At 39.9% G+C, this 62,981-nt stretch overlaps 4 protein-coding genes, 1 long non-coding RNA gene and 1 pseudogene across 5 annotated transcripts; 4 read left to right on the top strand and 2 right to left on the bottom strand.

Moving 5' to 3' along the window:
• Positions 1-665: 665 nt before the first annotated feature.
• LOC115684351 (2-oxoglutarate-dependent dioxygenase 19-like) lies at positions 666-5,511 on the top strand. Its single transcript, XM_030609086.2, has 4 exons — positions 666-1,063; positions 1,477-1,712; positions 4,369-4,696; positions 5,037-5,511. Exons 1-4 carry the CDS (start codon positions 782-784, stop codon positions 5,280-5,282), a joined length of 1,092 nt encoding a protein of 363 aa, XP_030464946.2. The 5' UTR covers positions 666-781; the 3' UTR covers positions 5,283-5,511.
• On the top strand, positions 1,719-4,279 carry LOC130135086 (uncharacterized). Its single transcript, XR_008814555.1, has 2 exons — positions 1,719-2,466; positions 3,151-4,279. It is a non-coding gene; the product is annotated as an uncharacterized LOC130135086 (long non-coding RNA).
• Positions 5,512-7,075: 1,564 nt separating the features above from the next.
• On the top strand, positions 7,076-10,612 carry LOC115684350 (2-oxoglutarate-dependent dioxygenase 19-like). The gene is made up of 4 exons (XM_030609085.2): positions 7,076-7,416; positions 7,873-8,108; positions 9,491-9,818; positions 10,146-10,612. The coding sequence occupies exons 1-4, from the start codon at positions 7,135-7,137 to the stop codon at positions 10,389-10,391; spliced, it is 1,092 nt and encodes a 363-aa protein (XP_030464945.1). The 5' UTR covers positions 7,076-7,134; the 3' UTR covers positions 10,392-10,612.
• Positions 10,613-11,656: 1,044 nt separating this feature from the next.
• LOC115684349 (G-type lectin S-receptor-like serine/threonine-protein kinase At4g27290) lies at positions 11,657-15,803 on the bottom strand. The gene is made up of 7 exons (XM_056303357.1): positions 13,683-15,803; positions 13,445-13,564; positions 13,014-13,156; positions 12,712-12,922; positions 12,376-12,613; positions 12,138-12,288; positions 11,657-12,048 (listed from the first exon to the last, which is right to left on the bottom strand). Exons 1-7 carry the CDS (start codon positions 14,956-14,958, stop codon positions 11,740-11,742), a joined length of 2,448 nt encoding a protein of 815 aa, XP_056159332.1. The 5' UTR covers positions 14,959-15,803; the 3' UTR covers positions 11,657-11,739.
• Positions 15,804-32,342: 16,539 nt separating this feature from the next.
• On the top strand, positions 32,343-42,952 carry LOC115668586 (2-oxoglutarate-dependent dioxygenase 19-like; annotated as a pseudogene).
• Positions 42,953-47,191: 4,239 nt separating this feature from the next.
• LOC115662103 (G-type lectin S-receptor-like serine/threonine-protein kinase At4g27290) lies at positions 47,192-50,634 on the bottom strand. Its single transcript, XM_030584288.2, has 7 exons — positions 49,175-50,634; positions 48,937-49,056; positions 48,612-48,754; positions 48,308-48,518; positions 47,971-48,208; positions 47,733-47,883; positions 47,192-47,643 (listed from the first exon to the last, which is right to left on the bottom strand). Exons 1-7 carry the CDS (start codon positions 50,448-50,450, stop codon positions 47,335-47,337), a joined length of 2,448 nt encoding a protein of 815 aa, XP_030440148.2. The 5' UTR covers positions 50,451-50,634; the 3' UTR covers positions 47,192-47,334.
• Positions 50,635-62,981: the final 12,347 nt, after the last annotated feature.

Below are 62,981 nucleotides of genomic sequence, written 5' to 3' on the forward strand. Positions count from 1 at the left end.
GCATGATCTCTCTTTTCATCACTTTTGGGATTTGCATTCCTCAATAATAATCATCGAATTTGTTAAGCTATTCCGCTCGGCAAATTATTTCGGTTTAAGCAAGTGTACTTAGACGGATTTTTGTATGATATTGGCTGCGAACAACGTAATCACTATGTAATCTTGGATTTGCTGGGTGAGTTTACACACCACCAGATTGTGCCTCAAAAAGAGTGCTCATTATTTCCAGTCTCGATCAAGGCAGCTTTGCTTCGAGATGCCTCTAGATTAGACTTGATCAATGGACAAGTTGGTTTAGGTACCAAATTTAAAAATCCTTGAAAGCCAAGCAGGCTGCCATGATTACCTGTACCCTAGAGCCTGGTGGGCTGGGCTAACGCAATTAGTCGGATGTTCTAAGAGATCCCCACAAATAGGCATTTGACTTCGCAAATAAAATTGTATTTACTAGTTAAAAAGGAGCTCCCATGTTAGAATATTAAAATAATAAATCACGCATTCAACTAATAGTTTAAATTTTTAAAACAGTTAGTAGTGATCCCATAAAATCTCTTATGTCACGTGGTGGTCTCCGAGAGTTTACCAAGGAAATCTTCCGTTATGTAGAACTCCTTTCATTATTGATATAGACATACATTGAAGACTTGAGAGAGAGAGAGAGAGAAAGAGAGAGAGAGAGAGAGTCTTCGAGAGTTTACCAATTTCTGTGACGTAGAACTTCCTTCATTATTGAAATAGATATACACCGAAGACTTTGGAGAGAGAGAGAGATTCATCTCAAATGGCTACTGATTTTCCAGTTGCTCCACTCCATCAAGATGCTAGTACTTCTCGGCTCAAAATAACTAGTGTTAAGGCTCTAGCTGAATCTTCCAACCTCACTTCCATTCCCTCCCACTACGCCTTCACCACCTCCACTTCCGGTGATCAGGCTGTTCATTCCGAACACGATGACTCCATCCCCGTCATCGACTTCTCTCTCCTCTCCTCGAGTAATCCCGATCAACAGTCTAAAGTCATCTCGGATCTTGCAAAGGCTTGTCAAGACTGGGGCTTCTTCATGGTACATATGTCAAGGCTGGGGCTTCTTCAACGGTCTTTATTCTATTTCATCTCGAAAATGAAAAACAAACAGTTGGCATCTTTGATCAGCTTTTCGCTTATCAAACTTGTTATAAGTACTTGAAAGACTAGCAACTGTTTAAATTGAATTGGCTGGTTCAACCGATGGTTGTTCATTCATGCCGAAGCTCAAGAAAATTAATGAGAAATTATTATTCATGGCTTAGAATCCGAGAGATTGGGTGCTGCACGTAACTCAAACGCAACACTTTATATTTTATAAATCTCTTTTTCATTAATTGTTTATAAGCTGCAGTCATTTTTCGTCCAATTGACGTAAACTCTATACATATGATTTGACAGTGTCTTGTTTGTTACGTATTGACCATGGCCCTTGGGTTTATATGTGAGTAGGTGATCAACCACGGCGTGCCCGAGAGCCAAATGAAGGCGACGGTTGACGCATTCAAGCGATTTTTCGATCTGACAGAGGAAGAGAAGAGGGAGTTCCAAGGGAAGCACGTGTTGGACCCCATAAGATGCGGGACGAGCTTCAATCCTTCGGTCGACAAAGTATTCTTCTGGAGAGATTTTCTGAAGGTGAAGGTGCATCCAGAGTTTCACTTCCCTACTAAACCAGAAGGCTTGAGGTACCATTTGTTTTTGGTATGAAAAAAGGGTCTAATATGCATGGAAATAATTTCTAACACGTATGTGCAAGTTCTCCATACCACAACTATGAAGAATCTTATGTTTAAGAAATCCAACTAGCTATTAGCTTGCATATTATCTCATCCATGACAATTAATTGGGTATTTCATGAGATCGAGGTTTACCTAAAACGAATATCCTTGCTCGTTATAGAGGCAAGGTTTTACTGCAATCGACGAGCAGTGGCATTACCTATACCAACTGAAAAACACTCACTTTTCAAACACCTTAATCTAACCCAATCCTGGCCAAACAACACCAAACAAATCTCTCTTTCTCTCTCTCTTTCCCCAAAGACGCGTCACCCTCATCGACTGGGCCAGATAAGGAGAGAGAGAGAGAGAGAGAGAGACCACGAGTAAATGATAAGACCCTAGGAGAGGGGTGGGCGAGAGCGAAAAAGAACTACGGCCACATTCTTTTCTTTTTCTTTTTGTGGGTGAGTGATCGTTAGGTTTTAAATAAGTGGTACCTATATGTCCTAATCGTAGCTTTCGTGCTACGGTCCAGCTGCTACAAAAACTTTTCCTTGCAAACGAGTATACACAATCTTAAGGACATTGAGAATATGTTTTGAGTTTGAGTACGTAAAAAAAATTTGATAAGTAAGTTTTCTAATTTGAATAGATCTTTTACAAGGGGTTTCCTATTTGTGAACCAAATATTATATATATAAGTGTGTATATATAACAGGTGGATTTTAGTTTTTGTCGGAATAATCAATTGTTTGCCAGATTTATGCTAATGGATGACTACTCGAGAAAGACCTATATGTTTGTGCTGAGGCACGAGTTTGATGTTAGACATTTGAAAACTTCGACAAAAAATGAGACTACTAAGACGATCAAGTATGTGTGGATGGACAATAAAATGGAGTTTTGCTGTTTACTTGAATTTTGTGTGAAAGAAGATATAGTGAGACGACAAGCTAGTGCTAGTGAACCATAATATGCTGTAAAATTGATGAGCAAAACATTACGTGAGACGACCCATAAAATACTCTTTAATATTGGTATGGTTGGGAAATTCTTGGTGGATGCGCTTAATACGACGAGCTACTTAGTGAATAGATTTAATTGACTACGATGGGATGTTGGACTTTTGAGGAGGTGTGATCAGCTAACATCGTTGATAATTCTATTCTTACAACATTTGGTTGCCATAGTGAGTGATGGTAAGCTTGGTATGAGGGTAAGAAAGGAAATATTCATATGGTATGCACAAGGTGAGCAGGCTATCGATTGTGTTATTAGCAGAAAATTTACATTTGACGAGTTTTCAATATTTCTAGGTAGGAATGATTGTTGTAGTATTTATACGGATCTAGACAGTATTTGGCCAAAATTTGAGTTGCAACTAGAAACTCTGAGATATCAGGTGCTAGTGCGGTAATCACCACAGACAATATATGTAGTGAGGTGGAGCCTATAAAGTCCATGATTGCTGAGTTTGACAAGTTATGCGTTCGATTTTTTTGATAGATATGGATGCAATGACAGTTTTGTTTTATTTGTGATAGAGGAGGTTAACACAGATGGTGAATTTTTTTATTGTAGCTGCTAAGTTTAACACGTGGTGAATCTTGAAATTCTGCAGTAATAATGGAGAAAATGAAGTTTTAGGAGCCATCATTTTCTAAACTGAATTAGCTTTGCCAAAGAAGCTGGTCAATAATGCAATGGAAGTTTTAGTTAAAAATGAAAAAAAATCTATAACTTGTATAAAATGACAAAAGCAAACTATTCCATGGAGTCTTTGTCACGAGCCTAATTTTTTGCCCCTATTCAGTGACAAGTTCTAATTGGTCATGATTCACGAGGCAAAAAATTAGGCTCGTGACAAAGACACCATGGAATAGTTTGCTTGTCATTTTATACAAGTTACAGATTCTGGAGCATTATTGAGTGATGATGGGTCCATCCTAGCATATCCAGGGACATAACAATCTTTGACATGCTACTTCAGAGTTATCAATGCATCCATCTCTTAGCCCACCGCAGAAAATTATTAGATATATCAGAAAAAGAGAAGATGATGAGGAACATGAACAAATTCTTCTTCCCTGGTAACACGAGAATCCGAATCTTCGACTTGACTAATTTCAGTCTCTGTCCATGTTTAAGACGCTGTTCACTTGGGTGGCCTCCAAAGTTTTACCTAAATGCGAGATGTCGTGATTTGGATACCAGATTTGCCATATAACATGAAGCACTTGACCACTCAACTAATCCTATGGAATCTGACTGAACAACTTCAATCCATCAGACGCGCAAGCTCTTCAGCTATTTTGGTTTCGGTTTGTTAGTTTTGAATAGTAGATCTATATTTACCCATAAATCTGGCAAGCTTGAAACATAGCAATAGAAACTACACGATTCTTATGTTAGGATAGCATTATTTTGGATCATCTTGATGTCAGGCAAACAATTTTAAATGCCCGGAGAAAATCAGCAAAGTGCGGATTCAATTTGATAGAGCAAAACAATTAGTAACACATCAGATAAAAGATTGAGTGACACAAACTTGTAACATCCCTAAAGATGAAAAGAACACCATGGCATTTCCTCTGATGAACGAAAGCAATGTTTGTTGCAGTGAGGTTTTAGCACAGTACTCTGGGGCGGTCCGGAAATTAGCTAGGGGACTGCTCAAGGGTATATCGGAGAGCCTAGGACTCGAACCGGGCTATATCGACGAGGCAATGAACATGGATTCGAGCCTACAGATATTAACAGCGAATCTGTATCCACCGTGCCCACAGCCAGAACTCGCTATGGGCATACCTCCACACTCGGACCACGGCCTGTTGACCATCCTCATGCAGAATGGAATTGGCGGCCTCCAAGTGCACCACGGCGGGAAGTGGGTCAACGTCGATCCCTTTCCGAATGCCTTTTTGGTCAACACCGGTGATCACCTCGAGGTACATATATAGAAGTTCATGTTTCATTTTTCTAATCTCCCTCATCTCTCTTCGAGAGAGGTCCAGTTTGTTGCAAATCTTGGTGCGCACTGTATGCCTTGGTTTATAGATGCTGATACGATGTAGATCTTTATGGGACATTTTTATTATACAAAAAACTAAAGTACATATAGTTGTCTTAAAAATTTGCTACAACATCTTCTTTTTTCGTTTTTTTTTTTTGACTGGATATTAATCAGAAGTCCATACAAATCTTTGTGATTTGCTATTGTTTTTCCCATCGAACCGATTAAGCCTATTGCAACTTAAATTCTTTCTTGATACTTTTCAACTGTACAAGATTATAAGCAACGGGAAATACAAGAGTGTTCTGCATCGAGCTGTTGTAAACAACAAGGCTACACGGATGTCGATCCCTCAATCTATCGGACCATCGCCCAACACAGTCGTGGCACCAGCGGAGCTGTTAGTAGATGGTGAGAACAATCGAGCCCTGTACATCGCGATGAAATACAAGGACTACCTGGAACTTCAACAGAGCAATGTACTCGATGGGAAATCGTGCCTGAAATGGGTGAAGATATGATTTTGTGCAGCCTGAACTATTATGCTGTATCCCGTAAAATTGGATGTGTGATTGGGTTCTGCTTCTTGACTGTTTGGACTCTTTGGAGTGCAACTTTATGGAACGTTTAATACTATGTGATGCAAGGTCCAAGAACCATATAGCACTGATGCATGTAAGCTGCTCCATTCTGTGATGTATCTTCTTGACATAACAAATGGAAGGGAGAGCTTCATTATGTCTGATTAAACACCATAAGTTTGTTGTGCTATACAAAATTATGATGTTTGGTCAGTATGAGCTAGCAAATTGTCTGTCTAGATTTTCACTGAAAATGGCCACTTCATCAGGTTGAAAATCTCGGGTACTTGCTGCAACTCGAAAACCATGTTTCAAATATAATCTTCTCTGCGAAAAAACTGAACTGTTTAGGCTGAGGCATTGTGCTCATGACGCCAAGCATCATAACCACAGAGGCATCTTGGGCCTATTATTAAGCATAATTCCAAAGCCTCTGTTTCTTTTTGTTTTCTCAGTTCCCCTAACACGTCTTTTTGCAGACTTCAAAGTAGTACCAAGAGACGCAAACGGTTGATGTGAAGAACAACTTTAGAGGCTCCTGCACCAAGATCCAGGTCTCGCTCATCAAATCATGTCCATGTCTGTAATGTAGATGTAAGGCCTTTAGAACACTCGAGGCATCGACCACTCGTGTTCTGGATTGGTGTAGCTTTGAATGCTGTAACCCTGCCCTGTATTATCGTGCTTATGTTTGACTTTACTTTAAAAAATTTCTGTTTCTAACGTGAGGGCTCGCTCTGTACGGTGTGAATCTCTGGACATCTGGCACCTTTAGGCAATGAATCTTTAATGCCTTGCTATTTCCTTGAGTTGGAATAGCCTTAGGAAAGTTTAATGATGGTGCAATCGTTTTTCCCCTACTGATGGAAACAAAGGTCTCTTTGTTTGCGTCTCTGTGTGAAAACCCTTTCAATCATCCAAACGAGAAAAGTTGTGGGATACAACGAGGAAGCCCCTTTGAATTGGCTCATCATCATTTCACAGAGTTAAACAAAATGAAGAAGCTTTCTGTCTTGCACGACACTCATAAATCTGTCATTATCTATCTTTTCATCACTTTTGGGATAAACCATTAAATTTGTTAGACTAATGTGCATGGCACATTATGCGAGTTCAAGTACACATAGTCAGACGTTTTTTTATGAACTTGGGCTGAAAAGATATGAACAACGTAATTGCTATTGAGTTAGTTAGACATGACATCAACTTGTGCCTCAGAAGAGTGGTCATTGCTTTGAGTCTCGATGAAGGCAGCTTTCCCTGGAAATGCTTCTCGGAGTAAACTGGATCAATAGGCAGGTTGGAGTTGATACCGAGCTTAACTATCCTTGCCTAGGCATGCACACAGTTCAAATATTATTAATCTTCCAATACCAAATTGACCTAGCCAGAGTGGATACACTTGTTGGGTTCAAAAAGAGAATTGCTTGCTCAAGCTTGCCCATTTTCTTTCCCTTTGAGACCGGTCGAGCCTGACCAGGCCTAAGCAAGCCAAGCGGGCTGCCGTGGTTCCCTCTAATTCAGAGGCTTTCTGCCCTGATTATAATTACTTGGTTACAGTGGGGAGAAGTAGACTACTTTGGTGGCTCGGAGGAACTAGTATGATGCTCTAAAAGACCCGGACATTCAGGCACCCGATGTTGCAAATGGAATCGCATTTACTGTTTACAGAAGGAGCTGCCACGTGGCAGTCTTGGAGAGTTTACCAAAGAACTCTTCTTTCATCTTCTTTTGTAGTAGAAGTCTTTTATTGAGAGAGAGAGAGAGAGAGAGAGAGTCAGCTTCTTCTCAAATGGCTACAGTTTGTGAAGTCGCTCCACACCATCAAGAAGCTAATTTTTCTCAGCTCAAAATAGCAAGTGTTAAGGCTCTAGCTGAATCTTCCATCCTCACTTCCATCCCCTCCCACTATGCTTTCACCACCTCCACTTCCGGTGATCATGTCGTTCATCCTGTCCATGATGACTCCATCCCCGTCATCGACTTCTCTCTCCTCTCCTCAGGTAATCCCGATCAACGGGCTAAAGTCGTCTCGGATCTTGCAAAGGCTTGTCAAGACTGGGGCTTCTTCATGGTACATATGTTTCTAGCTAGTTCATTAGTTTCTTGCTTGAGTTCATTAGTTCATTAACAGCTTCATAGTACTTTTCTTTTTTCTATTTGGTCGCAAAGATGCAAAACAAACAGTTGTAATCTTTGATCAGCTTTCTCTTATAAAATTTGTCATGAGTACTAAAAAGACTAGCGATAATTTAAATTGGATGGGCTGGTTCAACCGATGATTGTTCATTCCCACTAGAGCTAAAGAAAATTCACGAGAAATTATTTCTCATGCCTTAGACTCCGAGAGATTGGGCGCTACACGTAAATCAAACCCAAAACCTTTTTTTTTATTTTATGAATCTATTTTGCATAAATTGGTATCAAAGATGGAGTCATTCTTGATCATTATGACACAAACTCTCTATACATGATCTGGCAGTGTCTTGTATGCTCTCTATTGATCATGGCCCCGGGGTTATGTGAGTAGGTGATTAACCACGGAGTCCCTGAGAGCCAAATGAAGGCGATGTTCGACATGCTGACAAGATTCTTCGATCTGACAGAGGAGGAGAAGAGGGAGTTTGAAGGGAAGCACGTGTTGGACCCCATAAGATGCGGGACGAGCTTCAATGCTTCGGTCGACAAGGTGTTTTTCTGGAGAGATTATCTGAAGGTGAGGGTGCATCCAAAGTTTTACTGCCCTACCAAACCAGAAGGCTTCAGGTATCCATTCTTCTTCTTTTTTTTCGAGAAAAGGTCTAATGTGCAAGTTGTCAGTTTGAATATACTGACACTCTGTATTCTTAATTCCATTATAATATAAAGGTTTGAGTTTACTCCACCACAAATAGACACAATCTCATGTTTAAGAAGTCTACCTAGACATTAGCTTGCATATTATCTGATCCATGACATTGAGTTGGGTATTTATCTGGGGGATTTACTTGAGATGAACTTCCTTGCTCGTTATGAAGGCAAGGTTATACTGCAATCGACCAGCAGTGGCATTACCTACCATGCGAAATCATCTAAAATCCACTCGCTCACCTTTCAAACACCTTAACCTAACCCAATCCATCTGGCCTAACAAATCCAAACAAACCTCTCTCTCTCTCCCCGAAGCCCATTGGCTGCATCTCCCTCTAAGAAGGAGCCATATCTGGCTTTATGGATGAGGATCAAGAACTTGAGGTCCCAACCAACGGAAGTAGCTCATTATGCTTTGGAATCTGAAGATCATGATAGTAACACCCATTTTCACCCTCTTTTGCCTCATGAATCGTGAACAACTAGAACTTGTCAATGGATAGGGGCAAAAAAAGTAGGCTGATGACAAAGACTCCTTGAAAGAGTTTGCTTTTGTCATTTTATACAAGCTAGAGATTCTGGAGCATTATTGATTGATGGTGGGTCCATCCTGGTAGATGCAGGGATATAACAATCTTTGACATGGTACTTCAGAGTTATCAATGCATCGACATCTTAGTGTGCGGCACAAAATTATCGAATATGTCAGAAAAAGAAAGCATGATGAGGAACTTGAACAAATTGTTCTTCCCTGGTAATACGGGAATCCAAATCTTCAACTTGACTAATTCCAGTGTCTGTACTTGTATAAGACTGTCCACTTGGGTGGCGGACTCGATCTCTAGAGTTACCTAAATGCGAGATTCCATGATTTGCGTATCAGATTTGCCCTATCTACATGAAGCACTAGACCACTCAATTAATCCTATGGGATCTGAACTTAAAGAACTTCAATCCGTTCTATGCGCAAGCTCTTCAGGATCTTTGGCTCCAGTTTGTTAGTTTTGTATAGTACATTTATTTTTGTCCTCAAATCTGGCAATCTTGGAACAGAACAATAGAAAACTATACGATTCTTATGTTAGGATAACATTAATTTGGATCGTCTTGGTGGCAAACAAGAACAATTTGGTACCCCTACAGAAAATTAACAAGTTGAGGATTCAATTTGATAGAGCAGGACAATTAGTAGCACCCCAGATAAAAGATTGAGTGACACAAATTTGTGACATCCTTAAAGATGAAAAGAACACCACCGTGGCATTTCCTCTGATGAATGAAAGCAATGTTTGTTGCAGTGAAGTTTTAGCAGAATACTCTGGGGCGGTCCAAAAATTTGTTAGGGGACTGCGCAAGGGTATATCGGAAAGCCTAGGACTTGAACCAGGCTATATCGACGAGGCAATGAACATGGATTCGAGCCTACAGATATTAACAGCAAATCTGTATCCGCCATGCCCGCAGCCAGAACTCGCCATGGGCATGCCACCACACTCAGACCACGGCCTGTTGACCATCCTCACGCAGAATGGAATTGGTGGCCTCCAAGTGCACCATGGCGGGAAGTGGGTCAAAATTGATCCCATTCCAAATGCCTTTTTGGTCAACACCGGTGATCACCTAGAGGTACATATATAAAAATTGATGTTCCATCTTTTCAATGTTCCTCATTGTCTTGCAAGAGAGGTCGAATTTGTTTCAACTCTTGGTGTGCCATGCAGATACGGTGTATGTCTTTGTGCAGGGGACATTGTTTCTATACATAAGAATATAGTTTATATAGTTGTCCTACAAATTTGCTGAAACACACTCTTTTCTTTTTGTTTCTTTCACTGGATACTGTCAGTTTAAAAGTCATTACGGATCTTTGTGATTTACTACTTTTTTCCCATTGAACCGATAAAGCTTATCGCAACTAATTTTTTTTTTCTTTACACTTATCAACTGAGCAAGATTTTGAGCAATGGGATATACAAGAGCGTTCTGCATCGAGCTGTCGTGAACAATAAGGCTACAAGGATATCGATCGTTCTATCTAATGGACCATCGCCTGACACTGTCGTCATGCCAGCAGAGCAGCTGGTGCATGGTGAGAACAACCGAGCCATGTACATTGGGATGAAATACAAGGACTATCTGGAACTTCAACAGAGCAGCGTACTCGATGGGAAATCGGGCCTGGATCGAGTAAAGATATGATTTTGCGCAGCCTGAACTGTTATACTGTATTATGTAAAAAATAGATGTGTGATTGTGTTCTGCATCTAGATCGTTTGGACAATTTGGATTGCAACCTTGTGGAACATTTAATATTATGGGATTCAAGGTGCAAGAACCATATAGCACTGATGTATGTAAGCTGGTCCTTTCTGTGATGTATCTTCTCGACATAATAAATGGAGTAAGAACTTTGTAATGTATGACTAAACACCATAAGTTTGTATTTCTATAAATCATGATGGTTGGTCAGTATGAACGGGCAAATTTTTCTGTCCAGATTTTCACCAGAATTGGCCACTTCATTGGGCTAAAAAAACTTTGTTTCTTGTATAATCTCCTCAACGAAAAAACTGACCTGTTTACGCTGAGGCAATGCGCTCTTAACCCCAAGCATCAAAACTACAGAGGCATCTTGGGCGTATGTTTAGGATGATTCTAAAGCATCCGTTTCTTTTGGCTTTCAAAGTTTGGATTAAAGCACCATACCGATTAACAGAGTGATTAGTTATCGAAGCAAATCAAGTATAATTCAGATGTTTTTCTCAAGAATTCACTACGTTCGGACAACTTTTTTAGTCTCTGCTCCGTTTGTTTCGCGAAAAATGAATGATTTGGAAAATATTTTTTTATAAGCGATGGCTTCATTGCTTACGAAACAAAGGAATAAAAAATATTTTCACCGTCCATGAAAATATATAAATATAAAATGTTGTCGATAATGACAATATTTTTCACTGATTAATTATTTTAAGGGATACAAACGATCGTTTTTAGGAAAATATTTTTTAAATCATTCATTTTCCGGGAAACAAACGGAGCCTTTGTATTTGGTTCCCTTTGTTCTCGTTACGTCAGAAAACATCTTGGTGAACCGAAGTTCGATATCTTCAGATTATATTGGGAAGTGAAGAGTCCTTTTCCTTTTTTGCTGTTTCAGGTGCAACTGAGCTAAATGATGTCGCCATAATGCAGGCCGTCATTCGAAGGACATGGTTATTTTGACAGAGTAGAAAGAAGAAACACCGTTGTACAAACTGACAGAGCAAAGGTTTAGTACTGGGTACTGATTTGGCTTGCACTTACGGCTACTTTTCCACTTCTATAGCTATTTTCTATACTAAGTCAAGTTTCCTTGATTATATGTTCGTCGATTCAAACTGAAGCGGATATAGAATCATCAAGGATTCTTTTACTAAATTAAAGTCGCAGGTATTCAAGTAAGGTAACGTCTTGCTATTCCAGATTAAGAGACGATCCTCAATAGGAACGCCATGATCTTCTCATATTCATAATGGATCAATATAACAAAATTGTCATTACAGATATATCAGCGAGGCATTACATCTGAAATAGTCATTTCGTTGGCCGAATATTTTTGGTGCTTGCCACCGCTTGAAGAACTTGCTTCCGATACAGATTCCTGGCTGAAAAAACCAGGCTGTTTAGGATGAGCCAATGTGCTCTCACTGCCCAACATCATAACCACGGACGACATCTCCGGTCTGTCTCTTGGATTTTGTTGAATGCACAACAAAGCCACATGGATCGATCTTAAAACTTCCACGGGATTGAATGTGGATGTGATCGATGGATCAACCAGTTTCATAGACTTTCGATCTCTAAACAGTGTCCACGCCTGCATGATTATGTCAGTCATCTAGAGTAAGGCTAGAAACTAACCTGAAGATAAATAAACAAAGAGATCTGATAAATTTTTCGACTTACATATCCAAGAAGGCTTAGATGGCTGTCAGGATGATTGAAGCCTCGATTTCTTTTCCCGCTCACGATTTCCAGCACTAAAACGCCAAAACTGAATACATCTGATTTTATCGAATATAACCCGTGGACAACATACTCTGGCGACAAGTAACCGCTATGCAAAAAAGCCATTGAAAAGAATGATTAGTTTTTGAAGCAAACGGACCAGATCCAGTGAAGATCACTTGTTAAGAGAACTCACTATGTTCCCACCACTCTCTTTGTATTCGCTTCGCTTTCATTACCTCCGAAACTCCTCGCCAAACCAAAGTCTGATATCTTTGGATTCATTTCATTGTCAAGCAGGATGTTTTCAGCTTTCAGATCTCGATGAATTATTCTTAATCTTGAGTCTCGGTGAAGGTATAGGAGCCCCGAAGCTATGCCGTTGATTACTGTGAAGCGCTTAGGCCAATCCAGTGAAGCACCCTTCTCTGGGTCTGCCATATTATAGGCCTTATAAGTTATTAATGGAAGCTTCTTCATTCCTTTTCTATGACAAAAGCAATGAAAATGTAGGGACTTGAGGGAAGCCAACCGAAAATGAAACAATCCAAGCTCCGGTTGGGCAAGAATTCATAGATCAACATCTTTTCATCTACTTGAATGCAGCATCCAAGAATCTTGACGAGGTTTCGGTGTTGAAGTTTGACGATGTAGACGACTTCGTTCTCGAACTCAACCTGTCCCTGCCTTGAGTTTTCTGACAGCCTCTTCACAGCAATTTCTCGGCCACTCTTCAGAACACCCTAAAAGATAGAGGTTTTTTGTTCCTTTTTTCCATTGTGCATTTGTATATGTATGAGCAGATTTAGAATTCCGGAAAATAAGAATAGTAACCTTATAGACGGCTCCAAAGCCTCCCTCTCCGAGTTTGTTGTCTTCAGAGAAGTTATTTGTCGCGTTCACCATGGTTGTAAGGTCGAACAGAGGTAAGTCTAGATCTTCACTATGGCTTTGATGGGAGAATCCAAAGATTTGTCCTGCAAGTAAAAATTAAAGTGAGTAAATTCATCAAATAAAGAGAACTCGTATTGATCTTTAAAAATCTCAAAACAGAAGTCAAAGCAACACACATTTGGTTCATTCATATTTTTCAGGCCACTTGGTTCATTGAAATTTCCAAAGAGAGATGATCTGATGAAACTTTGCATTTGATGCAGAGCAGTAACATTTAGAACCTATGCTAACAAGAGTAAAAGATTGACTCTTGTGGATCAAGAAAGCCATCTTGCTTGGAAACCATAATTATCTGATAAAAACAAATTTACCATCTCTCCTATACTTTGTGAAAACAACCGCGATGCCGAGAAGAAGCACCGCAGACAGCACGGTGCTGACAATGATGCCCGTGCTTTTCCTTGCGCCAGCATTTTTGCTCAAACTGCCACCTTGATACACATTACAATAAATTGAAGATAGAAGTTACTAAGAATCTGACAGTTATTTCGAACTCATTCTCTTCCTTTTGTCATCATGTCGAAAATAACTTAGGGTTTGAACGCATACCAACTTCTGATGCGGCCATCCTTACGTAAATGTCCTGGCCGTTCTCGTTGAACTGTCTAATATCCATCAGGTCACCAAACCAAAGCAAGCATCCACTTCCTTGCGCTCTAATATCCAAGTTTGAATAAGCCGTGCACGAGCAGTTCCTCAAGCATTTCTGCTCGCATGCTTGAAGGTTCATGCTCTCGTTGAACCACGAATGCCTTGTATCGGGCAACTTCACTTCATTGTACTTCAGAAACTTATCTCCTCCCTGGCAATCCAGTTCTGTCCTCCGGACACACCCGTTTGACCAATCCCCGAATTCCCAGTCGCTCGGGTATTTGGGCATGAACCTGGTCAAGCACACGCATTTTGGAGAGCTAGCAATGTTACAATTCCCATTCCCTCCGCATAATGCATAAGTGTCACAGTCATCCGTTTGGGCAGACGAATACAGTATCCAATCATGTGTCCGATCTACCCAACTGAAGCGCTGAGCGATCCCATTCTCGTTTAAAACCAGCATCGATGGGACGGAACTGTTCAGAATATTGAAGTAATAGTAAATTTCGTTTTGGTTGAAGACGAAGCCGAAGCTATAAACTGGATTTGGCCTCAACTGAGGGAACCCGCTAAACCGAAGGCCATTCCAAGGTCCCGACCTGAACTGCACTACCGATCTGTTCCTCAGGATCAGCTGCGGATATCCCGAAGAATCAAGCCTATATGTGAAATCACCCGGTGAAGGGTCGTCTGCGCTTTTCCACGAGGTCAAGTACCGGTCCAGGCCTTTCGCTCTGTCTATACCAAACTTCATGCCCGCCAGAAACGAATTACAAGGGTGATCAAAACTCTGCCAGATTGCATCATCCAAGTCATTGTCATTTCCTTCTTTTATGACAAAATTGGCGGAATCCAGAAGCTGCGCAATCGGATTCTGGGCCAATCTCGACACATTGGAGGACCAAACGACCCCATTGGTGCGGTTCAGGAGAGTCAGTATACCCTGAGGAGTGAGCTTCAGGACTCCTGAAGAGTCATTCAGGGAATTCTCTCGGTTTGCGACCCAAACCACCCTCCCGGCCGATATCTTCTTGTACCATATGCCCACATACCAGTTCTTGGAGCTTCCGGGGCTGAAGAATCCTAGCTCAAAGTTCCCACCGGCGGAGACTATCGTTTGGCCATCTGTGATGTTCTGACCAGCCGAAATGGAGTCCAATGCATAGCTTATCTGCAACACAAGGGACAGGAAGCACAAGCTGTGTAGAAGAATTGGAAAGCACGACTCCATAGATGTTGTTGGGCTGATCCAGTACTAGACTACCTTCTGATTCATGAGGAAATTAAGAGGGGGGTGATTTGGCTGATTAATCTCTCCTCTGTTTTTGTTGCTCCTTGAAACAGGAATTAACCACAAATGTTGGACCTTGACCATATAAAATGATTATTAAATGATGGGCAACAGCAAGAGTTTGATGAAATTAGGCGTGATCGGTTTCCGGGTTGGGCCGGTTCCACCCTAGAACCGGGAACCAAACCGGCTGGAACCAGGAATCGGACTGGACTGGTCAGTCCTGGTCCGGTTCCCTAGTTGGACCGGTTCCCGGGTTGGACCGGTCCGGTTTAGGGTTTTAGCAATTTCTTTTTCTTTACTCTTTAAAAGAAAAGGAAAAATTAGAAAAAAAAGCATATCGGTGTGGTCCGGTCCGGGCGGTTCGGAATATGGAAACTAAGAACAAGACTGGTTCCCGCGGTATCCGCCCAGAGTTGGCCAATTTGGTCTAGATCCCGTGCACACCCCTAGCTCGGACGCACGACAAGTGCGCGACAAAGACACGATTCCATGTCTGCGACAGCAAGAACAACATACAAGTGATTAGCTTCTAATGCGACATCAATGGATCTATCCCGGGAGCTTGAGATGTTGGGCGGAGGAGATCATATCGGTGAAACAAGAAAGAGAGCCACGCTTTCACCTTATTAGTATAATACTGATTAATTGGTCATTAAAGTTAATGAGTTCTGTGGAGATCATGTAGTGTGCTTGTTTTGTATGTTGACCATATTACGACAATAATTGATGATTAATTTATTTAATTTTGATTATGATAGTCTAAATTCAAACGTGCTCAAGGTGAATATAATATAGGGTTAATACCACGAAAAACCCTAAACTGGTACACTTGTGACACATTTACCCCAAACTATTTTTTCGACCATAAAAACCCCAACCCAGACATTGTGACAATTTTACCTACGAACATAACAAAAAACCCCAAATCGAGATACGTGTGACAATTTTACCCCGAACTAATTTTTAATTTTATTTTTTTGAATTTTTTCTTTTTTTTTCTTTTCTTTTCTTTTTTTTTCGTTCACCTTCAACCTCAAGCCAGTCGCCGGTCCGGCGACCGGCCAGAGGCGGAAGCCGGCGAGGGCCGCCCTTGCAGGCGTCGGGTGGCCCTCGCCCGACGCAGGCGAGGGTCGCCCTCGCCAGATCCGGCGAGGGCAGCCCTCGCCCTATACCGGCGAGGGTCGCCCTCGCCGGATCTGGCGAGGGCTGCCCTCGCCCGACGCCGGCGACCGGCCAGAGGTTGAAGATGAAAAAAAAAAGAAAAGAAAAGAATAAAAAATAAATAAATATTCGGAAAAAATAAAAAAATTATATTAAAATTTTAATTCAGGGTAAAATTGTCACATATGTACCAGTTTGGGGTTTTTTGTGGTAAGTTCAGGGTAAAATTGTTACAGATGTACCAGTTTGGGATTTTTGGTGATCAAAAAAATAGTTCAGGGTAAAATTGTCACAGGTGTACCAGTTTGGGGTTTTTTATGGTAAAAAAAATTGTTTGGGGTAAATGTGTCATAAGTGTACCAGTTTAGGGTTTTTCGTGGTATTAACCCTATAATATAATGTAATAAGACAACAGATTGTCAGAATCTTCTTTTAGGGAAAAAAACACAAAGAACTAAAACTATACCCACTGTGACACATTTACCATGAACTTTTTTTTATGATATCAAACACCAAACTATGTCCACTATGACACATATATCCTAAAATTTCTTTTTGTGACATAAAAAATCTCAAACTTGTATCTATATAACACATTTATCCTCTGTCAATATTCTGTTAGATGATTTTTCAATCAAAATAATGTTGTTTTTATTTTGCTTAAACCATGCGGGTGCCATGTCAACACTATTTGCTTTATAACGTCCATATAGAGAGATTTTTAACGGTTTTCATTGACAAAACTTTGATGAAGGGTAAATATGTCACACATGTATAAATTTGAAATTTTTTGATATTACAGAAAAAAGATTAAGATAAATGTATTGCAATGGGCATCGTTTAAGGTTTTTGGTAGCTTTTGCTCTAATTTTTTTTTCAAAAAAGTTACATCTCGTCTGTAGTTTTCGATTTCACTTTTCATAGTCAAGCCTAACATTGTCTCCAAATCCTCTTTTAGGGCCCGTTTGATAAGTTGTCAAACAGTGATAATTTCTATTTTTTTGTTCTTAGAATCAGTTTGGGAACAGAAATCCGTTTGTTTAATTTTCGTTCCCGAGCATAAATTTGCAAAAAATTGTCCCCAGAATCAGTTTTGGAACAGAATCAAGAAGCAAAAAAAAAATAGCTTCTTGATTATGGGAACAATTTTTCCATTTTTTATTATTCTTGATTTTCTTCTTCTTTCTTAATTTGTTCTTCTTTTTCCAGGCCTGCCGCCGGCCCTAGCCACTAGCGATCGGCCACAGGCCAGGGCTGACGAGGGCGGCTCGCGGCCTTGACAGCGAGGCCTTGCCGTCGCGACCCATGCGACCCAAGCAAGGGAGATTGGTCGCGATGGCGAGGTCGGCCTCGCCTTGGCTGGGCGAGGCTCGACCTCGCCTAGATCTGACGAGGCTGACCTCGCTATTGTGACCGGCGAGGAGGGCCACGATGCCCTCGCCTGCCCTGGCCTGTGGTCGGTCGCCGGCGCTGGCGACCGGCCATGGCCAAGGAAGGAAAGGAAAAGAAAGAAAAAAAAAAGAAAGAAATATTAAAAAATTTAAAATATTATTAATAAAAATAAATTTTGTATAGTTACCAAATGCATTTCTGTTCTTTTTCTATTCTAAGAATATAAATTTTAGGCAGTTACCAAATATTTTCAAATACTTAGAAATTGTTTCCGGACACAAAATAAAAAAAATCATTTTTGAGTAGAATCAATTTTGAGGTATATAATCATTGCCACGCGCATCTTTACTGTCTCAACAGTCATACCTGAAAGAAAACATTAAAAGAAATTGAGAAAATGAAAAGGCGTGTATGGACCTACGACGTGCTCTCCAGGGCAACTCAAGGATCGTCTCCACGTGCCAAGATCGTTCAGTGGAGTACGGAATAATCCCGAACTGTATATAATCTCTTAGCCACCGCCCATCGAGGCTAAGAATTTGTAGGTTTTTTTACGGTCTTTGTGAGATTTGATTGGTGTCCATGTGTCAAATTATGTTTGGGAGGTAGCCTATGCTGGGTCAGGTGGGACCCACAACCTACCTACTCCTAAACATCTCTCCTTTTGTCTAGCTTCAGTCAAACAAGAATGTTGTCGGCAACAAGATTAAAAAAACTATTAGCATTATTATTAGAGGTAAAAAGTCATTAAAAACTCTAAATTATATCCATCGTGATAAGCTTATTCTAAATCTTTTCTTGTGACAAAAGATTCTAAAGTTGTACTAATGTGACACATTTACTTTCCGTTAAGATTCTGTTAAATGATTTTTCGTCCAATATAATGTTGTATTTATTTTACTAAAATATGTCAATATTATTTGCTTTCTTGCAATCATGTAAGCGAATTCTTAACAATTCTCATTGACAGAACTTTGATGAAGGGTAAGTGTGTCACGCAGATACAAGTTTAGAATTGTTGATGTTAAAGAAAAAAGTTTAGGATAAATGTGTTATAGTGGGTATAACTTATGATTTTTAATGGCTTTTGCCCTATCATTGGAGGGAACGTGTAGAAACCGTGAACTTATTCAAGGGGTTAGTGACTAGAACAAATATTGATAATTATTGTTCTCAACTTTCAAAGAAGTCACATGGTTTTTATGTTTTATATAACAAGGATAATGCCAAGTATATTTGTCTAATTTGGGAAATCGATATGATATGCTAACTGTATGTGACAGATGCTTACGAGGGTTGTTGAAATGATTCACTTATTTGAATTCCTGCTTTGTAGTTGGCCTGTTAGTACCATTTTGCTAGACTGGTTGTAGTTGTGTTAAAGTATATTCCACGCCGCTTATCACAGGGTTGATATACTCTTTATATGCATGTAATCTTCCTCTGCCTATTAACTTAAATTTTTGGGTTTGACTTTCTGACATGATATCAAAACTATGTTCCGATCCGGTTTATTTCATGTGTGTAGCCTTCCATGTGCCAAATTTGCATATCCTTTTTTTAATGCTCTTTATACCCACGTGGTTTCTCTTTGTATATTAGCTTAAGTTTTTTTAGTAGTTCTTTCTAATATATAATGTAACTTTACACTTTTCCAATCAAGTTATTCAATCTTGTTTTTGCTTCTTATCATGTCGCTCCCTTTACTTATTGTCAAAATATTGATTGAGCTAAAGTTAAAAGATCAAGAAAGGGAGTTTAGACAATACTTTTTTAGTGGGGTTGTTGAGCCATCTTATTGAAAGTGAATATATAATTTATTGATCGGATTGAAAAAAAAAAATGAAGGTCGAATGATGTTTTTATAGAGTTTTAGACTAGGAGCTCTTCCTTCTTTCTTCTGCTGACAAACAGTATTTCCTTTTTCAAGTAATAATTTTGCGCACTTCTCTTGACAAAACACCAAAGAAGTGTGAATGGAATCAGTTCAATTGGATCCACGGGCAGAAATATCTTTTTTCAAATAGATAAAGACATCCGCCCTTTTGATTTGACTAATTACATAAATTCATGTAAACAAACTGTCCTATCCACTTGCATCACGAGGTAAAATTTCGTCCATAAGCTGGTGGGAGCGACTGTAAGATTATTTATGTGAAATGGGTTGGGATTGAATAAAAAAACGGCTATCTCAATATAAAGTCAACTTGATCATGAGCAACAAAAGAAATAATGTATGACGCACTATTAACAAAATTAGTCATAGAGTACAATATACATTCATAAAGAAAACATATATGGACAACAGACATATGAATGTAGAGATACAAATCAGAAACACAGGACAACAAACAAATGAGTGTAAAGATACAAACGGAGAACACAAAGGGTAGCTCCAAAACTGGCACCAACAAAGACCCCAAGAGCAGGTCTACTTCAATCAAATGTTCCTAGAAATGTCACTGTACAATTTTGACGCACTGCCACGGAGCCAAAATCAATGACAGATGGTTTTCCTCTCAAATGACCACCTACTCTGATCGATCTCTTTAAAAAAACAATGACTACTGCAAAGAAGAAGAAAATGGTGAAAGGAATACCGGTGAAGAGTATACTTGCATTTCTAGTTAGAAAGGATACAAGGATTATGAATCAAACCAAGAATCTATCAACAGGAAAAGGGACTGAGGGGGTTGTTCTGATTGCTTGATGGGAGGGTGATGTTTTCTTTTATGGTTTTCCTATTAGGATCTTATCATGTTTTTGTAACATTTTGGCTACTACTGCTCAAGTGATATGTTTATTAGCAAATGTTGACTTTCTGTTGATGTAACAACATCCTTTTGTTGTTTGATCTGAATGCAATGTTGTTTGGTCTGAATCCAAGCTAAGGTTGATGGAACAATGGCTTTTATAAATGTACCCAAGTTTGTAAGCAGTGCACGTTGCCATCCATTCATGCTTTTTTGTAAGCTGCTAATGGATGTGCTTAACGAAGTGAAACTAATAGATCGCTTTTCAAAAGTTGAGGAACATCAGTGATCAGGGTCACTCGTGAACTTGTGAAAATTCTAGTGTCCACTTCAATCCCATGCACAAAGTAGCCAAAACTAGTGACAAAAATATGAATGGTGATGGCGTTATAGCCGAAATTGAATCAAAATAATCACACAGATAATAGAAAAATTGACATATAAGTTTACCTAAGTTCACCCCAGAATAGAGCTACGTCCTGCAAAAGGATTCCACTATGATATTTAGGTTTTCAACCACAGCCACTTATTACAATGATCTCTCATACGAGTATAATATATATAGGACTTAAAATGGGCCTAAAGCCTAAGCCTATCCAAATCCCTTTGATCCCATAACAAACGGGTCAGCAAACCCGTTGTTCGGTTAGCGGGACCCCCGTTTTGGGGGCGCTGCCCCCGAACCCCTGCATTCCGTGCGTAGGGGTTACATGTCGTCAAATCATATTTCAGTTTCCCTAAGCTCATGTGGGCATGCCCGGTATGAGAAACAAGAGTCCTCGAAGTATTCGTCAACTCCAATAAATGGAAGGCAGCCTGCGTGACGTCAGGTTGACCCTTAACAATCTCATGAGGTTACTTAAGTTAAAGCAAGGTTCACATCTTGTTTTTCCCTTGTCCAACTTTAGCATGTTAGAGTAATTAAATATTAAATCACGCCTTTATCCAAAAACTTAAGCCTTTAGAATAGTCAGTAGTGGTCTCACAAAATCTCATACAGTCTAACAAAGAATTTACAATTTATTTGGATTGCGAACAAAAATGTCGTGAACAATAAGATTGAAAAAAAAAACAATTCGGAGCATCGTTGAAGGAACGTGCAAAAATCATGAACTTATTAAAGCGGTGTCATCTGTACGATAATTGCATTTGTAATTACTGCCCTCGAAACTTTCAAACAAGTCACATGGTTTTCATGTTTCATATATCAAGGATAATGTCGACTATATTATAGTCTAATTTGATAAAATCGATATGCTAACTAAATGTGACAAAAATATTTTTCATATAATTATTATTTCAAGCGATACGAGCGATCATCTTTAGGAAAATATTTTCCAAATAATTCATTTTCCGTAAAACAAATGGGGCCTCAATTTCATTTTCACTTCTGCTCACGTCGCTCCCTTCACTTATTGGAAAAATATTGATTGGGCTAAAGTTGGGGAGTATTGGAGGAAGATTCGACAAAGATTCAAGTGAAAATAAAACTGACTGATTCAATTAAAATGAAATTGTTGGGTGAACGATCTTTTTAAAATGACCATGAAGTTTAATGATCGTGATGCATGTAACATGCCTTCTGATTTTTATTTTTTTTTAACAATCAGGTTTAAGGGTCAGATGGTAGCTCTTCCTTCTTTCTTCCGCTCCTGAACAGTATTTCCTTTTTTAAATGATAATTTTGTGCACTTCTTTGACAAAACGTAAAAGGAGTGTGAATTTGAAATTAATTGAAGGACTTTTCGATTCACCTAATTTCATAAGTAAAAGCAAGCAAAGCGTCATGTCCACCTGCATCGCAAGGGTGACATTTCGTCTTTGAGGCGGCAGCAGGGGACACCTTAAGATTATTTCATGTGAAACGGGTCGGGATTAAACATAAGTTGCTATCTCAATATAAAGTCTAACTTGATCCAAAGCAATAAAAACAATAATGAGGACTCATCTTAGAATGACACGATTAAAAAAATTAATCATACGATTATAACATCCTAATATTTTTGTGTTCCATTTTCCACCATTAGCACGTGGTCTCTTACAACTTAATCTGCGTTAATTTCTGGTCAGGCAACTTGCTTCTCCTTGCAAGAAGAAGAAGATAGCAAGTAGCAAGTCAGTAGTTGCTTGAACAGTTTCGAAACTATTTCATTGTCCAACTAAGACACCTAAATGGACCAAAATAAAATAATTTATTGTTCTATACCTAAGTATAACTTAATTTAAACCTTCAAGGTCTTACTATTCTCAGTTCTTACCAGAAAATAAATGAACAACTCTGATTGACTATAGTGTCGTTGAAGGAGAGAAGAGTTCAATAAGATTCCACTCTTTGAAAAATCTAGAAGATACCCAAAGATATGCTCTCGAACCTTGAAAATAATTAAGATGTAATATAAGTTGGATTATTATAATGTCACAAGCAAGTGGAACCCAAACCCCGCCGTCCACGGAACAGATTTTGAAAATTTCAACTAATGGATTAAAGAACGAATATTTAATTATGGTCAATGTGTTCATAATTTTTATAAATATGGGCTAATATTATTCGCATGATATTTCGGTTTATGAAAAGGAGGTTGTGACCAACTTAATAAAGTCCATGACAATACTAGATATAGTAATAACAATAATTAGGGTACAGTCCCTTCTATGGGATAATTAGCAAATCGGTCCTAAATCTATTGTGTAGATACCAATTCAGTATTAAAATTTTCAATTTTGACAATGAAGTCCTAAATCTTTGCGCAAAATTCCAATGGAGTCATTTTAGCCAATTGTCACTAGAAATCTTGACATTGCTATCCACATTGGATGTTCTTTCGAGTAAAATTGTCCATGTTAGCGTGACAAGTAGGACGACTGATAATGACTGGATGCTATGTTAGCAATTTCCGATGGGTATTAGCTGGAAAAACTATATTGAAATTTCGTGCAAATATTTAGAACTACATTAGCAAAATTGAAAAGTTTGGGATTGAATTGAAATCCGTGCAATAAGTTTATGACCGAATTGATAATTTTTCTTCAGCTCTCCCCTCCTCATTCAAAACACTTGCCATCCATACCGTCAAAGAGTGGAGAAGGAGAGACACCTAGTCTAGGACTCGTATGGTCTCATCTATATCGATCAATTCGATGACGGTGATTAGCTAAACCATGTGCACTTTCGATTCAAAATTATATATTCAAAATTCTATATATAGGTTAGCACCTCTCAAGTCATTACTATCAATTGAAGAATGTGATTAATCGATCCCATCCAATTGGAATGTTAAACATGGTTTATCATAGTAAGATATGACTCCAAGCACAAATTATACAGTAGACTATGACATGTAATACGGTACGTTAAAGTTTGGATATGGATACGGATTGAATTACAATCATTCTGCTACAAACACCCAATTAAGTTATCAAGAATTTGAGGGTCGATTAATAAGAAATCATGCAGATTTTTAACTGTTTTCTTGAAGGATGATACTCATACCAAAGCCAACTGATTATCAAACTGCAGTGGTAACGTCGACTCATGTCCTAACTCACTTTTCTGTACATACTGCATTGATTTTTGTCCTGGAAAATCAAATATGTTATGCATTGTTCAAGCTATATTAAACATGGTATATACATAAACAAAAAATTTTGACCCATAAATTTATAGAAAATTGACACTTTAATTTAGAAGCAATGGCCAAATATTTACTAAGACTCATGTACTAAACAACTTGACAATCCAAATCTCATTTATCGGTTGATGATTTCACCCCTAGCATTGCTCGTCGCATAGAGAATAATACGAGACATACCAAGACTCGGCTACTAAATTTATCGACCGAGCAATGTGACAAATGCTTATTGCACGCATAAATAGGCTCACTAACTAAAATGACGACTAACGGAATGCCACACAAATTAATCAACCCATTCACCGGATGAGTATCAGGATCACTAGATTTGCTTTGATCTAAAAGCATGAATCATATGCAATTAGATTGCAAAAAGAAACTATATACCATTAGAATATGCATTCGGCCCATCCGGGTACTGAAAAGAAAGACAGAAAATTTTTATAAACCTGAAAACTACAAAGGATGGGCCCGAGGAATCCGCTCCCCGCGGTACCTTGCCTTTGAATGGGGCAAATTTTTCCAGTGAAAAATGTCCCGCGGGGTATTTAGTGTGGCACGGGGCAGGGTCGGAATGATTCTTTTAATGATTATATACTATGAATAAGTTTAAAGTAAAATGATTCATAAATTGTTATCAATATTTTAGCGATTTCAATTTTTTGATATATAATATATGGAAAAATGAATGAATGTCCGTAACGTAGATATAGGGCCTTGGGAACACTCCTATGCATCGACCACCTATGTTCTGGTTTGCTGTAACCCTGACTTGTATTATCGTGCTTCCGTTTGATTTTCCTCTAGAAGATTTCTGTTTCCACTTTCCAGCGCTAGGGCTTGCTCTGTACCGTGTGAATCTCTGAACATCGTGCACCTTTAGGCGATGAATCTTCAATGGCTTGCTATTTCCTTGAAGTGGAATAGTCTAAGGAAAGTCTTACTGCTGGTGCAATTGTTTTTCCTCCATTGATGGAAACAAAAGGTCTCTTTTTTTTTTTTTTTGATGACCCAGGAACCCCCCGCACGGCCGACAGCCGGAGGGGTAAATCTGGGGTGACGCTAGCGCAGGACCCACCACCACGGCGCCACACTTAAGAATCCCTAACGACTACGCTGGGGTTCGAACTCTGATCCCTTCGTGGGGGGATGAGAGCGCAAGCCAACGCAGCCGCTGCGGGCGGTGGTAACAAAAGGTCTCTTTGTTCACATGTTTCTGTGTGAAAACCCTTTAAATCATCAAAACAAAAAGGAAACCGTGGGATACAGTTTGGAAACCCATTTGAATTGGTTCACCCTATCGTTTCCCAGAGCAAAGCAAAATGAACAAGCTTCTATCTGTCACCACACTCGTAAATCTGTGTCGTGATCTCTCTTTTCATCACTTTTTGGAATGAACCATAATCATCCAATTTGTTAAGCTAATCTGCATGGCAAATTTACACTTGCTTAGACGTTTCTCTATGAACTTTTGCTGAAAATACTCGAACAATGTAATTGGTATGTAATCTCGCATCAGCTGAGTTAGTTTAGACATAAGATCGAATTGTGCCTGAGGAAGAGTGATCATTATTTTGAGGCATGATGAAGGCAGCTTTCCTTGGAAATGCTTCTAGAGTAGACATGATCAATGAGTGGGTTGGATTGGTACCGAGCTTAATTATCCTTGCCTAAACATGCACACACGGTTCAAAGATTACTGATTTTTCAATGCAAAATTGACCTGGCCGGAGTAGATCCATGAAGACTGGATAGGTTAAAAAAGAGAATTACTTGCCCAAGCTTGCCCATTGTTTTTCCCTTCAAAACCGGTCGAGCCTGGCCAAGCCTAAGCAAGCCAAGCGGGCTACTTTAGATGCTTTCTTCCTTGATGATTACTTGGTTACAGTGGGGGCAAAGTAGACTAGTTTGGTGGCTCGGAAGATGATGCTCTACAAGGCTAGACGTTTAGTCGCTGCTGACACCTGTTTTTCAGTCAATGCATCACAAAATGGTAAAAACTTGAGATTAGGGATTCTGATCACGATAGAGCTCTCAACCAAAAAGAGTCATTTAACATTTTTTTCCTCGAATGAGCCCTTTATTTCCTTTTCATTTACAACTTGATTTCAAAAAGTCAAAACGTTGACTTTTGAGTTGATTTTTGGGTCAAACTTTAACTGAAAAGTCAACCCTAGGTCAAAATTTCGTTTTTTGCATAAAGAGCCCCAAAATAGTGTCAATTTCACTTTTGCATTGTCAATTTTTGCTAAAATCATAGTTTGATCCATCAATTGACATTTTAGTAACTAATTACTAAAATGTTGACTTTTGGCGAACATTTTGTCTGAAAAAATTGAAAAAATTTAAAACCCCTAAATCATCTTATTTTTACTTCAATTTGATTTTGACATTATCAATTTCGTAAAAATCTGTTTAGAATCAACTTTTCCCCAATCTGTGGGTTTTGGTTCAAAATCGGCCAAAAATGAAATTATTTTGTTTCTAGTCATTTTTTATGATAGTTTCTTTCATTACATTTGATCTAGAAGTCGTTTCATATGCAATTATCAAGCCAATTTCATAATTCCCAGCCAAATGTAAACACCCCCAATTTTAGCCTTAATTAAGGGTGCCGGTCGATTATTTATGATTTGTGCAATTAAACCATGTATGAATCCATTTTCTTATATGCAACTCAAATCCATATTCAATTTTGAAAATTCATACGAATTTGAGTCGATTTGATCAATTTGGCTAACCAAAGACTTGGAAAATCAAGTTAACTTTATCTAATTGAGGCAATTCAACTTGACCCATTCCAATTTAGGGGTTAATTTGATAGATTGAGGTTCAACTTGACGATTAAACTCCAATTTCTTTTTGGGGTTTAATTCAAGTCATTATGTGCTAGTCAATTTGTGCACATTGGAGCATTTTAAGCTCATTCAATTGAATCAGTTGATTGATTTTCAAGTAAATTAAGTTTAATTGAAATCAATTTTCTCAATTGAGAACAAAAATTGCAAAAATTGCATCAATTGAATGAAAATCCCCAATTTGTGTGAGGCGAATCAATTGGGATGAAATTAGCATTACCCTTGATGTAATTAGAACAGACTAATTCAATTGAGAGGTTGATAATGAGTTTGATTGAGTAAATTCAATTAGATTTAAGTTGTATTTTTTCAATTTGGCTCATTTCTTTGATAATTGGTAATGAATTTTTTGCAATTAGGTCTTTTCAGAGATCAAATTGGACTAAATTATAGAAAAGTTATGTCAGGGAACTGATTGAACTGGACCGAACCTGTCCAACCGGCGCTAACACTCAATCCAACGAGAATGGCCCGATTTTGGTTGTTTTCCGATCACTTCCAGCCCCCTCAAACCATGGCTGACCAGCCACTCTCCCTTGTGCCAAAATTACATAAATGCCCCTAGATAAAATTACAAAAATGCCCCTAAAGCCATGTCATCAAATTTAGGCCAATTATAGCATTTTCTTAATTATTAAGCAAATAATGTTGGCCATTCAAAGAGCACATCTTAGCCATCCGATATGACACGTCATTGATCTAAGTGAACAGAAATTAGCCAATGAAATGCTTACTTAATGAAGAAGCAAATCATATGAGCCATTAGATCAACCCAAAGGTTAAAATTCAAACTTAGAGGAGTATAAAATAATTTTTCCCTAAAAAATGTAAGGGCTAGCCATTTTCAAATTTAAAATTCTCTCTTTAAATTGGATAAACTCTCTCTCTCTCTCTCTCTCTCTCTCTCTCTCTCTCTCTCTCTCTCTCGGTCAGAGCTCCTTCCCCCGCTGTTTTCGGCCAGCTATCGGCCCTCCTCCGACAAACCACCGCTTGGCCGTCATCCCTTGCACATCCCTCTTGCTGGTTGTAAGCTTAGCCAGTACAGGGGAAAAGTGCCAAAAAAGTCCTAAACCTTTTGCATTAGTGCCAATTTAGTCCTAAACCTTTTTTTGGCGCCAATTCAGTCCTAAACCTTTTGCATTGGTGCCAATTTAGTCCTAAACCTTTTTTTGGTGCCAATTCAGTCCTAAACCTTTTGTTTTTGTGCCAATTTAGTCCTTCCGGCCAATTTTGACCGGAATTTGCCGACGTGGACGCCTGCCGGTCGGTCACCGGCGCTGACGTGGCGCCAACGTGGACAACTTTAATATTATTTTGAATTTTTATTTTTTTTCCTTTTTTTTCTTTTTTTTTTCCACTTTTTTTTTTGGTCTCTCCCTCCTCCCTCTGGCCGGTCGCCGGTCCGGCGACCGGCCAAAGGCCGGCGAGCTCGACCTCGCCGGACACTGGCGAGGGCGGCCTTGCCTGGCGAGGGCGGGCCTCGCCTTGGTCGAGCGAGGCTCGACCTCCCCAAATCCGGCGAGGTCGGGCCTCGCCCGACCAAGGCGTGGCTCGAGCCCTCGCCGGGAGGCCGCGGCGAGGGCACGCTCGCCATGGTTGGGCGAGGCCCGACCTCGCTCGATCTCGGCGAGGTCGAGCCTCGCCCGCCGACCCGCAGATCCGGCGAGGTCGGGCCTCGCCCGACCATGGCGAGGCTCGCCCTCGCGCGGCCTCCGGCGAGGGCGAGCTCGCCATGGTCGGGCGAGGCCCGACCTCGCCAGCCTCCGGCGAGGGCTCGAGCCTCGCCTTGGTCGGGCGAGGCCCGACCTCGTCGGATCCGGGCGAGGTCGAGCCTCGCCCGACCAAGGCGAGGCCCGCCGCCGAGGGCCGATGAGGTCGAGCTCGCTGCTCGGCCTGAGCTGCCGCCGGACCGGCGACCGCCGAGGGAGGGAGAGAGAGACAAAAAAAAGTGGAAAAAAAAAGAAAAAAAGGAAAAAAAATAAAAATTCAAAAAAATATTAAAATAATATTAAAGTTATCCACGTCAGCGCAGGTGACCGGCCGCCGGCCGGCAGGCATCCACGTCGGCAAAATCCGGTCAAAATTGACCGGAAGGACTAAATTGGCACAAAAACAAAAGGTTTAGGACTGAATTGGCACCAATTTAAAAGGTTTAGGACTAAATTGGCACCAAAAAAAGGTTTAGGACTAAATTGGCACAAATGCAAAAGGTTTAGGACTGAATTGGCACCAAAAAAAGGTTTAGGACTAAATTGGCACTAATGCAAAAGGTTTAGGACTTTTTTGGCACTTTTCCCGCCAGTACCGCCTTTCGTCGGAAGTGCTCATTTCAGCTCTCTCTTCCTCTTGGCTTCAAGAGCGTGTTCCATGCAGGTGAGGAGATCCGACAATCCTAGCCTCGTTTTCTGGCGATCTGACGGTGTCTAGAGGCTTTCCTAATCGAGTGAAGTGGTCCTTAGCTCATCCACAACAACCTCATGGCTGGCGCTCCTTCGAAATCTCGCCGGATTTTTCAATTTCACTTGATTTTGCTTAATAGTTCATGTTCTTTTGACCTCTTTGAATCCTTTTCTCATATCAATCTTTGGTATTGTCATTTAGATCTTGGATCGCTATTCTCAACGCCTTTGTGAAGTTCATTGGTGGCCAAATAGCTTAATTGAGCTTAACAAGTCCATTTAACAATGTATGCAATATCTAAACTTAGAGTATGATGTCAAGGATGAATGACGTGGCCAAATATGCATGTGAATTTGATGAAGGCCAATTGTGATGCTGAGTTTGCTGATTGAATGCCTAGAATATCATGTGTTAGGCAATCCATGTACATGAATTATTTGATGAATGTTTGAAGTATGTTGTTCTGTTTTGCAATTTTTGGATTCCAATGAATCAGTATGCTTCCATGGCTGATTTGAGCTTGAAACGTCAAAATCTTGAAGAGTGTTTAACTAGAGAATCAAAGTTAACAGCATGAGCTTCGATTTGATAGATGGTGTGACAAAATTGAATATCGTTGGCCATGTCAAATTGACCTCGTGATTTCAACTCAGAATCTGGAAAATATGCTTTTTGTTTTATGTTAATCTGTTCCTTGCCGAACTTGTCTAGATCTATGATTTTTCTAATTTTTTGTATTCGTAATCTGGGAACAGTGTGTCCATGAAAGTTGCAGACAACATCTTGATCTTTCTAACTTGAAAATTTCATAAAATTTCGTGATGATTTGATCTATACTATTCATCCTTGAAAAAGACATTTTGAAACTGTGTTTTGATTTGAAAAATTTCAGCTCTGTGAACAAGTTTTGTATAGCAAATTTGAGGTAGTTCGAGACCTTTTTTGCAAAAACTTAAAACTTAAAAGTTGTTTATTGGGTCCTTAATTTGAGAACTAAAAATTTTAAAGACCTAATGGCAACATTTGAGTGGCCAATTTGGAAAAAAACTCCGGATAAGGTTAGTTTGGCCTCGAAAACTGTTTTGCAACTGGATCCCAATTAAAAAATTGAATTACTGGGAAAAGTTGAGGCCTTTTTTAAACATGAATGTTGTTCATCACACGTTTTCCCAACCCGCTATAAAACTTGATACGTTTTCAATGTCATTTGATATTTTTCCCACATTTTTAAATCACAGGCTGAAACCGGGTCGAGTATGGGGTTTCTGGGTTGATTTGCATTTTCTGGTAATTCGACTAAGAACTAGTCCAAATGGTCTTCATGAACTTTGAATTATACATCCTAAGATTTCTAATGACACTTGAACCAAGTCAATCGGACGTCATTTGATAAGCCAATTGGGTCTAAATAGAACCTGCTTGAAATCTGAATTTTAATTGAATAAGTGATCCTCAATAGGCTCACTTTCCCTTGTGTGATTGATTGAGAAACAAGGTCACTTGACCTAATTGAATGTTTAATTCCCTGCTTATGCATGTGCTTGCTAGATGAACGATTAAGTACAATGCATGTTCGGTGGGTAATCTATGGTGAACACTTAAAACTGAATTTAGGATTTAAGTGATATCGACTATCGTTTTGTGAATGCAAATGGTGGCCGATTATCATTAACCATCAATCAATTAATCATAGTCATTAGGAATGGGGGTAATCGAAAAGCATGGAAGCCAAAGGCCGACCTCGAGGCCATTCCATTGATTGGTCTCAATGAATTTTGTGCTTGATTGTTTTGAATGATTGTACATGATTGCATGAATGAATGTGAATGAATGAAAACCGGCACCGTGGATGCTGGCCAAGTGAGGCGATCCAAGGAGGAGGCGGTCGAAGCTCTTGAAGACGGTGTCAAAAGACCGATGTCCAATTCGGTCTCAATTGCTTGTAATAATAATATTAGCTTAGGTTTTTAATAAACATTGGTTAGTTGAAAGATCACTAAAAACCTAAAAAGAACCAATTGTAGTCTCTAGCATAATTGAAGTCATATGTTCGACAATGAATATGGGAAATGTAGACCATTATTTGCCTTGAGGCTACTCGGTAGTGAATTAATTACACAATTTGTATCCAATGATCGGAATTAATGACCCGACTTTGGATAAGTCAAAACACAGGGCTCCCTATGGCCACGACCATGGATGTCACCTATTTCCTTGCTCAGGATAGGTTTAGGCTTCGAGGTTCACTTCGAGCTTCATAACAAGACCTTGAGAATTTTGAAGATGGAGATTCAAGACCAATGTCCAATTTGGTTTTAATTTGTACAATTCATTTATTGCTTGATCATGTCTTGAGTCTTCAATTCGTATTGTAATAATCTCGACGAGTTGCGGGTTTTTCTTTATCGCACTTAAAATAGTACATCTTTCATTACATTAGGTGTTTACTTTATACACCATTTTTAAATACATTGTTTGTTGATTTTCTTTGCTAGACTAAGATGGGTTTAGTTAAGTATCTTAAATAGAAAAACACAAAAACAAGATGCATGGACACTTAGTGATTAAGACTTTAGCATGAAAATGATAAAAATAAATGTGTGACCACGTTAAATAACAACTAATAAGTTAGCGGTATGGGAAGGGCGTTAGTGAAAACATTAACGTAACCTAGTCCAGTATCTAGACATCTCTGGTTTCGAAGAAATCGAAACGACATTCCCGCGTTTCGATTGGGTATTCTAGCAGACCCCCGACAAAGGCTAGCGGTGACTCCTAATTAACAAAGAAACATAAAAATAATCCCGTATCACACAAGGTATGAACTAAGGGAGAGTCCACGTTCGTGATTGACGGACCTTATGGATGAATTTTATGATGATGCTTTTTGAGCCGCCTTTTGGGATATGCCAATTGAAATGTCTCACGAACAACTACCTCTACGCCCATTTCCTGAGGAAGTCCTCCAAGGATAGGTTGTGACAGTCACCTGACGTCGAAAATGGAAGCACATTTACTATTTAAAAAAGGAGCTGCCACGTGGCAGTCTTGGAGAGTTTACCGAAGAGCTCTTTTTTCATCTTCCTTTTAAGTAGAACTTCTCTTTTCATAATTGATACTGTAGATTTCATTGAGACAGAGAGAGAGTGAGTTTCATCTCAAATGGCTACTGTTTGTCCAGTTGCTCCGCTCCACCAAGAAGCTAATACTTCTTGGCTCAAAGTACGGAGTGATAAGACTCTAGCTGAATCTTCCAAGCTCACTTCCATCCCCTCCCACTGCACCTTCACCACCTCCACTTCCGGTGATCAAGCCGTTCATCCTGACCACGATGACTCCATCCCCGTCATCGACTTCTCTCTCCTCTCCTCAAGTGATACCGATCAACGGTCCAAAGTCGTCTCGGATCTTGCAAAGGCTTGTCAAGACTAGGGCTTCTTCATGGCACCTATGTTCCTAGCTAGTTCATTAGTTCATTAGCTGCTTCATAGTACTTTTTTTTATTCTATTTGTCGCGAAGATGCAAAACAAACAGTTGGTAAATTTTGATCAGATTTCACTTATCAAACCTGTCATGAGCACTGAAAAGACTAGCAACGGTTTAAATTGAATTGGCTAGTTCAACCGATGATTGTTTATTTCCACTAGAGCTAAAGGAAATTCATGAGAAATTATTTCTCATTCCCTTGACTCCGAGAGATTGGGCGCTGCAAGTAAATCAAACCCGAAACCTTGTTTTTTTTTTTTTATGAATCTATTTTGCATAAATTGGTATCAAAGCTGGAGTCATTGTTGATCAGTATGACACACTCTCTATAAATGATTCGGCAGCGTCTTGTATGCTTTGTATTGATCATGGCCCCCGGATTATGTGGATAGGTGATCAACCATGGAGTCCCCGAGAGCCAAATGAAAGTGATGGTCGACATGCTGACAGGATTCTTCGATCTGACCGAGGAGGAGAAGATGGAGTTCAAAGGGAGGCACGTGTTGGACCCCATAAGATGCGGGACGAGCTTCCATGCTTCGGTCGACAAGGTGTTTTCCCGGAGAGATTTTTTGAAGGTGAGGGTGAATCCAGAGTTTCACTGCCCCACCAAACCAGAAGGCTTCAGGTATCCATTCTCTCTCTCTCTCTCTCTCTCTCTCTCTCTCTCTCTCTCTCTCTCTCTCTCTCTCTCTCTCTCTCCTATCCTGTATGTAAAAGTTCTCAGTTTGCACATACTGATATTTCTCTTTTCTTGATTTCATTTGAATATAAAAGTTTGAGTTTATTACGTAACATATATATAAAAAAACTCACATTTTAGAAATCCACCTAGATATTAGCTTGCATATTATCTGATCCACGACATTTAGTCGGGTATTTTAAGTGCTCGAGATTTACTTAAGATAACCTCTCGACCACAAAAAAAAAAAAAAACAGAAGGTCATTACCTGCATGCGAAATAATCTAAAAGCCACTCGCTCACCTTTCAAACACCTTAACCTAACCCAATGTATCAGGCCAACCAAATCCAAATCAAACTCTCTCTCCCTCTTTGCGTGCGCGCAAAGCCCGTTGGCTGCATCTCCCTCTAAGAAGGAGCCAGATCTGGCTTTATGGATGCTGGTCAAGAACTTGAGGCCCCACCCAACGGAAGTAGCTCCTTATACTTTGGAATCTCAAGATCATGATAGTTACACCAATTTTCAACCTCTTTTGCCTCACGAATCACGAATAATCAGAACTTGTCAATGAATGGGGCAAAAAAAGTTGGCTCTCGACAAATACCCCATGGAATAGTGTGCTTTTGTCTTTTTATACTAGTTAGAGATTCTGGAGCGTTATTGAGTGATGGTGGGTCCATCCTACTAGATCCAAGGATATAAAAATCTTTGAGATGGTACTCAGCAGAAAATTATTAGATACATCAGAAAAAGAAAGCATGATGAGGAACTTGAACAAAATTTTATTCCCTGGTAAGATGGGAATCCAAATCTTCGACTGGACTACTTCCAGTATCTGTCCATACATGAAACTCTATCCACTTCGGTGGCGCTTTTGAATTCTAAAGTTACCTAAATTCAAGATGTCATGATTTGGATACCAGATTTGCCATTTCTACATGACGCACTTGACCACTCAATTGATCCTATTGGTTCTGAACTGAAACAACTTCAATCTGTCCGATGCGGAAGCTCTCCAGGATTTTTGGTTCCAGTTTGTTAGTTTTGTAAAATAGCTCTATATTGTTCGAGAAATCTGGGAATCTTGAAACATAGCAATAGAAACTAAACGATTCTTGTGTTAGGATAGCATTATTTTGTATCGTCTTGATGGCTAACAACATTTTGTACACCTAGAGAAAATCAACAGATTGAGGATTCAATTTGATAGAGCAGGACAATTAGCAACACACCAGATTAAAGATTGAGTGACACAAACTTGTGACATCCATAAAGATGAAAAGAACATCACCATGGCATTTTCTCTAATCAATAAAGCAATGTTTGTTGCAGTGAAGTTTTAACAGAATACTCTGGGGCGGTCCGGAAATTAGCTAGGGGACTGCTCAAGGGTATATCGGAAAGCCTAGGACTCGAACCAGGCTATATCGATGAGGCAATGAACATGGATTCAAGCCTATAGATAATAGCGGCGAATATGTATCCGCCATGCCCGCAGCCAGAACTCACTATGGGCGTGCCACCACATGCAGACCACGGCCTGTTGACCATCATGATGCAAAATGGAATTGGCGGCCTCCAAGTGCACCACGGCGGGAAGTGGGTCAAAATAGATCCCATTCCGAACGCCTTTTTGGTCAACACTGGTGATCACCTAAAGGTACATATAGAGAAATTCATGTTCCATCTTTCTAACTGATATGAATCTGTGCGGAAGATGATCGTTCTACGAAGATTTGTGAGTTACGAATTGCTGACCTCGACCCCCAATCGAACCTGTGATTGGTAATCTCGGTATGAACGCGACCTGTTGACGAACCTGTGTCAACCAATCCACGCTATAACGCCACGAACAAGAGAATTCGCGATCTTACTCGATAAGTTGAATTCGATCGCCACAAGGGAGCCTTGATAAGATCTAGTCCTCAAGAGAACTCAAAAGAAAACTTCTCTATATAAAATTCTGTCTCTGCCTCTTAGAAATCTATAAGCAACCTTATATAGGGTGCTAACCCTAATCCTAATCCTACTAGGATTAAAATTACAAAAATAACCTTAATTGCTAAAAATTCGTCCAAAAATGAAAAAAGGCCTAAAAGTTCATCTAAACGACTCCAAATCGCTAAAAAACATCATCAATCACTACTAATAGTGAGTATTGATCAGCGGCCCGTTTCCAAGCGTCCATCCAAATTTGAGCCAATTCGGAGTTTGTTAATTCTAAGCTCCTTCGGAATTCGCTGGACCAAGAGTAATCATGTTGCGCCAAGGAGCTCCAGAATCTTCAAGTTTCGAATCCAGATTGTCTCCATTCCAAATATCTTGAACCATGATGCCGACAGCTTATTTGAATTCATTCGTTCTCGCTCGAGTGATCGGGCCTAGCGGATAGAACAACGGGTCCCTAGCACCTCCTTCTCGATAGGGTTCGATGTCCACATCATTCCCTCCCCCGTGCAAAGGATTTGCCCTCAAATCAGCGTCTGCATCAAAAAGAGTCAAATCAGAAACATTGAAAGTAGCACTAATACCATACTCACTTGGAAGGTCAAGCTTGTAAGCATTATCGTTGACTCTTTCCAACACCATAAATGGTCCATCCCCTCGCGGTAGCAATTTAGAGCGTCGCTGTTTGGGGAAACGCTCTGTGCGCATATGAACCCAAACCCAATCACCGGGCTCAAACACTACTTTCTTGCGCCCTTTGTTGGCTTGCTTTGCATACTGCTCTGTCTTAAGCTCAATATTCAGCCGCGTCTTCTCATGCAAAGTCTTCACAAATTCAGCTTTCTTAGCACCATCTAAATCCACACGCTCAGCAACAGGCAAAGGGGTTAAATCTAATGGAGTTAAGGGATTAAAACCATAGACAACCTCAAACGGTGTGAATTTAGTAGCAGAATGCGCGCTCCTATTATAAGCAAACTCAACATGCGGTAAACAATCTTCCCAAGACTTAATGTTCTTTTTAATGATAGCACGCAATAATGTCCCTAAAGTCCTATTAACTACTTCAGTTTGACCATCAGTTTGTGGATGACAAGTGGTAGAGAATAAAAGTTGTGTTCCTAACTTCTTCCACAATGTCTTCCAAAAGTAGCTTAGAAATTTAGTATCTCGATCAGAAACAATGGACCTAGGCATGCCATGCAAACGCACAACCTCACGAAAGAACAATTCAGCAACATTCGATGCATCATCAGATTTATGACAAGGTATAAAATGAGCCATCTTTGAAAATCGATCAACAACCACAAAAATAGAATCATTGCCATGCTTAGACCTAGGCAATCCTAACACAAAATCCATAGAGATATCAACCCAAGGATGCGTTGGGATAGGCAAAGGTGTATACAAACCATGTGGTTTAATCGTAGACTTAACCTGCTTACATGCGATACATCTCTCACAAACTCGTGTGACATCTCGTTTCATGTGTGGCAAAAAAAAATGTTCATGCAGCACTTCATAAGTCTTATTGATTCCAAAATGCCCCATTAAACCACCACTATGTGCCTCTCGCATTAATAACTCGCGCAAAGTGCATCTAGGCAAACACAACTTATTTTCATGAAAGAGATATCCATCATGCCTATAAAACTTTTCAAACGCAGCATGCTCACAAGCTTCAAATACTCTTCCAAAATCATCATCGTCAGCGTATAAACCTGTGATATGCTCGAAACCTAGACACTTTGCTCCTAGAGTAGTTAGAATTGCGTACCTTCGAGAAAGTGCATCGGCTACCACATTTTCCTTACCTTTTTTTGTACTTGATTACATATGGAAAAGTCTCAATGAACTCCATCCATTTGGCATGTCTTTTGTTCAACTTTTGCTGCCCCCTCAAGTACTTTAAGATCTCGTGGTCGGTGTAGATCACAAACTCCTTTGGCCACAAGTAATGTTGCCAAGTCTCCAAAGCTCGCACCAAAGCATACATCTCCTTATCGTAAGTCAGATAATTCAATGTCGCTTCGCTTAACTTCTCGCTGAAATACGCTCTAGGACGTCCTCCTTGCATCAACACAGCTCCAATTCCTGTACCAGAAGCATCGCATTCTATCTCAAAAGTAGTACTGAAATTCGGTAAAGATAACAAAGGAGCATTAGTCAACTTATCCTTTAACATATTGAATGCTCTCTCTTGCTCTTCTCCCCATGTGAAACCCACGTGCTTCTTGATAACCTCGGTTAAAGGTGCGGCGATGGTGCTGAAATCTTTTACAAATCTACGATAGAAACTGGCTAAACCATGAAAGCTGCGCACCTCTCCTACTGTCTTAGGTGTCGGCCATTCACGGATTGCTTTCACCTTTTCTTCATCAACCTGTATTCCATCAGCACCAACAACAAAGCCTAGAAATACTAATTTGTCAGTTACAAAACAACATTTCTTTAGGTTAGCATATAATTGCTCAGCCCTTAAAACCTGCAAAACAGCTCGCACATGCTCAATATGGTCATCAAGGCTTCGACTATATATCAAGATATCATCAAAATAGACAACTACAAATCGACCAATAAAAGCACGCAGAGCATGATTCATAAGTCGCATGAAAGTACTAGGTGCATTAGTTAACCCGAATGGCATGACTAACCACTCATACAACCCGTACTTGGTCTTAAATGCAGTTTTCCATTCATCCCCCTCTTTCATCCTAATTTGATGATAACCACTTTTCAGATCAATTTTAGTAAATATGCAAGCTCCATGCAATTCATCCAACATGTCATCTAGCCTAGGAATAGGATGTCGATACTTTACCGTTATGTTATTGATTGCTCGGCAATCAACACACATTCGCCAAGACCCATCCTTCTTTGGCACCAACAAAACAGGAACAGCACACGGGCTAAGAGACTTTCTCACATATCCTTGGTTTAGTAATTCGCTAACTTGCTGCTGAAGTTCCTTTGTCTCTTCAGGATTGCTTCGATATGCGAGTCGGTTAGGCAATGGTGCACCAGGAATCAAATCGATTTGATGCTTCATGCCTCGAATCGGTGGTAAACCTCCAGGAAGTTCATCAAGAAAGACATCTTCAAATTCCTGCAACAAAGACACGACAGAACTTGGCAAATTCGGGTCAAGTTCGTTAGTAGTAAACAGTGCCTCCTTGTACAAAAGTACAAGTATTGATTGGTCCAGAATCAAAGCTCTCCTCACTTCGCTCGATTTTGCATAGAAATTCTTTTCTCTCTTTTCTTTTCTCTCTCCTTTTCTCTCAGTTTTTACCACTCTACTCTTATCTTCCTCTCCTTTTACTTGCATCTCAGAGTTTCCACGCAGGCCCTCAGTTTTATCACTTTTTTTCTCTCTCTCTCAGCCTCACGTTGTAGTTTCAATTGATCTTCATACACCTCAGTAGGTGTCATTGGCACCAATGTGTATGTCTTCTGATTCATCACCAATGAATATCGGTTAGTGTACCCGTCATGATGTACCTTTCGATCATACTGCCATGGCCTACCAAGTAAAAGATGCCCTGCTTGCATAGGTATAACATCACACATCACCTCATCCTTATATCGCCCTATCTCAAATGGAACTCGGACTTGCTTCGATACTTTTACTTCACCACTATCATTCAACCACTGCAATCTATATGGTCTTGGATGCTTTGCAGTCTTCAATCCCAACTTCTCCACCATGGTACAACTTGCTACATTTGTACAACTACCTCCATTAACAATCAAGCTACAAATCTTACCATTCACCAAGCATCTTGTATGGAACAAGTTATCGTGTTGCTGGTGATGCTCCTCCTCTTTGACTTGAACACTAAGAGAACGTCTAACCACCATCAATTCACCCTTTGCTGGCATCTTAACATCACTACAATCCTTCAATGGTGGCATGTCATCATCCTCTTCCTCCCTCTCACTTTCTGATTCAACATCATTATGTCCAGTCATGATCATCACCCTCCTATTAGGGCACTGATTTGCCATATGACCCCTGCCCAAACACTTGAAACATTTAATATCACGAGTCTTAGTGTTAGGGTTTTCAGTTTTACCTGAAGCCGGATTCGAACCAACTTTGCCATCCTTCTCCTTCTCCTTCAAAGTTTCAATCTTGATATTATTTCCCTTCCAATTCGGCTTCTCGTCTCTCTTCCAATTAGACTTCCAATTCGAGCTTGAACCTCCACTACTCTTGTAATTTCGTTCCAGCTTCAATTGCCTCTCAACTTTGATGGCTTTGTCCACTAATTCCTCCAATTCATCGTAGTGTTGCAGCTCTACCACCCTTGCTATATCTCGGCTCAAACCACACAAAAATCGTGACATTGTGGCCTCACGGTCTTCCACCACTTTAGCACGGATCATAGCAATCTCCATCTCTTTATGGTATTCTTCCACACTTCTATTACCTTGTGTGAGATTTTGCAGCTTATGGAACAAGTCTCTGTGGTAATGACTAGGTATAAAGCGCCTCCTCATCACCGCTTTCATCTCATCCCACGTTTCTATTGGTCTTTCACCATTGCGTCTCCTCGCTAGTCACAAGTTGATCCCACCAAATTATAGCATAATCGGTGAATTCAACACTGCAATTTTTACCTTTTTTAAGCTCCGAATATCGCTGGCAATCAAATACCATCTCCATCCGTTTCTCCCATTCTAGATACGCATCAGGATCATTCTTTCCTTGAAAAGATGGAATCTTCATCTTGATGTTGCCAAGCTCATCATCTTCTCGACGTCTAAATCCTCGGCGTCCGTTTCTCCTCTCAAACCCGCCATCTCGATCATCTTCTCAGACGGACACATATGCATCATCAAATTGCCGCGCCATCTAGGTTGTGCCCTAGGCTCCTCTCGCGATTTTGTGGCCTCCCTCGTGGTGGCTCTCGGTCATCTTCAAGTCTCGTCTCACATCTTGCAACTCTGTTGCTAAGTGCTTCAATTTGTAAACTCAATTGCTGGATGCCTGCTAGAATCGCATCATCCCTTGGATGAGTGCGATTCTCCCTTTGATTCACACTTCCCTGGCCTGAGCCTGACATTTTTTTTTTAAACTTGCAAGAAAATGTTAGAGATAAAAGAAATCTCACTAGTCACTCCCTCACGTTTTCCGCTCAAAGTGTTTGTCACTCCTCTCGTGTTTAACTCAATTTCGGCTTTTTCTTCCCTCAATTAGACTCACACACTCTTGCCTTTTACCTCTCGTTTCCTTCTAGCAAGCTTTTTTTTTTTCAGACTTGAATCCAGTCTCACAAGCTCTTCACAACAATCGATAAACCACCAAGCAAGATCAAATTCAGCAATATACCGTTCAACTCAGCAATTCAGCAAATTTTCGCTAAATTCGGATTCAGATTCAATTTCTGCTACTGAAATATTTTTTTTTCTATTCGGTCCAACTATCAATGATAAAAACAAACGAGTCGTCCTCTTGAAATTTTTTTTTTTTTTGCTGAAACTTTTTTTTTGGCTTTTTTTTTGCCGATTTTTTTTTTGGCTTTTTTTTTTGCAGATTTTTTTTGGCTTTTTTTTTTGCCGGATTCTTTTTTTTTTGGCTTTTTTTTTTTGCCGATTTTTTTTTGACGAACTCAAGTACAATATAAAAAAAACAACTAGGACCGAAAACCCTAAATCAAAATTGAAATCACAGCAAGAACAAATTCAGAACCCTAATTCGATTAATAACGAAACCCTAATTCTATAAACCCTAGATTGATGAATGAAAAGCAATAAAAGTAGGATAACTAGACCTTGTAGAACTAGCTCTGATACCAGATGATATGAATCTGTGCGGAAGATGATCGTTCTACGAAGATCTGTAAGTTACGAATTGCTGACCTCGACCCCCAATCGAACCTGTGATTGGTAATCTCGGTATGAACGCGACCTGTTGACGAACCTGTGTCAACCAATCCACGCTATAACGCCACGAACAAGAGAATTCGCGATCTTGCTCAATAGTTGAATTCGATCGCCACAAGGGAGCCTTGATAAGATCTCAAAAGACAACTTCTCTATATAAAATTCTGTCTCTGCCTCTTAGAAATTTATAAGCAACCTTATATAGGGTGCTAACCCTAATCCTAATCCTACTAGGATTAAAATTACAAAAATAACCTTAATTGCTAAAAATTCGTCCAAAAATGGAAAAAGGCCTAAAAGTTCATCTAAACGACTCCAAATCGCTAAAAAATGTCATCAATCACTACTAAAGTAGTGAGTATTGATCAGCGGCCCGTTTCCAAGCGTCCATCCAAATTTGAGCCAATTCGGAGTTTGTTAATTCTAAGCTCCTTCGGAATTTTGGACCAAGAAGTAATCATGTTGCGCCAAGGAGCTTCGGAATCTTCAAGTTTCGAATCCAGATTGTCTCCATTCCAAATATCTTGAACCATGATGCCGACAGCTTGTTTGAATTCCTTCGCTCTCACTTGAGTGATCGGGCCTAGCGGATAGAACAACGGGTCTCTAGCACCTCCTCCTCGATAGGGTTCGATGTCCACATCACTAACCCCCCTCATTGTCTTGCAAGAGAGGTTCGATATGTTTCAACATTCATGTAGATAGTGTATGTCTTTATGGAGGGGACATTGTTATTATACATAAGACCATAGTTCATATAGGTGTCCTATAAATTTGCTGAAACAAACTCTTTTCACTTTGTTTCTTTCACCGGGTAATAATCAGTTACAAAGTCAATACGGATCTTTGTGATTTACTACTTTTTTCCCATCGAACCAATAAAGCTTATTGCAACTAATTTTTTTTCTTGACACTAATCAACTGAGTAAGATTATGAGCAATGGGAAATACAAGAGTGTTCTGCATCGAGCTGTCGTGAACGACAAGGCTACAAGGATATCGATCGCTCTATCTAATGGATCATCGCCTGACACTATCATCACACCATTGGAGCAGCTGGTGGATGGCAAGAACAGCTGAGCCATGCACATCGGGATGAAATACAAGGACTGCCTGGAACTTCAACAGAGAAGCATACTCAATGGGAAATCAGGCCTGGATGGGGTGGTTCATGCGCAGCCTGGACTGTCGGAACTTCAACAGAGCAACGTACTCTATGGGAAATTGGGCCTGGATGGGGTTCATGCGCAGCCTGAACTGTCGGAACTTCAACAGAGAAGCGTACTCTATGGGAAATCGGACCTAGATGGGGTTCATGCGCAGCTTGAACTGTCAGAACTTCAATTGAAAAGCGTACTCTATGGGAAATCGGGCCTAGATGGGGTTTTTGCGCAGCCTGAACTGTCGAAACTTCAACAGAGTAGCGTACTCTATGGGAAATTGGGCTTGGATGGGGTTTTAGTGTAGCCTGAACTGTCGGAACTTCAACAAAGTAGCATACTCTATGGGAAATCTGGCCTGGATGGGTTTTAGTGCAGCCTAAACTATTATACTAATGGATATGCAATCATGTTCTGCTTCCAGACTGTTTGGACTCTTCAAATTGCAACCTTATGGAACATTAATATTTTGTGATTCCAGGTGGAAGAACCATATAGCACTAATGTATTTAAGCTGGTCCTTTCTGTGATGTATCTTCTTGACAGAATAAATGGAAGTAAGAACACCATAAGTTTGTAGTTCTACAAATCATGATGGTTGGTCAGTATGAGCTAACAAATTTTTCTGTCTAGATTTTAATTGGAAATGACCACTTCGTTGGGCTAAAAATATCGGGCACTCAGCGCAAACAGAAGAACTTGTTTCTAGTATGATCTCCTCAACAAAAAAATTGACCTGTTTAGGCTGAGGAAATGCGATCTTGACCTCAAGCATAAAAACTACATAGGCATCTTGGGCGTATGTTTAGGATGATTCTAAAGCATTTGTTTCTTTTGGTTTCCACTGTTTGGATTAAAGCACCATACTGATTATATTGAATGATTAGTTCTCGAAGCAAATCAAGCATAATTCAGATATTTTACTCAAGAATTCACTATGTTCATCGCCTCTCGTAACCGCACGGATTTCGGCTGCGGCAGCTGTGCGTAATTCTCCTTGTCCCCGCAGAATCCACCGTACGCAGTGTCGGGAAACGACTTGCGGTCCCTCAACAAGAGTGGTGGAGGATGTGCCGCCCGCCTCGGCCGCAGATTCCTCGACCTCTGCGCAGCTTCGGCCTCCTCCGCCTTGCCGCTCTCGCCCACGTTGCCCCCGTCCGCGCAATCATGATATTCCCCTCCGGCGGTGGGAGCTGCTTGGAGAGCGCAGGTTGGCGGCCAGAGCTGCGAGGTGGCGGGGGAGAGTTGAGGAAGCCAGGGAGGGAGAATGTCATCATAGCTACACGACTGGGCCGACAGTTCGAGCGAGAATGTCGTCGAGAGAACATGCGAATGGAGGAGGTGAAGAAGAAGAAGAAGAAGAAGAAGAAGAAGAAGAAGAAGAAGAAGAAGAAGCAGAAGAAGAAGACGAGCTAATTATCCACTAAGACCATGGCGCATCAAGGTTTATAGCCTAGGCAAGGACGCATGGACGAGCATGAGCATTCCCAATTTCACGTGGACAATTCGCGAAAATTTGCGGGCATTTGTTAACGGGTCCGCGCACTGGCTCAATGCGCCCACAGAAGACGTGCCTTACGACTCAATCGTGGCCTTCGGTATGGAGAAGGAATCATTCGGAGAAGTCATCGAGCTGCCTCAATTGGAAAATCTATCGCAATTCTCTCTGAATCCGAGAGGCAAAGAGACACTCTCAGTGTCATGCGGTTCACTGGCTTAGTTGCTTTCGGTGTATGGAACCAAGAGGAATGTGGAATTTGGGTGATGAAGGAGTACGGCGTGGCCGAGTCCTGGACCAAGCAGCATCACATTGTGCTACCGATCGGGTCTGAGTGGCCTTGGGACTTACCAGGCATGGCAAGATGTTGCTTTGCATGGTCGATGAGAAGTTGGTGTGTTGTGTTGTGGAGGATATGCAGATCAGTGAGGTTGGAATCTAGGGAGGCGGCCCTGAGTCATCTTTTGATGTCATTGATTTGGGCGGAGGAGATCCTGCTCTCAGGAACCAAGTGGGTCGTGGTTCAGCGTTGACCATGCTCAACCTCCAATAAGAATTAGGTTGCAGAACAGTTACATAAATTTACATATGCTACCTATCTATCAGCATCAGGGGAAAAATGATATTACTATTGCCATAACTTTCGTACGGTACTTATTTGAGTATCATAACTTTTTTTTCGGTCACTTGAGTGCCATAATTTATGTACGGTGCTAACTTGAGTGTCATAACTTTTTTTCTGATCACTTAGTTCCATATAACTTTTCAATCAAAAACGTTCATAGCAAGTGCTATGCCAGGTCAGATTTCCGGCACTTGAATGAACGTTTTAAAATTTTTTTGGCACTTAAGTGATCGATTAAGAGTTATGGCATGCAAGTGGATGTTTTTCAGAAATTGTGGCACTTAAGTGATCAAAAAAGAAAAGTTATGACATTCAAGCGAGCGCCGTACGAAAGTTATGGCACTTGCGATGCCCTTACCTCTACAATCGGGTTAGAGGTTGAAATGTGATTGTCGTTTTCAGTAAACGACAGTCTCGTCACACTAGCCGTTCTACACATAGTATATCGAAAAGAGAGATTACTTTAGACATTTACCAAAATTTATCTATGAAATCACTTTTAATTTCTATCTCAGGTTTGTGCGCTGCGTATAGGAAAGTATATTTGTGACATCCGAAGATGGACCTTCAATTTATTTAATTCTTGTTCTAAAAAATTACACCTGGTCTGTAATCTCTGGTTTCACTTTTCATGGTCAAGTCTGAGATTGTTTCGAAATTCTCTTTCACTGTCTCAATACTAATGCCTGAAAGAAAAACAACAGATAGAATTGAGAAGATGGAAAATTGAAATGTGGAAATGCGACGTGCTCTTCGGGGAAACTCGAGGATCGTCTCCCTGTGGGGATGGGAATTTGACAGGGGCAATCGTGAGAATTAGAATGCATAATTTTATCACGGTGACATAGACCGGATTGAGATAATATCTTAGAATTGAAGAAAAATCCGATTTCCTTAAGTAGCTTGAACTGTATGAGCTTCAAGGGGAGAGTGACGGATTTCGGATGTCGGACGTGTTATAAAAATTGCCGTGGAACGCTAACGGATCTTGCAATTAAATTAATGCGAAATCACCAAAGAGAGATAAACGAGAAACAATAAGGACACCAGAGATTTACGTGTTTCGGTTCGAATGTCGGTACCTACTCCACAGGAATGGCTAGCAGTAAATAATCCACTATAATTAGAAAATCAAGGTTACAATTGCTCATACGTTCAAGTGTTTCCCACACATAGATTATACTCAACCGACTCAAGCACATAGTGTTTACAAATAAACAACTCAATTGGATGTAAGACTCACATCACGTGATTCCGTATGTTCACCTCCTCTGCACGTCCATAATAAAAGCTCTTCCTTTATTTCCTTTTGTGCACAGCTCCAAGGAGTTCTCTGTGCTACTCTTGTTTGAGTCCACTATGCGGCTTAAAAAGGGAAAATATGTGCAGCCAAAAATCATACATTCACGTGACGTGCACCGCAGGTTTTTGCAAGAATTGCAGTTCTAGGTCAACCGGTCAATCTTCAATATTATCTCCAAGAAACAAACCTCACGTGAATATGATTTGCCTCCAAGAAATTTCTAATTTAAATAGGAAAGTGATTTGTTTGGGATTTCTTTTCTTTTCTACGAGATTCCGTTTAACAAACTGATTTCATCCTCCAATCGGATCGGTTCTGCAGTCGGCTCAAAATCGAGACATAGATTAACATAATGCATATGTTCGAGAGTCTGAATTGCAGCATATATGTTTGGAACACATTGACGAAAAAGGCATCAAGGTTTTGAGTGAAATGAATCAACTGTGAGGTTATGTGGCCAAGAAATTGAATATATGCAAGTGCTGTGATTTAGGCAAACGGCAAAAAGTGCGCTTAAGTGCAAGTATCAGAGAAACCATGGAGATTGCGGAGTTGATTCACTTGAGTGTCCGTAGGCTGTCTTGAAGCAACCCTCATTACGTCAAAAACAACTTGGTGAATCGAAGTCCAATGTCTTCAGGTTCATTGCAATATCAACAAGGATAGCTCCATTCTCATTCCCTTGATGATAGTGAAATGTTTAGGCCAACCTAGTGCTTGCAGTGGGTTGTGCCCATTGACTACAGTGGAGAGTAGGTCGAAGTCAATCTCATTCCCACCCAATTCCTACTTCTCTTTGTATTTTCCAACACCTCTGTCCTGTGTTAGCTTTCAGTTCTTATTATATGAGAACCTTTCATTCCGGGAAGTCAATTTCTTTTCTTTCCGGGCTTTGCTAGCATAACAGTTTTTTGGCTACTGTTAGAATAACAGCATGTTGCGAGCTCAAACCAGACTGTTATTCTCATAGTAAACTAAGAACAATTACATAAGCATTTCTCTTTCCGTTTCCCCTGTTTTAGGTGCATCTGAGCTTGTTGATGTCACCATAATGCAGGCTGTCATTCGAAGGACATGGTTATTTTGGCATTGTAGAATAGAAGAATCATCACTGTACAGTCTTTGATAGAGCAATTTTATAGTACTGATTACGATCTCACTTGTAGTTATGGCCACTTTTTACCTAATGTATAATTTCGTTGATTCGAGCTGAATCAGACATTGAAACTTTGAGGATTCTTCTAAAAATGCGAGTTTACTTTATTAAGCTCAGGTATTCAAGGGTTTCTTTGCTAGAAAATCATAACAAAAAAAGACCCTGAAATTTTCCCTCTTTTGTGGTACATGTACACACTTTTCGCTTTCTGACCCGAATCCAGAAAAAATTGGAAGAACAAAAGGTGCAATCTTTCACATGTCCCTGTAACGTCTTGCAATTCCAGATTAAGAGATGACTCTTAGTACAAATGCCATGATCTTCTCGTATCCATATGGTATCCATATAAACATAATTGAAATTACAGATATATTATCGAGGCAGTAACTGTGAAATAGTTATTTCGTTCACCGAAAATTTTTTATGCTTGCCGTCGCTTGAAGAACTTGCTTCGGACAAAGACGTCTCGTTGAAAAATCCAGGCTGTTTAGGCTGAGGCAATGTGCTGTCACTGCCCAACATCATAACCACAGACGACATCTCCGGTCTATTGCGCGGATTTTTTTGAACACACAACAAAGCCACATGGATGGATCGTAAAACTTCCGCAGGGTTGAATGTGGATGCAACCGATGGATCTACGAGCTCCATAGACTTTTGATCTCTTAACAGTGTCCAGGCCTGCATGATTGTGCCAGTCACCTAGAATAAGACTAGAAACCAACTGAAGATAAATAAACAAAGAGATCTGATAAATTTTTACGACTTACATATCCGAGAAGGCTTAAACGGTTTTCAGGATGATTGAAGCCTCGATTTCTTTTCCCACTCACGATTTCCAGTACTACAACACCAAAACTGAAGACATCTGATTTTATCGAATAAAAACCGTGGATGGCATACTCTGGGGACATGTAACCGCTAGGCAAAAAAGTCATTGAACGGAAAGATTAGTTCTTGAAGCAAATGGACCAAAATCAGTGGAGATCATTTGTCAGGAGTACTCACAATGTTCCCACCACTCTATTCGTATTCGCTTCACTTTCATTACCTCCGAAACTCCTTGCCAAACCAAAGTCTGATATCTTTGCACTCATCTCGATGTCGAGCAGGATGTTTTCAACTTTTAGATCTCTATGAATTATTCGTAATCTTGAGTCTCGGTGAAGGTATAGGAGCCCCGAAGCAATGCCATTGATGATGGCGAAGCGCTTGGGCCAATCCAGTGAAACACCCTCCTCTTGGTCTGCCAAATTACAGGCCTTATAAGTTATGAAATATAAGCTTCTGCACACATTTTCTAAGAAAAAAGCGATGAAATTGTAGGGACTTGAGGGAAGCGAACTGGAAATGAAAAAATCCAAGCTCCGGTTAGGCAAGAACTCATAGATCAACATCTTTTCATCTTCTTCAATGCAGCATCCAAGAATCTTGACCAGGTTTCGGTGTTGAAGTTTGGCGATGTAGACAACTTCGTTCTTGAACTCGACCTGTCCCTGCCTAGAATTTTCTGACAGCCTCTTCACAGCAATCTCTTGGCCATTCTTCAGAACACCCTAATAGATAAAGGTTTTTTTTCATTCATTCATTTCGTTGTGCATTTGGATGTGTAAGCACATTTAGAATTCAAAAAAATTGACAATGGTAACCTTATAGACAGCTCCAAAGCCTCCCTCTCCGAGTTTGTTGTCATTGGAGAAGTTATTCGTCGCATTTACAATCGTTGCGAGGTCGAACAGAGGTAACTCTGGATCTTCACTATGGCTTTGACGGGAGAATGCAAAGGTTTTTCCTGCAAGTTGAAATTAAATTGAGTAAATTTCAAATCCTAAAAAAGATGATCTGACGAAATTTGCAATTGATGTGGCGCAGCAACATTTAAAACCTATGGTGACAAGAGTAAAAATTGACTCATGTGGATCAAGATGAACATTTTGCTTGGAAAGCATAGTTATCTGATAAAAACGACTTTACCATCTCTCTTATACTTCATGTAATAAACCGTGATACCAAGAAGAAACACTCCGGAGAGCACAATGCTGACAATGATGCCCGTGCTTTTCTTTGCGCCAGTATTCCCACTCGAACTACCACCTTGATATACATCACAATGAATCCAAAAATAAAATTTACAAAAATTATCAAAATTATGCTCGAGCTAATCTCTTCCTTATGTCACCACGTCGAAAGTAACTCATGTTTGAACACGTACCGACTTCTGACGCGGCCATCCTTACATAAATGTCCTGGCCGTTCTCGTTGAACTGTCTAATATCAATCAGGTTGCCAAACCAGAGCAAGCATCCACTTCCTTGACCTCTAATATCTGAGTTCGAATAAGCTGTGCACGAGCAGTTCATCAAGCAAGTCCTCTCGCAATCTTGAAGGTTCATGCTCTCGTTGAACCATGAAAGCCTTGTGTCGGGCAATTTCACTTCGGTGTGCTTCAGAAACTTATCTCCTCCCTGGCAAACCAGTTCTGTCCTACGGACACACCCATTTGACCAATCCCCAAATCCCCAGTCTATCGGGTATTTGGGAACGAACCCTTTCAAGCACACACATTTTGGATAGCTGGCCATGTTACAATTCCCATTCGCTCCACAGAATGCATAAGTGTCACAGTCATCAGTTTGTGTGGGCGTATACAGTTTCCAACCATGTGTCTGGCCTATCCTAGTGAAGCGCTGAGCAATCCCGTTCTCCTTTAAAACCAACATCGATGTGATGGAGCTGTTCAGAATGTTGAAGTAATAGTAGATTTCATTTTGGTTGAAGACGAAGCCGAACATATAAACCGGATTCGGCTTCAACTGAGGGACCCCGCTAAACCGAATGCCATTCCAAGGTCCCGACCGGAACTGCACTACCGATCTGTTCCTCAGGATCAGCTGTGGATAACCCGAAGAATCGAGCCTATATGTGAAATCACCAGGTGAAGGGTCGTCCACGCTTTTCCACGAGGTCAAGTACCGGTCCAGGCCTTTCGCTCGATCTATACCAAACTTCATGCCAGCCAGAAACGAATTACAAGGGTGATCAAAACTCTGCCAGATTGCATCATCCAAGTCATTGACGTTTCCTTCTTTTACAACGAAATTGGCGGAATCCAAAAGCTGCGCAATCGGATTCTGGGCCGATCTCGACACATTGGAGGACCAAACGACACCATCGGTGCGGTTCAGGAGAGTCAGTACACCCTGAGGAGTGAGCTTCAGGACTCCTGAAGAGTCATTCAGGGGATTCTCTCGGTTTGCGACCCAAACTACCCTCTCGGCCGATATCTTATTGTACCATATGCCCACGTAACGGTTCTTGGAGCTGCCAGGGCTGAAGAATCCTAGCTCAAAGTTCCCACCAGCTGAGACTATCGTTTGGCCGTCTGTGATGTTCTGGCCAGCTGAAATGGAGTCCAACGCATAGCTTATCTGCAACACGAGGGACAGGAAGCACAAGCTGTGTAGAAGAAACGGATGGCATGATTCCATAGATGTTCAGCTGATACAGTACTAAACTGACTTCTGATTCATGAGGAAATTAAAGAGGAGAGGAAACTTGGCTGGTTAATCATCTGTCTGTTTTTGTCGCTCCATGAAACAGGAATTAGCCACAATGTTGGTCCTGGACCGCGTAAAAATCATAATTAAATGATGTGCAAGAGCAAGAGTTGATGAAATTAGAACTTAGAGTTTACTATTGATAAAGCACAATACAAACGACGTTTTCAAGCTCGGTGTCATGCGGAAACTTTATCACGCATTGCTCAGATGGAAGACAATTGCGCGAAGAAGACTCAATTCCGTGTTCACGACGGCGAGAACAGCAGACAAGTGATTGGCTTCTAATGTGACATCAATAAATCTATTCCGGGAGCTTAAGATGTTGGACTTTAAAGTTAATGATTTCTGTAGAGATGAGTTTGTGGTGGGTTTGTTTTGTAAGTTGACCCCATTATCCCAACAATTAATACTAATTCTGTTAATCATAATGTAACTTCTTCGTGCTCATGGTGCAATCTGTACGTTGGCCTTTTGAAACCCGCTAAAGGAAAGTTGTCGTTTTACAAGATGCCGGTTCCCATCTGTCAGAATCGGGTTAGAGGTTGAAACGCGGCTGTCGTTTTCAGTAAATGACCGTCCCGTTACACTAGCCGTGCTACACATAATTTATTGAAAAAAAGATTACTATAGACATTTACCAAAATTTATCTATTAAATCACTTTTAATTTCTTTCTCAGGTACGTGCGTTGCGTTTAGGACAGTAATGGATTGTGAAGAAACAGACATATTTGTGACATCCGAAGACGGACCTTCGATTTATTTAATCCTTGTTCTAAAGGATTACACTTGGGCTGTAATCTCCGTTGTCACTTTATATGGTTAAGTCTGAGATTGTTTCCAAATTCTCTTTCACTGTTTTAATACTGATGCCTGAAAGAAAACAACAGACTGGAATTGCGAGGATAGAAAAGTAACATGTGGACATGGACGTGCTCTTCAGGGAAACGCAACGATCGTCTCCCTGTGGGGATGGGAACCCGATAGGAGCAATTGCTTGGTGGAGCAATTGTTAGAAATATAATGCATAATGTAATGTCAACGTCAGACATAGACTGGAGTGAGATATTGTTCCAGAATTAAAGAAAAACACGATTTTCTTGAGTACCCTGAATTCAGTTGGGTGTTAGTATACTTTAGAATATAGTATTCTAAAGGTCATTTGAGGTGCCCTTTTCAGTGAAACCAGTTCCTCACATAATTTATTGAAAAAAATATTGCTATTCTTTTGACGTATGGCAGAGGGAGAAATTACCAAAAAAATCCTAAAGCTACTGCACTTATACCAATTCAGTCCACCTTTCAATTGTTCCGATTTAGTCATAAACCTTTTGACGATTTGTCAATTTATGGCTGGCAGTCGGCTAACGTGGACAATTTTCAATATTTTTTTTAATTTTCTGAATTTTTAATTTTTTTTCTTCTTTTCTTTTTTCATTTTTTTTCTAACCATGGGACGGCAACCCTCATTGGCCACGATTGAGGGCGTCGGGCCCTCACCCATTGGTCAGTGAGGGCATCATAGCCCTCACCTCGATCTGGGCGAGGGCATCGGCCTCGCCTATGGGTGGCCAGCGATGGCCGCAATGCCCTTGCCTAGACCATGCAAGGGTTGCCGGTCCTCGCCTATGGTGGGTGTCCTCGTTGGCCTAGGGTTTGGAAAAACAAAAAGAAAAGAAAAGAAGAAAAGAAGAATAAAAGAGTAAAAAAAATTTTAAAAAATTATAAAATTGTCCACGTCGGGTGTAACATCCACGATTATGGCCATGAGGAATGGCCATGGAACTGGTGTGCCGATAGCGGGGGAAATCGGCCATAGTCCAATCCAAGGAACGGTCATAGACCGATCAACCCGACCGGAAGGGTAACTAATGAATCAACCATGGTCTGATCGAAGGATCGGCCTTGGAATGATCGAGGGATCGGAAGTGAACTGACCTAATGACCACGCAAGTGACCTGAGCTATTCGGCCATGGAACGGCTGCTCGACCAAAAGGGTTGGTTGTGGGATGGTCACGTACCACCGCGGATCGATGGACGATCATAGATCGATCCCGCGCAGTCCTGTTCTGGTTACGAGTGATTCCGCACAGTCATGTATCGACCGCGAACAACCATGGATTGATCCGTGTGACCGTATGTCAATCACTAAACAATCGATCATATACAACTACATGACAACCGAGAGTCGGCCACGGACCAAGTATGCTTGGCCATGGACCGGTCATGAACCGGGCATGGGCCACTTAGGATGGGTCACAGATCGGTCATGGATCAGTCACGGATTGGCTCGACGACCCTGCCATTAGGCCATGCGCCAGGTCGTGAGCCTGGTTTTATGCCAAGCCATGAGCCAGCCATATGCCAAAACTTGGACCCTGCCGTAAGGCCACGAGTTAGGACAGGCATGGGCCATGCGCCCGGTCAGCTTGACAGTGTGCCCGGCCAATGCTTGCCACGGAGCCCACACGACGGGCCACCGACTTAGCCAATCTAGGCAAGTTTGGCCATGACCCGCTTCATCTGATGGTGATTTGGTTACGAACCTCGGTTTGGTTGGCATGGTCGATCGTGGATGAACATGAGAAACTCATACCAGATCAAGTTAGCGCTTCCATTAGCCTAATTCTCATGTTTGCTATAACCTTTGAAAAGAGACATAATAGAAGACTCTAGAACATGGGCCAGTAAATGCAAGGGATGAATCATCATCTTATGTGGCCTTATGAAGATTTGGTAATGATGGCTTAAGATTTGGCTTAGAGAAGAAGTAAGTGACTCATGGCTTAAGTATACCAATTAGAATGGCACACATTAGCCTTCCATCATTCCCCTAAAAACTTAGGCATGCCACCTCCTCCTTATAGACATGCCACTCATCCAATAGCCTTGCCATCTCATCCTTGTAGGCATGCCACTTCAAGAAAACCTACTGGACCATTTGGACAAGTAATGATGGGGATGAAGCCTATAAATAGAAGCACCCCCTATTTCATTTTCACCCCTTTGGCTCACTTTCTCACCTTCACCCCCTTTGCACACGCATCTCCTCCTTTTCGGCCATTTCTTGGCAAGCCCTTTCTAGTTCATCTCTATGTAAGTGAAATTACTAATCCTTAGCTAGGGCAATATGCTGCGTTGTTGAATTTGGACGTGTGCTCACCCGTACTTTGTCATGTGTATGATGTTCTTTTCTACGATTTGATCATGTGGCATGTTTGAGTGCGTTCACGCCTCGAGACAAGGTCGAGGTTCGCTTGGCTTGGAATCAACGTTAAGGCGAGATAAACCAAGCCGCAAGGCCTTGGTAGGCATTGAGGCGTGCCGATTCCAAGTCTTGCTCGGTGCAGGGATCGGTGCTAGGCATTCGGTTCATGCCACGAATCAAGGATTGTTCCCAGCATACCATGTAGTGAGGGTCATCACACACACACACACTTGTTTGAGCACGCCCACGGGCATTGTGTATGTATTGGCTAAAAAACAAAATTAAGAATTCGGCTTGTGTGAATTCTTGTTGTGTGGTTACATAAAGGAAATAGCTGTCGCCAATGGATTTTGGGACGTTGCTCGGTGGATTCCAAATGCCCAGCTTGAAGTTGGAAGCCCCTGAGAGTATAGGATGCCTAGTGGATTCCGGATGCCCAGCCTGAGGCTAGAAGCCCCTAAAAGTATGGGAAGAATCGTGTAAGACGGTTAATGGACCTTTGATGCACGTTGATGAGTGTTGTTATTAAGTTTATGGATAAGCCGAAAGTAAATTGTGCCTTGATGCTAAGCCGGAATTGATCACATGCATATAGTCGAGGTTCAGCAATAGTATTGCTATAGATTTGCCATCGATGCTGTGGTGCAAGTGATGTTCGCGTGCTAGGTTTGACAACGAGACGTCTTCCTAACTCAGGATTAGTGATTTTATTTACTGAGTCATCGACTCACTCCGTTGTCTTTTCAGACTTGTAGGTATGAACGTCTCACCTCTTCTTCGTCATGGTGTATCAATTTTTGAGCTGCAGCCTTGCTAGAGGAGATAGGAATCCCCCGGCCTATGTTTTTGAATAAGAGGATAATGTAAACAAAAAGTTCCCGTAGAAAAAGGGGCTTGTAAATGTACTGAGGCAATATGGAAGTAGTGTGTTTTGCATGGAATTTTCCTGGCGGCTTGTTTGTTGTGTTGTTTGGGAGTTTGTTTGTACACGTTTTCCGCATGTGCATATTAACGAGAGAAAAGAAACGGGATGGTGACAAGCCTGAGGCGTCGAAACAATAACCCCCGAAGTGAGGTCCCTTACATCACAGCCAGCTATGCCACGTAGGACGGCCGGTGCTGACTAGACATCCACATTAGCGATTCCTAGTTACAATTGAAATTTAAAATTTATTCCACTGACAGAAGGATTTGGGTTTTACCTGAGATAGACAGTATAACTCAACTTCTATGATGTCTTTTCAAGGTTCGTGAGCATATCTTTGGGTAACTTTTATATTTTTCAAAGAGTGGAATCTAACAATTCATCTCATTGAACTCTTCTCCTTCAACCACACTATAGTCCATCAAAGTCACATTTGATTATAGAGAAAGCAACTCGAATTAAACCCCTACATTCAATTAAAGGTTAATACCATATTTTTCAAAGAGTGGAATCTAACAATTCATCTTATTGAACTCATCTCCTTCAACCACACTATAGTCCATCAAAGTCACATTTGATTATAGAGAAAGCAACTCGAATTAAACCCCTACATTCAATTAAGGGTTAATACCATATTTTTCAAGGAGTGGAATCTAACAATTCATCTCATTGAACTCCTCTCCTTCAACCACACTATAGTCCATCAAAGTTGCATTTAATGATAGAGAAAGCAACTCGAATTAAACCCCTACATTCAATTAAGGGTTAATACCAAGAAAACCCCAAACTGGTACACTTATGACAAATTTATCCCAAACTAATTTTTTTATCACAAAAAATCCCAAAAGAGTATATATGTATATATGTAACAATTTTATCCCAAACTAATTTGTTGACTACCAAAAACTCCAACTAATATATTTGTGACAAATTTACTCTCTGTTAAATTGGAAAAGTACCACAAAAAACCTTAAATAGGTACACATGTGACAAACAGATGATAAAACCCCAAACTGGTGAACCTGGCAACTATTACGTGTCATTTAAAGCATAAATTTGACGTTAAAATTTAAAGGAAACTACCGGAGAGTAAAATTGTTGCATGTATACCAATTTGGGATTTTTTGTGGTAAAAAAATTAGTTTGGGGTAAAATTATCACAGGTATACCAGTTTGGGATTTTTTTATAGTATTAACCCCTCAATTAATAATCAATTCTCTAGAGAGAATTGAATTTAATAGGGATAAGTACACCATAAGTCTTAAAACTTGTCACGAAAGTGTAATTGAGCCATAAAATAATCAAGTCCTTTTATTAACTTTGTTCAACTTCACAAACGGAAAATATTAACAAGTTTTATAACTTTATTGCACCAACTTGATAAAAAGTTTTAGGACTCAATTGCATATTTATGATAAGTGTTAGGACTGGGTTGCACTTTTTGAAAGTTTAAAATTTAATTACATTTTCATGATAAGTTTTCGGATTTCCGATGCACTTATCCGAATTTAATAAGAGTTTGAAAGTCTAATAAAATAGAAGGGCTCCACTCCAAAACGACTTTGGAAAAGCTGCTTTGAAATTTCGCATTCTTCTTGTCGTCTCGTTTGGTTCCAAGGAGAAAAATCCTCAACCTTCTGCGTTGACGTTGACTTGAAGCTGCACTTCTGAAGTCTTCCACATTAACTTCGTTAGTCCTTTCCTACCACCCCGTGACAGAAGTGACGATGACATTTTGGGGTTGTCCAAAGAGGAAATGAATTTTACACCGTCTATGATACGTCAAAACTTTCAATCCACTCCTTGGGCCTTGTCCATGCAAGCCCTTTCACTTGCTTAAGGGAAGGGGCAGAAGACTCGGAAACCTCTTAATCAGTACCCAATTGTCTACGTGATGCGACGTGGTTATATGATACAAACGAATAGATGAAATGTCCCCATATGTCGTGGTTTTTGAACGTGGTTATGATAGTAAATACTGCTGCTAATTTAAAGTAAATGTTTCAATCCAGTCCTCGGGCCTTGTCCATTCAATCCCTTTCACTTGCTTAAGGGAAGGGGTAGAAGACTCGGAAACCTCTTAATCAGTACACAATTGTCTACATGATGCGACGTGGTTATATGATACAAACGAATAGATGAAATGTCCCAATATGTCGTGGTTTTTGAACGTGGTTATGATAGTAAATGTTGCTGCTAATTCAAAGTAAATGTTTCAATCCACTCCTCGGGCCTTGTCCATGCAAGCCCTTTCACTTGCTTAAGGGAAGGGGCAGAAGACTCGGAAACCTCTTAATCAGTACCCAATTGTCTACATGATGCGACGTGGTTATATAATACAAACAAATAGATGAAATGTCCCCATATGTCGTCGTTTTTTAACGTGGTTATGATAGTAAATACTGCTGCTAATTCAAAGTAAATGTTTCAATTCGCTCCTCAGGCCTTGTCCTTGCAAGCCCTTTTACTTGCTTAAGGGAAGGGACAGAAGACTCGAAAACCTCTTAATCAGTACTCGATTGTCTACGTGATGCGACGTGGTTATATAATACAAACGAATAGATGAAATGTCCCCATATGTCGTGGTTTTTTAATGTGGTCATGATAGTAAATACTGCTGCTAATTCAAAGTAAATGTTTCGATTTGCTCCTTGGGCCTTGTCCTTGCAAGCCCTTTCACTTGCTTAAGGGAAGGGACAGAAGACTCGAAAACCTCTTAATCAATACACAATTGTCTATGTGATGCGACGTGGTTATATGGTACAAACAAAGAGATGAAATGTCCACATATGTCTTGGTTTTTTAACGTGGTTATGATAGTAAATACTGCTGCTAGTTCAAAGTAAATGTTTCAATCCACTCCTCGGGCCTTGTCCATGCAAACCCTTTCACTTGCTTAAGGGAAGGGATAGAAGACTCGAAAACCTCTTAATCAGTACACAATTGTCTATGTGATGCGATGTGGTTATATGGTACAAACAAAGAGATGAAATGTCCGCATATGTCGTGGTTTTTTAACGTGGTTATGATAGTAAATACTGCTGCTAGTTCAAAGTAAATGTTTCAATCCACTCCTCGGGCCTTGTCAATGGAAACCCTTTCACTTGCTTAAGGGAAGGGACAGAAGACTCGGAAACCTCTTAATCAGTACCCAATTGTCTACGTGATGCGACGTGGTTATATGGTACAAACAAAGAGATGAAATGTCCGTATATGTCGTGGTTTTTGAATGTGGTTATGATAGTAAAGACTGCTGCTAGTTCAAAGTAAATGTTTAGGTGATTGTTGATTAAACGTGGTATTGGAGGCATTATATGGATTACTTTTCACTTGAAAACACGAGTTATTCTGGAAAATTCAACGTGGTAATAATTTAATATAAATTGTCCGACATGACTCGCCGGAGCTACTTTGATCCAGCGTTGCTTGTGTTGTTGATGACCGGTTTGACATGTTTTATTTTCAAATGTAACCTAAATGAAGAAAAGAAGCTGGTTAGTCTACCATAGCCGAAGAACATTGAGATGTGTTGTTGTATTGGGGCAATGTATGTTAGTTATTACCTTTTTTTATGTTTGAAGTGTTGCTTTTGTGCTCAAATGTAAAATTAATTTTCTCAAGCAAGCAAGCTTCAACTACTTATTGGAAAGTAACTTTAATTTGTGTTAATTATTACCCAGTTTTATACTCAATTTACTGGAATTACGCTTTGTGCTGTAATTGTTGATTAAGGATGGAAGGTTTAGCAATTGCTGGGCAAGCAAGCAAGCAAGCTTTCTCTGTTTCTTTTTGCTAATCTATGTATGGGGTTGAGAGACAGTAAAGTTTCACAAGTTCACAAGTGATCATTTGATTTCTAGAATTCGTTACGTACGAATGTTATAATACTTATGGTGTTCTTATTCCCATGGTCTCTTAGTTTTAGCTTAAGTTTCGTCACGTCACTAATCAGTAGTGTAATCCTGATCAAATATTCTCTACCTTTAGCTCAATCAATATATTCTACAATAAGTGAAGGGACCCACATGATTAGAAGCAAAAACAAAATGGAGTAACTTGATTAGAAAAGAGCAAGGCTAGAATATTAAAAGAAGTATAGTAAATTGATATGATAACTGGCCAAATACAAGGTGATAATTTAAATTAGTTCGTCATTTCAACATGTTGAGGAAAACTCCTATTAATTTTGAAGTTGACAAAACCGTCCAATTAGACTAATATACTCGACCAACATATACTTAAGTGAATCAACTCCGAATGTATGTAGTTTCTGAATACTTGTACTAATGTGTACTTTCTGCCGTTTGCGAAGTCACAACACTTGTATATATTCAATTTCTCTGCCACATAACCTCATAATTGATTCATTTCACTGAAGAAATATTTGAGGCTTCTTTCGTTAATGTGTCCCAAACATATATGCCAAAATTTACAGTGTCAAACATATGCATCCGACGTCTCCGAAACAAAACCGTCAGTGCTCTCTCCTATGAATTTCTACAGACGAAAGTTTTGCTTGATTCATTCTAAGGTTATAAATTGATTGACAATCTTAAATACTACGACAAGAATACCACATTCTAAAATATATCAACACCTAACTTAATTCAGGGTACTCAAATAAATCGGGTTTTTCTTCAATTCTGGAACAATATCTCACTCCAGTATATGTCCAATGATGACATTATGCATTCTAATTCTAGCAACTGCTCCACCAAGCAATTGCTCCTATTAGGTTCCCACAGGGAGACGATCTTTGAGTTTCCCTGAAGAGCACGTCGCCGGTCCACATGTCACTTTTCCATCCTCTGAATTCTACTATTCGCAAAAATGCAAGCAGAGCATCAACAGAACGTGCCTCCTCTTCCCATCAAACACCAAATCAACTCTGGAACAGAATATGGAGATTGGAGACTCCTCACAAAATCAGAAATTTTATTTGGAGTATATGCCAAAATGCTCTCCCGACAAAGGAAATTTATATAGAAGGAAGGTAGTATCCGATCCCATCTGCCCAATTTGCTGAGCGCATGCTGAAACCCCAGAACATTTATTCCTTCTCTGCAAGTGGACAAGGGAAGTTTGGGATGATCCTGCACTAAACATCCAAATCTCTACGCATCAAACCTCCAGAATAATTTCATTGACTCAACTGCGATCATTCATTTCCGCGTAAATTGATAAAAATTATTTAAGATCACCTATTCACCCCTCTCTAGGTGATCCTTGCTAACTACATCACAACAACCCTCATAAGAATTTATCACAAATAGTGAGCATTTCGATTTCCCCAATTAGACTAATATACTCGACCAACGTATACTTAAGTGAATCAACTCCACAATCTCCGTAGTTTCTCTGATACTTGTACTGAAGTGTACTTTTTGCCGTTTGCCTAAGTCACAACACTTGTATATATTCAATTTCTCTGCCACATAACATCATAATTGATTCATTTCAATGACAATTTTGAGGCTTCTTTTGTTAATGTGTCCCAAACATATATGCCGCAATTTAGACTCTCAAACATATGCATCTGACGTCTCTACAACGAAATCCGTCACTCTCTCCTTGAAGCTCATACAAACTATTGTGCTCGATTCTTCTCATTATAACTTGGGCATCTCGAATAACCGTTAGAATACCACATTCTAAAATATATCAACACCTAACTAAATTCAGGGTACTCAAGTAAATCGGGTTTTTCTTTAATTCTAGAACAATATCTCACTCCAGTATATGTTCAATGATGACATTATGCATTCTAATTCTAACAACTGCTCCACCAAGCAATTGCCCCTATTAGGTTCCCACAGGGAGACGATCTTTGAGTTTCCCTGAAGAGCACGTCGCCTGTCCACATGTCACTTTTCCATCCTCTCAATTCTATCTCTTGTTTTCTTTCAGGCATCAGTATTGAGACAGTGAAAGAGAATTTGGAAATAATCTCAGACTTAACCATGAAAAGTGAAAATGAAGATTACAGACAAGGTGTAATTCTTTAGAACTAGGATTAAATAAATCGAAGGTCTGTCTTCCGATGTCACAAGTATATCTGTTTCTTCACAGTCCATAACTTTCCCATACGCAATGTACAAACCTGAGAATTTAATAGGTAACTTTTGGTAAATGTCTCCGTCATAAGGAAAATTACCAAAAAAGTTCTAAACCCATTACATTTGTGCCAATTCAGTTTTGAACCTTTCATTGTACTAATTTAGTCCTAAACCTTTTAATGATTTGCCAATTTAGTCCTTAACTAATTGAATTAGTCGCTAATATCTTGTTATAGTCAATGTGCTGGAAATTATTGTAAAGGTGGGCTAACATTAATCGTGTTATATTTTAGTTTCTGTAAAAGATGTTGTTCCAAAATAAATAAAATATATGAGAAGATACTAGATAGCCCAAGTACGGTTATGTGATTATATTCTATTGGACTTAGCACATTTTGGATACAGTAATAATATTTTTGGACGGCTAGAGTATGCTAGTATTTTAACAGTGATCTGTGATGGATAAGCCTCTTAAAATACCCAATAAATAGGCTATGTTCCTCTTTCTCCTCTCGTTCAACACAATTATGGCTTACCCATCAAGACCATCTAAGGGAAGAGGAGATGAAGACCTAGTCCTGGATCCTACGGCTTCATTTGTATCTATTGATTCAATGACGGTAATTAGCTAAACCTGGTATGCGTTTTCGATTCAATCTTATTATGTATTCTAAGTTCAATATATGGGTAGTAGATAGTTGATCTCTTTACACAACATTCACATATGTATGTGATATTTTCCTTTAACATGACAACTTTGACAAAACACTCTTTTCATTCTTTTATGTAGGATAGCGCTGTCTTAGTATTTTTCCTTTATTTTAACGATGGCGGAATTTGGATTTGGCGGCCGACAGTATAGTAACCCATATAAATTTTATCTTATAGACAATCTTTTGCTAGAGGTGGCTTCGATTTAGGCTCCGTTTATTTTGATGAAAATAAATGATTTAAAAAATATTTTCCTTAAAATTACTGCTTATATAGCTTGAAATATTTGGTAATGAAAAATATTTTCAATATCGACAAATTTATATGTAAACATTTACCTGGACAATGAAAATATTTTTCATTCATTCATTTTTGTAAGCGAAACAACCGATCATTTTTAGAGAAATGCTTTTTAAATTATTTATTTTCCATAAAACAAACGCACCTTTAAACTAAAAAAATTATCATAAGCTATGATTTGACATTAAGAGAAACGATTTGGTAAATCCTAATGCTTAATTAATATCGTCTGACCCAAGAAAGCATATTGAATTTTTACAATTTAATATTGTTGGTTAGCACTTCTCAAGTCATATCGCTATAAATGGAAATATATTATGACTCGATCCCATCTGGTCAGAATGTTAGACATAGTCTTTCATAATAAGATATGACTCGAAGCACAGATTATGCAGCGACATGGGATGTGATACGTTTAAATTTGAATATGGATGCGGACTGAATTACAATCATCCTGCTGCAAAGTCTTAACGATTACCAAATTGCATTGATAGCCCCAACTCATGTCTTAACTCACTTTTCTATAATAAGTGCAAGCAATGTCAAGAACTTTTTAGATTTTCGTCCTGAGCAATCAAATATGTTATGCATTGTTCAAACCATTGCAAACACGATATATGCGTAGAAATAAATTTTGACATGTTAATTATAGAGTAAATGACACTTTAATGTAGAAGCAATGAACAAAAATTTACTAAGACTCATGTACTAAACCACGTGACAATCCGAATTTCATTGTTTGGTTGATGATTTTACCCCTAGCATTGAACGTCGTCTAAAGAATGATATGAGACATATCAAGACTTGTCTACTAAATATATTTACCGAGCGATGTAGTACTTGCCTATTAGAGGCTTAAATAAACTCGCTAATTTAAATAATTACTTAAAAAAATAGCTAATAGAATGTCACATCGTATAATAAATCAATTTAGCGCATGGTTCTTAGGATCACTAACATTACTTGATCTAAAAGCATGGATCAAATTAAATTGCATAAGAAATTATATATAATCAAAATATGATATGGTCCATTCGGGTACGGAATAGAAAGAGAGATAATTTTTATAAATTTGAAAATTGCTAAGGATGGGCACGGGAATACACGCCTCGCAAAGCCCTGCCCTGGACGGGGCAAATATTTCTCCTAAAAAATGCCCCCGTGAGGCATTTAGCATGGCATGGGGCAATGCTAGGCCAGTAATAGCCTCGCCTCAAGCTGGCAAGCCCTGTCTGTATATTTAAAAATTAATATTGATT

The sequence above is a fragment of the Syzygium oleosum genome, unplaced genomic scaffold (assembly GCF_021117445.2).
Source record: "Syzygium oleosum isolate NSW1041296 unplaced genomic scaffold, Sole_v2.1 Sole_v2.27, whole genome shotgun sequence".
Taxonomy (NCBI): Eukaryota; Viridiplantae; Streptophyta; class Magnoliopsida; order Myrtales; family Myrtaceae; genus Syzygium; species Syzygium oleosum.

Bases quoted from the DNA above. Each gene is read 5' to 3' on its own strand.
- LOC115684351 (XM_030609086.2), top strand. From the start codon at position 782: ATGGCTACTGATTTTCCAGTTGCTCCACTCCATCAAGATGCTAGTACT. The intron at 1,713-4,368 runs GTACCATTTGTT...TGTTTGTTGCAG, and splicing joins ACTAAACCAGAAGGCTTGAG to TGAGGTTTTAGCACAGTACT. The intron at 4,697-5,036 runs GTACATATATAG...CAACTGTACAAG, and splicing joins ACACCGGTGATCACCTCGAG to ATTATAAGCAACGGGAAATA.
- LOC115662103 (XM_030584288.2), bottom strand. From the start codon at position 50,450: ATGGAATCATGCCATCCGTTTCTTCTACACAGCTTGTGCTTCCTGTCC. The intron at 48,519-48,611 runs GTTACCATTGTC...TTTATCTATTAG, and splicing joins GCTTTGGAGCTGTCTATAAG to GGTGTTCTGAAGAATGGCCA. The intron at 47,884-47,970 runs GTGAGTACTCCT...TTTTTTGCCTAG, and splicing joins AATAGAGTGGTGGGAACATT to CGGTTACATGTCCCCAGAGT.
- LOC115684349 (XM_056303357.1), bottom strand. From the start codon at position 14,958: ATGGAGTCGTGCTTTCCAATTCTTCTACACAGCTTGTGCTTCCTGTCC. The intron at 12,923-13,013 runs GTTACTATTCTT...TCTATCTTTTAG, and splicing joins GCTTTGGAGCCGTCTATAAG to GGTGTTCTGAAGAGTGGCCG. The intron at 12,049-12,137 runs GTAAGTCGAAAA...ATAATCATGCAG, and splicing joins ATCTAAGCCTTCTTGGATAT to GCGTGGACACTGTTTAGAGA.
- LOC115684350 (XM_030609085.2), top strand. From the start codon at position 7,135: ATGGCTACAGTTTGTGAAGTCGCTCCACACCATCAAGAAGCTAATTTT. The intron at 7,417-7,872 runs GTACATATGTTT...TTATGTGAGTAG, and splicing joins AAGACTGGGGCTTCTTCATG to GTGATTAACCACGGAGTCCC. The intron at 8,109-9,490 runs GTATCCATTCTT...TGTTTGTTGCAG, and splicing joins ACCAAACCAGAAGGCTTCAG to TGAAGTTTTAGCAGAATACT.